Here is a 66320-nt window from a genome sequence, read left to right on the forward strand (position 1 = left end):
CGTTTGCACAGCTGTGTACGGTGGCAAGAGCAGAAACTGCTTGAAGCCGCCTCAGCTGGCTGAGTTCTGGGGCACTTACTGAGGGAAAGTATCGAGCAACGACAGGAGTGCTGTGTACGCCGCCCCAGAAAGGTCTCCAAGATACATTTCCAAGAGGCCAGCTCCATGGCAGGGCAGGCGGAAAACTTCAGCCTGTCTCCAGGGGAAGGGGGCCGGTGAACTGCCTTGGCACTGTGTCCTCTGGTCTAGTAGGACCTGTGCTACTTTCCCAAGAGGTTGGAACGGTCTTGGTGATGGCTTTCACATAACACTGTGAGACAGAGAACTGTCCAACGGGACTTAGAACATAGAGGCCAGATCATCTACACTGGCAGGAGGGGCCCTCTGCAAGTCAGCGACACCTGCCTCCCCCAACGGAAACCGCAGAGGACCCCGTGCGGAGCCCCCACCCCCACACCTCTGCTCCTGGAAAGTTCCTCAGTGGCAAAATGAGGAAGTTGATCTAAATCATCTTTAAATCTGGTTTCTGGTGCAAAGACCCATGATTTTCATTTAATCCAATTTCCTTCCCATAAGAAGCACAGAATGCAGTGGTTCTTGGTGCATTCTCTGCAGCACACCGAACACTCTCAAGCCACCCATTCACAATGATTTTACACGGAAGCATCCTTTAAATATATTGAGAGAAGAGAATTTATTGAACATCGTATGGAGACAGCTCATATGAAAGCCTCTACCCCGGCAGGGCGGGTCTCATCAGACCGACAGAACCGGTGAGAACTCGCTGTGCTGGGCTCTTTCAGTATGGACACTGCAGAAATATGTCTCCTTCCCTCTGGGAAGCGTAAAGTCAGCCATAAAACCATGGATTTATCACACATCAGATAACCAAAGTGCATGATGAAGAAGTCCTTTTCTGCTTCGATTCTGTAAATGAGTTCCACATCAGAACAGGAAATACAGCTTACTGCATAAAGGAGAGATTATGAAAACAACGGCATTCTAAAATGTCTCTTGACATACTTAGTCCCTAAAATGTTCACGTACACCAAGGTCGGAATGAACACAAGCACAGGCTGCAGAGATCTTTGAGATGAGAAAGGATGTTAGGCCGGATGGGAATGGCATGCATTGCTGAGACTGTTTCTCAGATGGGGAGGGGGCGGTGACAGGAACATTAGCTTGTGTTTGTTATAGGAAGTTCCAAATGCCAGCAGTTCATATATTTTATTAAAACAAAACAAACAGAACAGAACAACAACAAAAGGTACGCTAGCCACAAAATGAGCCCGTTGCATTTTGCATTTTTCTACATAAGAACGCAGATCACCACACGTAGGCCACTTACCGGTGATACACACGCCAAATGACTCCTACAGATTCCTTCCTCAGCACTTCATCCAGTGTGGAAAATAGAGAGAGCGCTTTAGAAACATCTGCCAGATGGGTCGTGAACAGAAGACAGTTTTGTACACATGGTTTCAGCATCACAGACAATAAATTCTGACCTTTGAAGCCATCTCAGAGACTCAATGGGAAAAGGCTTTTTTTTTTCTTTTAAATAAATGCTGCACTAAAGGGCTAGCAGCTGAATTTAGTTTACTTCTAAAAAGCAAAGAAATGGGAATGCAGGCAGCCCGTCCATAAAAAAGATGGAGCCTTGTTGTGTTAAAGGGGGAAATGGCGAGTCGATGTGTGGGACGTGCGTGCTAATTCATCATCTTTGTAAGTCATGTAAGCTCTGCATTCTTGTTAGCACGGACCTTAATGGGATTGTGCTAAAAGATCTGATTTGTCTCCCGTAGACGGTGCTTTCTGGAGGGAGGCAGAAAGTATCGTGTAATCTGTTTTATTTTGGCCAGACGTGGCTTTTGAGCATCAGGGAAACGGAACTGTGGCTGCAGCTCCACTGTGCAATGGCCCTGCCAGCTCCTGAGGCTCATCAGGATGCAGGCGGGAATGCAAGGCAGAGCATCCATCCTACACCCACATCCATTAGCGAGATGATTAAACCCGCATCAGCCCCTCGCTGCAACACAGCAACTGCAATAGGGCATTGTTACAGGATCAACATCAGCATCTGTGCGGCCCAGCCCCTGGAGCCCCACAGCTGTGCTTCCACTGACATCTTTTCATTGGTGTAACCCACACCGTGGCAACATTCCAAGGTGTCATAACTGCAAATATCTACGGCAAGTTGGATAATGGCTATGTTTTTGTTGCTAGCTTTCCTTCCTCTTCTCAAGAGCGGATGCACATATATTCTAATAAATTAATCCCATTAAGGAAAGAAAAAAATCTAAGGCAATTATTACATTCATCGAAACCACCTTTCCTCCACCTTCCCCAGATCTCTTAATATAATACTCAGATGCTGGGGTGTGCTGTGCCTCTGAAATTGTTCACGCGTACCTCTGTCAGGGGAATAAATAAACTGGGCTGACAACTACCAACGTGATGCAATGGAAATGGCTCTTACCCCCTTCCTTAGGGGTCTGATTCCCTCAGGCACCCCAAATAGTCAATACTCCAGGTGGCTGATCCTCAAGTTCTGAGCATGCAGTGGCCATGAGGGGGCTGGGAGCCAGGCAGCGGGCAGCGATGCATTCACAGCTTCCAAGCTACCTGCACCCGATGCTCCGGTGATGGTCGTCTGTCACTGGCTCCACAGGTTCAGAGAGAGCCCAGACACGATCTCAGCTGCTTTCAAACCTCAATAGGCCACTTCTATAATGCCAATTTTAATGAACTTCTCTCATTCACATTTAATTTACAAGTTATAAGGAGCCTCCAGATAAAGCAACCTTACCTCACTGAGACACAGTGGTAATTTTCTTTCTAAAGCTCCCAGTTATTCCCCAGGCACATGGGCAGTGAGAGAAGTGGAAACAGCCACATGTATCCAAAATGAGGGATGTGCTCGAGCCATGCCAGAGCCCTGGCTCTCCCAGCTCAGCCTGGAAACACTGGCTGGGTCAAAGTGGCAGACAAGACAGTGCTGGTGAGCTGATGTACCGGGCAGCAAATACCTCTCTCTTCCTTGAACCCCTCCTGATCCCCAGATCTCCAGCAAGCACACGCAGGCTGCACATGCAGGCTGGGACTCATTTAGCTCTAAACCAAAAGGTTGCCCGGCTTAATGCGCTGAGCTTTCGCATCCCTGTGTGTAGGACGGAGCCTGGCATGAGGTTCTGTGGAGGTGCTCTGCAGCCAGCATGGCGTTGACAAAGGTTCCTATCACGGGAGGCTCCATCTGGGGAGGGGAAAGGCCTTCACCACATCCAATCAGGCCAAGGAACCCTGAGGGAGCCGGAGGGCCATGATCTCAGCGCTGCCCTTTGCGTTCCCAGAGAGTGATGGCAGGGCCTCGGTGTGCTGCAAACGGCACCCATCCATCTACACAATTGCATTTCTGGTTGGCTTTGAAAAGCATTCCCTCTCAGTAACATCAAACACAGCCAAGTGTAATTAGGATGAGTCTGGTGCCTTCCGGTTATTTGCAAAGTTTTCCTCGTCCCTTCCGTCACAGTGGACAGGCTCCAAAGGAGACATGGCTATCACTGCAAGCAAAGGAGCACTGACCTCTATACTGAAGAAGGTCTGGGAAGCACAATGTCACTCCAGTATACAGGATGACCTAAGTCACAGAACCAGCTCTCTGTGTTCCGGTCTCTCCCTTACAAGGATTTTGCAAACCGTAACCAGAAATCTGCACTTGGGCCAGTTATTCTGAGGAACTGGAAATGCCAAATGACACTGCATTTTGGCATGGACTCTGAGTTTGAAAACACCAAGATTTGTGTGCAAAAAATAAGAGGCACCATTTGGGAACTGTCAAGCTACTACACACAGCGCATATGCTACACACAAACATACACGTGCACATGTAATTTGAAAACAGGGTTTGTTTTCAAATTAATCTGAAGGGCCATTTAGCTTGGAGCTCTCCCTGCGCCCGGTTCTGTCTGACTCAACACAGCCTGCAGGCTGGGCACTGCTATCTCCACACAGCAAGGCTGTTCCTGGGATTTGTTTGAGAGCAGTTGGGTTTTCACGGCTCACTGGAGGTTCTTCATTCCCCTTTCTGTGTTGTGTAGGTATAAGCCGTCTCTCTAGGCATAAACTGTCCACTGGTAAAAATCAATTTTGATTTTATCAGTATTTATTACTGCTGGTGCCAGCAGTTTAAAAGACCAGAGAGGGAAAACATGCAAAGCAGGAGGAGAAAAACATTAAAGCCAGAGCCTCACCCTGACAGATAATAGTGCCTGCTGTCTTTAAGAGGTGTTCTGTATCATTCCAAGCTGAAATTATCAACTTAGAAATTCAATCAATAGTAATTGATGGGACTCTGCTACTGAGTCCCTCTGTGAGCACTGTGGCTGGTGTTCTCAAAGCCAGGACACCCACCAGGGAGGTGCCGTGGGCCCATCAGGCCTGCCCAGGCTGCTTCACATCTGTCATCCCACAGGGTCTCAGCTTTACACCGTCCAGAACATCTGACTCTGCTCTCTGAAGAGAGCCACGCTCACCTCCTTTTTGCCTTACTCAATTTTGTTTTGGTTTTTTTCTCTGAAAATTTCAAAAATGACACCCCAAATGTGCATGCCTCTCTTCAGGGCTCCAAATGTGCACGCCTCTCTTCCAGCACGTTCTTTACTGATGGGGTGACCTGGAGAATTACCATGCTGCCTAGCTACCTCTCTGGAGTTTCCATCCTCTCCTCAGTCAGGCCCCATGGACTACCATGCCCAGACAGTCCTTTTCTCTCCAAGGAAAGGCTTCCAAGGGCTGCAGAAAGGACGGACATCTGTGCATCATGAGACTTGTTGCCGCTCCTGCAGCAAGAGTGCCCACAATCTCCGGCCAGCTAAACACATTCTCACAGCACGCAAACAGTAGCAGCTGCAGACATGCTTTAATCTCGACATCCGACTGTGCTTCTGAAGATTCTTTCCTAGCACACATGGCCGTCCCGTAAGAACACGTGCAAACCTTGTCTCTGGTGTCACAGAGCTAGACGACCCCATCAGTACTGGTGGAGGCCCTGAGTTACTCTGCTCTCAAAGCCGAGAAGGGCCAGAAGCTGCCAAAGGATTACTGGCAGCAATTAGACTGACAAACTTCAGTCTACAGTGGAAAGATGGGTGGCAGGCCAGACCTCTCGGTTCAGTCTCGATCCACCCTGCCTTTCTCAGGTACACAGAAATGCACTGGTGAATGGGACGGCCTGGGCTCCTGAGCATTTCCTGAGAATACCCGGGGTCACTCAGAGAGAGGAAGCCACATACTCAGGCCACCCAGAACCCCATCTCACCATCTCAAAGCGCCAGCTGGCCAGTCATGTACAGCAGCAGTGTGGCTTGGGGGATCCAGGCCAGTCTTCCGTTATATAGCCTTGTCCTGTCAGACCCAGGCCTGTCACTGAAGGGCCAAGGTCACAGAAGAGAAAGGACAGCGGGCCTGAGACAGCCAGAGTTTTATTTTCTGTACTGTTAGCTGAAGCCAACTAAAAATATAATAATAGTAGTGTGTGTGTGTGTGTGTGTGTGTGTGTACACAGATGTGTGTACAGTCAAATCATTAAACATGTGCGTCCCACTGATAGAGCTCATTTTAAAATCAACCTTCCATGGCACGCTAACGATGATTAATAATAATAATCCCACACACAGCAAATGTGACAAAATGACAAAAGAACTCTTAATTTGGGACTTTATTTTAATTTCTTCTTTTAAGATGCTACATAGTTGAGCAGAACTGGATTGGTCTTTTAGGGCATGAAATTAATTCACAGTCAAGACTCTTCGTTACCAGCAGATGGATTTGCTGGCACTCTCCCTCCCCACCTCCATGCCCCGCACCCTCCTGCAGCCTGACTCATTCATACTGAGACGGGCAGCTCAGACCTGGCCTATGTTCTAGAAGGATGAGCCGTAGCAGAGAGTGAGGGGAGAACAATCTAGAAGACTGGGTAACCCAGAGCTGACTGTCACTACAAAGAGTGTCCCTCTTCGGGACAGTTGTTACTGATCCACAACAAAACACTTCCTGGCAGCTGTCTCCTGACTCAGACTCTCCCCATCCCTTGGACCTCCGGAGACCGGGAACCACGGTGCCACCAGCGGCAACGCCCTCACTGGTATGGTATCCATGGTACTCCGCAGCACAGGTGAGGTGCAGGCCGCAGCACTGCCTGCACTCGGCGACAGCAGAGTTGAACACACTGAGTAAGCAGACGTGCATCACACATCTCTGGTAACAGCTCAGTGTCACTACACGAACCAACAGACTGAGTTTGGTCCCTTTAAGAGAGCAGAGCACAGAGACTCGTGTCTCTCACTCATGACCTACAAGAACACAAGATGTGGCCACCATGCAAGGTGTTTTGGCTTCTGTAGCTCTGCATGCCTGAGGAGCCGATGACTTGGACAGAACAGCAGGCCTGGGGAAGCCGCCTGGGTGAGACTAGGCAGCACAAGGTGGCTGTGGAGGGGACAGCACACCCCACCTCACAGGACTCCCGCTCCCACAGGCCAGCCCCAACATGTGAGGAAGAGCTTCTGCTTTAAGAGAGGTGACTAGGAACATGTGCCAAAGCCTACCCGAATTTAATGTGACAGCTACAATATGCCACTGTGGAAATCACGGCGTCCCTCAGTAACAGACCATTCTTCCCCCATCCATTTACTATACATTTTTAACTTCCTAAAAGATCATTATATTATGCTATATTTGTGTGTGCATTTGTGTGTGCATGGGGAGGGGTATTTAAAGGCAAGACCTGTGAGATGTCGTCATACATTAATTTCTTTTTACGCATGGTTATGATAAATTGAGATCCCATGATGTGGTAGATCCATCAATCCAATCTGCCATCCTTTGCATGCGGCCTCTACAAGGCGATCTTCCCTATAATGACACCAACAATGAAGAACAAGACCACCAGAGCCAGCAGCCGGGCGCTGAGGCCGTCCTCCTTGCCGGGGGCAGCCAGAGCCGCCATGGGGCTGTTGCTCTGCAGCGCCTTCCTCACCCGAAGCCCGTCTTCTTCCTAGGGGGATAAGTGCACATTTCAAAAGCAGATCATGGCTTGGCAGACATGATCCAGCCACAACGCAAAGGCACACGGAAGCCTACAGAGAAGCCGCTGCCAGGCCCCTCAGTGTTCCTCCTACCAGAGCTGCTGGATCTCCTAACACCAAGTTGGAGTGTACCCTCAGCTTCCTGTGAACTACAAGAAAAGCTCTTGGTGGGGGGTGGGGTTGCAGCACAGGCTTTTTGGCCATGTTTTGGCCTCTTCTCTGCCTACCTCCAGATCTGACCTCTGTCCTGTCCTGAACCTACAAGTTTGTCCAATAAACTCATCTCTGCCTGAAATTCCAGGTACTTCCCAAGACACGAACCACAGCCAGCTATTCAGTGGGAACCTACATAAGCCTGGCAAGAGATCTAGGTAGACTGCTGAATCTAACAGCCCTTCGAATTTGAAACACATCCTACGTACGACCGCTGCCACAGTTGGTGAAGAGAAAACCTTCATTTGCCCAGCACAAATACCTTCTAACTAACTCTTGGCTTCTCTCGCTTCCAAAGAGTCACCAGGCCACACCCACCACACCCCCAGGTTAGGTAAGGAAAGATGTGTGTCTGATTTCTGCCCCTTCCCAAGTCCCACTACTGCGCAGGGGCAAGGGCAGTGTCAGGCTGCTCCATTCTGAGGTCTCGCACAGAGCTGACACTCTCCACCCTTTTCCTCGACTTCCTTCTTATCTGCCAAGCACCAAGGGCAGTCTTCCCATCATCTGTAGCTCTCTATGGTCCCACTAAGGACATAGGCTATAACCATCACTGCCTCATCTCTCCCTCAGCCCCACTAACAGGGAACTCCCCAGGGCAGCCTGCTCATAGCTGAGCCTGCAAGGCCTGGCACACAGATCTCACTAAACAAGAAGCCATGTGTGGCAGGATAAAGCATCCCCCGTCAAGATGGCTCTGGTATTATTTTAGAGATACTGTGCTCACGGGCAAGGCCAGCGCCACAGCATAGTGATGGATGAGCTGCAGCGTTCGATTAACTTTACAAAAAATGGGCACAGCAAAACACAGCATTTATTTTATTGGGTTTACATTGAAGCTAACCCAACCTATAGATCACCGTAAATGGTGCAGAACTCTATTTCTGAGGAGAGTCGCACTCAAAGAGAAGCTTCTGCAAAGGAAGATGCTGAGGCCACTTCTACACTGCCATCCTCCTACATCTGCCTCAGAGCCGGGATGCAGGGGAGTCGGCTTACGAGTGCGTTATGTGCATCTGCCGCCACAGCCGGCAAAGAGGGGAAACCTATTACATGCTTGGCTGGCATCATCAAGATTAAGAACAAATAGGCCTCAAAATTTAAGCTGTAACAAAAGCTCCTATAATCAGATGTTCAGGTCTATCCACATCCAAGACAGACAGATCCACAGGGTTTGAGCCACAAGTCAGTCAGAGAGACGGTCAACAAACAGGCCTGAGAAATGGGCCTGGAGTGGACAAGACTATGCAAACCGCGTGGGCAGCAAAGTAAGCTGCTAGGCCGAGGCTGCTCTGGCCTCCCCAGTGCCTAGCCAGGAGCCCCAAACTGCAGCCTTGGTTTCTCCTTTGTGCCTCCACCTCTCTACTGGGCCAGTACTGTGCTTTCTTCTCAGCACAAGAGCAGCCTGAGAAGCTCCCACTGCCGGGCGCACTTAAGACTTCCCAAGACTCCTCTGCCCACATCACAACAGGACAGGATGAGCAGGAGATGGCCTCCAAGTAAGGTCACCTGAGGGACAGGCTGCAGCAGGGCCAGACAGACCAATGGGAGCAGGGCTGGGTTTGGTTCCTCAAGTGAATAACCATTTAGCAGGTATGATTCAAACCGTTTCAGGAACCCCCCGGGGGGGTGGGGGGGGGGAAGCAAGCACCACTCACCCATGATGGCAGCAAGGGCCTTACCTTGAGTTGTCGGCCCTCCTCCCGCAGCCTCTGCACCTCCCCCTGCAACCGCCTGCACTCCTCCATCACCTTCTTCACTTCAGTGTCATCAAGGGACGAAGGCAGGGACTTTGCAGCCGCCGGGGCTTCTGTCTTGGATGCACTTGTAGGTATAATTTTATTTATTTCTACATCATGCTGTTCAGAAATAAATGAAAGCCCAAGGGTCACCAACTATGTAAGAAAGGATTTTATGCAAAGTCGTTCTCAGTACACAGTACATGAGGCAGCGTTCCATCCACGCGGTAAAATGTCACATTTATTTTTTAAATGCATCACTTTATCTAATATCTTGATAATCTAAAGCTACCGGGCCCTAGAAATTATGAATAAGGGCAAATAATGAAGTTGGGCCTAGGCTAATACTTCAAGGAGGAGAAAAAGGGCTGTGCATATTGCACTATCAAATTCCTGCCATGCAAAAATTAGCATACTGCAATTGTGCAAGCTCAGGAATTATCAGCTGCAAATTACCTCTGCAGGAGAGCTGAGCCTCCCAGGCCTCTGGGGGTGGGGGTGGAGGTGGGATGGGGGGGATCCAGAGAGTGCTACACAAAGACCACCTGGGATGAGGACCAACAAGCTCTGAGTCAGCCATGCCTCTGTCTGGGGAGGTCACATGCTCCTGTGTACCCCTACATAAAACAGGTCATGGTACCCTCTTGGAGGATGAGCTGGCCAGTGGAAGCGGGGCTAGGAGTACTCAGAATGGTAGCCTGGGGATCTGTGTAGCAATCTGAAAATCAGGCATCTAGCTCCAACTCCCTTCACTTCCCACAGAAGGGAGAGCCCAGGCCTGAGCCCCACTCATCATGGGGCTGGGGTCAGCATCCTCATCTCCAAGTTTACTTTCCCGGAACAAGATGCTGTTCTTTCTCCACTGGAAGGATAAGGATGGCAGTAGCTGATGGCAGAAGAAAACAGGCAGTGCTGACCAATCACAGCAGAGCACTTCCCTTCCCAGATCTTCCATCACTGGCAGGGGTCTGCAAACCATGCAAGGCTTTTACTTTTTAACACAATTTTAACTTCTCTGGCCGGTTTGAAGGAAGTGCACATCAGTATCTGAGATGCCACCTTCTGTCTTCTACTGTTCCAGTGAGGGCCCAGATGAAATCAGCACAGGGAGAGACGGGGCAGAAGGGGAAGTATGGGACACGGGGTCTCACAATGGGGCAGTGGGAACACAACAACCTCCATGAAAACATGGGCGTACTGTTAGTGTCTAGGAAGTGGGTGCTCAATGCTGGATATCCCACAGAGCATGGGATGCAAAAGCCACCAGCACTAAAGCCAAGAGAATCTCATCTCAGGGCCGACCTGGCACTGAAGGAGTCTTCACCACCTGTCTAAGCACCATGAGAAAGGGCAAATTATTCCATGTTGGTCTCCCCACTTTGCCAAGCAAAGGCTCCCTGGAACTCATGACCTCAGGAGCCAACAGGTTGCTCTTGGGTGGCCGTTCTCCATAAGTCTTTCCCAAGGCTGACTATGTATAACGCAGTCGATCTGGTGACTTCAGCTTTTTTTTCCTTCATATGTTAGAGGAAGAAAAATAATTTGCCAGCTCAGATCTCTGTTTCACAGGCGATGGCATGCACAGAAGCACCAGCTTGCAACATTTGATTACTGGGAACTAGAGATGTACTTACTGGTTTAGCGTTTTCTGCTGGCAATTCAAACACACATCTAAGTTTTGAATCCATAAGGTCTTCCGGTTTTGCCTCCTTCCACTAAAACAATTTAAATTTAATAATCAGGGTATTATCAAGCTGCTGGAAGAATAATTCTCCTCCTATAACTGACAATTTCAGAAAAATACTCTTAATGAGAAAGCCCTGATGTATATCAAATAAAGAACTTAAGTCTGCTGAGATTTCAATATTTTTAACATGACAAGATTAAATGCACTAGCTCTCCTGAATATTTATCACACTTTGCAAAACCTGCAGGCTCGCTGCTCCTTAGAGCCTGCCCAAGCTTGCCCATTGCTACTTCACAGACAGCACAGGCCTGGGAAGTGCCCATCCTCCCCAAAGGCAACCAAGCTCTCCTTAAGGAACTGGAAATCTACATGGCAGGCATACACTCCCTAGAGAGCTGTAGGATGAGGGTTTAGCCCACCCTGCCAACCACCAGTGGGGCACATCCACCACAGAGCCATTTCACCACTGTGGCTGCATCAGAATTGCCCTGCCCAAGTTACCCCACCCACCAGTGAAGCATATGCCCCTCACTAATGTCTCCTTTTCAGATGTGGAGGAAGGGTTAAGAAGGACAGGTCAGTAAAACAGCAAGGTGACAACCGAGAAGAGAGGCACCCACCCTCACCCTCCCAACCACACAGCAGCTACGCAATCGCTCTGTCTGGCACCAGAGCACGGCCACCCTAACTATGGCAGAAGCAGCCAACAGGACAACACACTGACACTCACAGGACACCTGAGAGCATCGAGCACACAGGAAGACACCAACACACAAAGGTTGCTCTGTGCATATATGTGCCCATGTGTGAGTCAGAGAGGATCATGCAAGGGCCAGCTCTGGGTTCTTAATGCTGGTGACAACAGGACGCTCAAGTAGTCTCCAAGAACTGCCTACAAACTACAGGGCAGACAGACTTCCACAGCACCTGCGCCAACTCATCCAACTGCACCAAGAGCAAGACAGCCAGCAAGCAGTGGCGTCACCTACGTACAGCCGTTCTTGTCCCCAAATTTGAATCTGAATTTAATGATGATGATCTGAGATTTAAGACTCCCTCCAAGCTGAATGACCTGAACCCTAAGGTCCTCTGCTGAAATATTCAACGGGCACTCTGAGTGCTCAGAGAGCACTGGAGGGAGTCCCCTCTTTAGACTACTGACAACCCCAGCTCACTGTCAACTGCATACAGCACTACGTCAGTAAAGAGCGCCCGTGCTCTACAGGGCTCTTTCCCCCTACAGGCAGCTAGCACAGAAAAGTTTATGACAGCCCAGTAGCGAAATGTTCACACAGTACATGGAAGCAAAGGTGATCAGGTACGGCTCTCTCTGACTGCTGCACACTGTCAGCTCAAAAGCAACAGAGCTCTCCTAGCAGCTGGGCCTGCTGAGGGAGAACTGGCTGTCACCTCCATCCATTCAGCCTCCACTCAGGAGGGGAAGCCCACAGCGTCCTACAAAATGTGCTGCCCAAACACTTCAAACAGTTATAAAAACAACCCACTGACAAGTAGAAGGCCCCTTTGTCAACCTGCAGTGCCTGGCCTCTAGTTACTCAGGTGACAAGTCAGATATGGGCACATTCTCCTCAAAACCCTGTATTTTTATTCCCAATTCACAGGTGGCTAAAACCTCAAGAAGAATCAAGAAAACCTGTCCAAGACAGACCAAAGCATTAGTAGAGGCAGCGCTCCACTAGGGATCAAGACAGCCAAGCCCCCGCCCTTTCAGCTACATCATAGCGGAAGCCAGACCAAAAGCACAGCCTGCAGACGTCCACCTTCCGTGCCTGTCATGTGCTCCCTTCATCACACAGACTAACATAACACAAGTCAGGAAATGAAAGGGCAGAGAAATGTCTCCAGGGTCAGTCTTATGACAAGGTCTCGTTCCAGCTCAATACTTGACTTAACCTTCCCTTTCTGCCCCCAAGGTAGGCACCAATGAAGGCAGCTAGTTCTGCTTTCCCAAGCCCAAAGTGAAGGCTACATGGTTGACACGGGCAAGAGACAAGCTTGACACAGAACATCCCTGCCACCCTCGCCGTCTCTGGGCTGGCCAGATCCTGAGGACCACTGCCTGCTGTGCTGCAGATGTCCACAGGAAGCACCACCTTTGGGAGAATAGACATTCTAATCTCTCTTCTTCCAGAAAAGTGAATACTATAAAATACTGTTTACTTATATAAACAAAGGCATCCTAATTTTACCAAAATTAGAGACATTGTTAAACGTGTACTCATGTGGGGGAAGAAGGGATGAAAATGAAGGCAATTAGAGAATATGGTGAGGAGCAGGCTATGGGTGTGGAGCAGGCTGTGGTGTGAAGCAGACTGTGGGTGTGGAGCAGGCTGTGGTGTGGAGCAAGCTGTGGGTGTGGAGCAGGCTGTGGTGTAAAACAGGCTGTGGGTATGAAGCAGGCTGTAGAATAGAGCAGGCTGTGGTGTGAAGCAGGCTGTGAGGTGGAGCAGGCTGTGGGTGTGAAGCAGGCTGTGGTTGTGGAGCAGGCCGTGGTTGTGGAGCAGGCCGTGGTTGTGGAGCAAGCTGTAGTGTGAAGCCGGCTCTGGTGTGGAGCAGGCTGTGGTGTGGAGCAGGCTGTGGTGTGGAGCAAGCTGTGGTGTGGAGCAGGCTATGGGTGTGAAGCAGGCCTTGGTGGGGATCAGGCTGTGGTGTGAAGCAAGCTGTGATATAAATTAGGCTGTGGGTATGGAGCAGGCTGTGGTTTGAATCAAGCTGTGGTTTGGAGCAGGCTGTAGTTGTGGAGCAAGCTGTGGTGTGAAGCAGGCTGTGGTGTGGAGCAGGCTGTGGTGTGGAGCAGGCTGTGGTGTGAAGCAGGCTGTGGTGCGAAGCAGGCTGTGGTGTGAAGCAGGCTGTGGAATAGAGCAGGCTGTGGTGTGAAGCAGGCTGTGGGTGTAGAGCAGGCTGTGGTGTGGAGCAGGCTGTGGGTGTGTAGCAGGCTGTGGGTGTAAAGCCGGCTGTGGGTGTGGAACAGGCTGTGGGTGTAGAGCAGGCTATGGTGTGGAGCAGGCTGTGGGTGTGGAGCAGGCTCTGAGTGTGAATCAGGCTGTGTGTGGAGCAGCCTGTGATATGGAGCAGGCTGTGGGTGTGGACCAGGCTCTGGGTGTAAAGCAGGCTGTGGGTATGGAGCCGGCTGTGGTGTGGAACAGGCTATGGGTGTGAAGCAGGCTGTGGGTATGGAGCAGGCTGTGGGTTTGGAGCAGGCTGTGGGTGTGAAGCCAGCTGTGGTGTGTAGCAGGCTGTGGTATGAATTAGGCTGTGGGTATGGAGCAGGCTGTGGTATGAATCAGGCTGTGGTGTGGAGCAGGCTGTGGTTGTGAAGCAAGACGTGGTGTGAAGCAGGCTAAGGGTGTGAAGCAGGCTGTGGTGTGGATCAGGCTGTGATGTGGAACAGGCTCTGGGTGTGAAGCAGGCTATGGAATAGAACAGGCTGTGAGTGTGGAGCAGGCTGTGGTGTGAAGCAGGCTGTGGTGTGGAGCAGGCTGTGGTTGTGAAGCTGGTTGTGGTATGGAGCAGACTGTGGGTGTGAAGCAAGCTGTGTTGTGAATCAGGCTGTGAGTGTGAAACAGGTTGTGGTGTGGAGCAGGCTGTGGTGTAGAGCAGGCTGTGGGTGTGAAGCAGGCTGTGGTGTGGAGCAGGCTGTGGTGTGGAACAGGCTCTGGGTGTGAAGCAGGCTGTGGGTATGAAGCAGGCTGTAGGTGTGAAGCAGGCTGTGGAATAGAGCAGGCTGTGGAGTGGAACAGGCTGTGGTGTTAAGCATCTGTGGGTGTGGAGCAGGCTGTAAGTGTGAAGCAGGCTGTGGGTATGGAGCAGGCTGTGGTGTGAATCAGGCTGTGGTGTGGAGCAGGCTGTGGTTGTGGATCAGGCTGTGGTGTGAAGCAGGCTGTGGTATGGATCAGGCTGTGGGTGTGGAGCAGGCTGTGGTGTGGAGCAGGCTATGGGTGTGAAGCAGGCTGTGGTGTGGAGCAGGCTGTGGCTGTAGCTCAGAGACAGAGCAGCTGCTTAGTGAGCTCAAGATCTGAGTTCAATCCTCAGCAAAGACCCCGAAGAACTGTGTGGACCAGAAAACAAGCAAAAAGAGCAAAGCAATGGAGAGGAATGTCAGTAGGAAGGAGGCTAAACGTTTAGTATTCAACACAAGCACATCCTTCTGGGTTTGAGGGGCTGGAGACAGGTCAGAAACATCCTAGCAACGGGGAAGCACTCCCCTGCAGTGCAGGAGAGAGGGAGGAAGGGTCCATGGGAGCAGAGAACTGCAGCAAGTTCAGTTCGTTGAGTCAGAAAAGAACAGCATGGAAATGTTAAAGCTACTCGTCAAAGTTGGGGAAGCCATCCAGGGACCAGAGCGCACACCTCCCTAGCAGCACACTCCCCGTCAAGAGTGGAAAGGCATGCACCCGCCACGTCTGCCTAGCAGACTGCAGAGAAGAAGAAGCTTTCGTACTTACTACTGCCTCCATATCAGAAGTGTCAGGTGGCGCGAACATAGACTGAACCATAAACTTGTGTTTACTTTTCTCATTGGGATCATAATCGAAAGGCTGTAACATCACTGAGAAAGAAAATATTTCATTAGGAGAGTCAGAACGTGGTCACCCGAGTCATTTGTCACGCTAATACAATGCAGAGTAGAGCTACTTCCCAGTTCTCCCATCTGGACCCTGAGGAAGGACATGAGCCAGCAGGGATGGACAGCCTTCCCCCAATTTTGCAGCTAAGGCCAGAGAAGCTGGGGGGCTGCCGCAGCCTGACAGCAGGTCCCAACTGAACTTGGGCTGTGCTAGGACTTGGGTGCTGAAGCCCTGCTAACCATGCCCAGGCATTCCCACAAAGCCACCCTACTCTGACTGAGCCCTTACTGAAGACATGAAATGGGAGAAACACCAAAGGCCTATTTTTCTCAGGAAAACATTGCCAAATGATCTTCTTGAGAAGGAAAACAGAATAACTCAAAACCATTCGGGATGGTTTTCTCTGCTCTACACCCCATTTCCCACGCAGCTCATCAAGGTAAGGCTTGAAATATGATTTTGCCAATAGAATTCTGGAGACGGCTTATAAGCTGGATTTCCCACAGCAGGAAAAAACAATTCCAGCTCCTGCTCCATCCCGCAGCCAGAACGGAGAGAAAACTCACCAAAGGACCCTGATGACCAGGCGCTCTGCTGTACTGAGTCTTCTATTCTGATTCGCTTCCTGGAGCTATTTCCCAGATGACCCAGACCAAACCTGGTTACAAGAGGGCTGACCTGCAATATGCTCTTTGCTGTACAGCTTTAATAAGCCTCACACCGAGTGACCTTCCCTGAAACCTAAGTTCACAGAAGTGGGGGATGCTGCAGGGTCAGTGTGGGCCTAGCACCTCCATGCTATGATATCCATGGTATCGTCGGCAACTGGGCTTTCGCTCTTCAGCGCCATCCACCTCAGTCTGGAAGACGGAAGGGCTGGCGGGGGGGGGGGGGATATTATCCAGTAGTCTGCTTTCAGAGGAGAAAACTAGAAACAGCAGCTAGCTTGCCTCAGTCTACAAAGGCACACACACTCAAACCCAACGAGCGCCAGTCCTGCCCTCCCAGGCTGTCCCGAAAGGCGTCCACCTTCTAGATGAGAAGTCAAAGGCTGTGAGTGCCGCGCTGACAAGGAAGCCAGGGTGCCAGCCTAGCCACAGCCCCACACTATGGTTCCTCTCCGATCCCCTGCAGATGGTGGCCCACACCTTTAATCCTAGTACTCGGAGGCAGAGGCAGGTGGATCTCAATCTGAGGCCAGCCTGGTCTACATAGCATGGGCAAAGCCTGTGATAACCCCGGCACTGAAAGCCGGCTAAAGACTCTACTAACTTCCTGTCTGGTGACACAGCCGCCAACACAGCACCACAACACGCTGAATGAAGCAGACATGAGAACTGAGTCTATTAAGATGTCAAACCTGCAGAAGCTGTCAACAATGTGAGCCTTCTAATTTCTGGAGAATAGCTACTTTCATAAAAAAATATTACCACAAACATATAATTGATGGATTGTAATTTTTAAAGAAATTAGTCATTTTTAAATTTCTAATATAATAAATACCACTATATCTTACAAAGACCTGACTCCTGGGGTCTTTAACTGTCAGGAGCACAGAGTTCAAAGATTGCATAGAGGGAGTACAGCCACCACCTATAAGTGCCTTCCTGGTCCTGCTGACACAATCTAGGAGAAAAGAGCAGGCTGAGGGCACGCTGGAGCCTAAAGCCAGCATGGCAGATGGAGGGTCCCAAGCCCCTGGGCTCCTCTGACCAAGCACATACTTCAAGGCCCACTGCAGCTTTGCCTATAGCCATCAGCAGCCCTACCCCTGGCCTACAGCATCCTACCTGCTCAGCCCACACAGTGGAGAGCTGAAAGAACCACCTAATGGCATGACACAGAACAGGGCAAGTGGTAGCCAATCACACTTCTGTACACACACACACACACACACACACGCACGCACGCACGCACACACGTACACGTATGTTCAGGGCCATGGTGGGACTGACCAGAGAACCTCGACCAGGAAGGGGAACCAGGACCTCTGGAGGGGTCGTCTGGGAAGCGTTAGACATAAGGTGGGGACTTGCCCCTCCTCCACTGCAGAGAAGCAGCTGCCTGCCTTCCACTGGCTGTCCTTTGTGTAGGACACTCTACAGACCCTTGGCACACCTCAGGATCCACACCCTGCTTCACACTGCCCCTCACGTACACCACCGAGTTCCTGTCCCTCAGCTGCCACCTTCTCATGTCAAATCCAGTTTCAGCTGAAGCTTTATGAGAATATGACGGAATAAATGCTGGTCAGTGCTAGTTCATTGCAAATTGTGGCACAAATTATGTACTTTTTCCATGACAGGCTATAAAAGAGCTTCCCATTAACTTAATTTATTTCATTTAAATACCAGAGACACTGATGATAAAACCCTAAGTGAATCGTCCCTTCTTTCAGAACGCATCTGCTGACAGAACGTTAAAGAGGCCCTGTTACCAAGAGACGACCTGGGCTCAGTCACCCCTCACCCACACAGTGCTCAGGACACAGAGTCTGCTGCATTAGACACAAAAGTGGGACCCTTATGAAGAACCTTCAGGGTCATGAAGCACAGATCGATCAGGCCAGACTTCCTTCAAAAGAGAAGAAAACAGGCAGCTTAAGACACACATTGGCTTGGAGAATGACGACCCAATTAAATGCAGCATAAAAGCTGCTTCCAGAGCACTGGGCAAGCACAGACCACTTTCATCTGCACCACAGTGGGAGGGGCGAATAAAGATTCTAAAGAGGAACGCTGCCCTGCCCCAATTCTCACCTAGAAAGTCTCCATGTTCAACAAGCCACAACCCCAGCTGTGATCCCCACCCACTCACTCACATCCTCCCAACCAGAGGCTCTGCCAACTTTCTCCCTGTTTCTTTCCCACCAGACTAGCCTGTACATCCCTTCTAGACCCAGGGAGGACACGCCACAAGTCCCCTACAGCACTCAGATCATAACTTCCTGTAACAGCAGCTACTACCTAAGCAGAAGACAGCCAGCTCCATTCCTCATACCATCTGGGCCTCCTCCCTCACACCGCGTCTTTCCAGGCCGGCAGACGTGCTTCTGGACAAGCAGGCATGCAGTCCTACACCTTAAGACGTTCCCCACCAACCCCCAAACCTCCCCTCATTCCTACAGTGCCCCTCACATACTCAGACCCTAGCACGCCCTCCAAAGAAAGATCAGCCAACTCCAGCATGTACCAGAATTGCAAAGGAGCCAATTAAAGAGAATCGGCTGGAGGGGGTTCCACTGAGAACCTGTTCCTGGAGAACTGGGCTGTACCCTTTTCTGAAAGTCAAAGGCATGGGGCTGGAGGGTGCCATGCCTGTTCCTGCCAAGGGAAGCTCACTCACTGCCGTCACTTTCTACAAACCCCATGTGCGCCCTCTTGCCAACTTGCCTCCTCTGGTTCAACTGAATCGACAACTGGGTGTTTATGGAACTTACTTGGATGTTAGGACGCCCCGCTGGTGGTGTGGACCCTCTTCCCTCCTCACTTCAAAGCACCCTACATCACACCCTTTTAGAGAGGATCAAGGAGCTCAGTGGTGGTGGCACATGCCTTTAATCCCAGTAACTGGGAGGCAGAGTAACTGTGAGCTCGAGGCCAACCTGGTCTACAGAGAGAGTCCCAGGACAGCCGGGGCGCCCTCTCCTCCCCTGGTCTACAGAGAGTCCCAGGACAGTTGGGGCGCCCTCTCCTCTCCTGCGTCTACAGAGAGAGTCCCAGGACAGTCGGGGCTCCCCTCTCCTCTCCTGCGTCTCTTCTCGCCACTCTCCCTCCTCCCACAGGGCCACACATCAGAAGACTACATCCACAGACCAAACTGCACTCATGAATGATGGCACGGCTGCTCCTTTTTTAAACAACCAAAACCCAGCGTGAGCTTCTTATCGGCTAAAGGGGATCAGCAAGGCTGCAAATGATGGACCACTCACCTGAAACAAAGGAATGGACACTGGAGCTGACCTCACCCTCACCCTGAGTAAGTTCGTTATTTCCTTCAGGAGTCTCACAATGCTGACCCCAAGACTACTTTCCTGGGCCTCGGGTCTGGCAAGTGAATAATTAACTTCACCTGGTTATGAGAGTGTGCTGCTCCAACTCTGCGTGCTTTGTGGGCCTCTCAGCTCAGGTAGCGAGCACCTGGCCACCTGCTCCACTTGGCTGTGCAGAGGCCACAGGGCGCACACACTTCACCCTTCCTTCAGGATCAATAGAAAGGAGGCATGCAACAAGCTGTTCGGGCCAAACGCCAAGGTTCATTCAGTCCTCATTATGAAGGCTTTCTCAACTGACTTCCTGTGCTGTAAATAACAGCAGGGCTCAGCCTGGCCTCTCTTTGGGCTTCCCAGTATAACTGCGCACCCCATCACCTCCATCGCCTCCTTAGTAAGCCCTGTGAGCAAAGCCTCTGAAGACTGATCGTCTGAAACAGAGACCAGTGTGTCCTATGCCCAGGGGATGGACTTCTATTTCACCTGCTCTGAGTGCTCATGACCAGTCTGCCAAGTACTCTTGCTACTTTCTCTCCTAAGGCTGCTCTCAAGCCTTCTCCCTATATTCTGCAGTGAGCTGGAGACCAGAATGGAGTAGTGAGATTAGAAAGAGCAGGATGGGACTTCCAGGGGAACCAAAGGACCAGTCTGGGGAGCACTTACCACTTCACTCCTGAATCACCTTATAAAAGCAAAAGGTACCTTCCAGCTAAGTATCCCCTACCCAGTGTTCTGGGTCCTGCCCTTTGATCATATTCATTTAGTATGGGGACAGTTTTCCTAAGAAACCTGCATCCTAAGGCAAGCTTCAAAAGGCTTTAAGCACAATTAAGCTGAATTCTTGTTGGTAAAATATTTTAAGCCATAATCTAATCTGGTGAAAAGATTAGGGATTTATCTTAAGCGGCAGTATAGCCAGTTCTTATCTCAGAGTAGTGAAGACTTCTAGTTAAAAGTCTGCACTTATCAGAGTCTTCCAAAGCAATGATCGGATCCCTGGGTTAAAGCCCCAAGGCAGTCTCTCTATGCACTCTGGAAGCTGCACGGCAGGCTTCTTTGTCAGCAGGCTGGGAGCACTTCTACCCTGAGGTTCAGCACCTGAATGCTGCAGCCCACAGCTGGCTAGTCCAATGCCAGTAAACAGCAACATCCACCCAAGCCAGCACCATCCTAAACGGATTAATAAGCAATTCCAATATTGCCCAATTACATTAATTGAGCAACATCTCCATCCCAGGAGATGCTGATATTCGTTCTGTTACTGGAAGAACTTTATGGTTTAAATGTGATAAAAAAAAAAAAAAAAAGAGTCCTGAAGGGGCTGTCAGAGACCAACGCTGCCCCTGTGCTCTGAATTTCAGTTTAAAATAGAGATGCAGATACTGGGAGACCCATGTTTGGCTTTCATCTATCTCCAGCCCCAAGGCACACAGAGTAAAGGGAATCTGAACCTAAGTGCTGGGGTCTTTAATGACTCCATCTACACCCATAGACACTTCGTGTGTAATGCACTTGGCACAGGGGCAGGCAATGGGAATAACTGCATTGCAAAGGAAAGCGCTCCCCACTTCGTGGGATTAGAATTCACAGCGGTTACACAAATACTAAACTTAATGTCATTACAGGAAGCCTAAGTATTTTTGATGGGCCCATAATTCTACCACTTCACCTGCTGTACGTGCTGCAAACATGGTTTGGAATATTAATGGGAAAGTCCCTCATTATTAAACTGCAGCATTAAAAACAAGATCTGCCACCACTAACAGCCTTCCACAAAGACATCTTCAGAATTTACATACGTTAAAAATATTTCCCTACCATACAGTTTGAAAGAGACTTGACTCTGTGACGCGAGAGCAGAGCTACTCCCACCTGCTTCAGAGGGACAATGAGGGCAAAGGTCCTAGCCTCCCTACGCCAGAAATCTCTGGAATCCACTTTCCTCCTGCGAGCTCATCTCAGGTGCAGAGTCCCGTATGCAAGCCCAGCTCAGAAGGCCAGTGCTCATCAGAAGCACATACCCACTCTGGCACTCTGGGGGTGGTGCTAGCTGTGCCACGGATTGCTGCAAGCAGACTACTGAGCTATACAGACGGGAAGACAAAGGAAGGCCTGGAGCACCTCTACGGGAATGTCCACATGTCACACTTCACTGACACAAAACCTTAGGCTGTGCCTCTGCCCAATTGGAACGAGGCTGCCTAGGTTAATGAAAGAAACCTTACACAGGCAGATTCACTGTGTTACGAAAAAACAGCACGGCAGGTCAGAGCCTGAGCTTTTGAAGCACGAGATAAGGTCCCTTGAACGTCAGGTTCACTGGAAGGCAAGCAGAGCACCACAGGGTGTGGCTGAGGATCACTACCTGTGCCTGTCACAGCCAAGATGCAAGATACAAAAGCCTTTCAGGCCCTGCCCTATTATGACCACCCCCATCCCCTCCAACTCTCTCACTCCATGTGCCCCTCCTCCCTCCGTCCCTCCCCCGTCTTTACAGGGATGATTTATAGCCTGCTCTAATAGCCTCCCAAGGGTCTTCAGAAAAGGAAGGATGCGCTGGTCCTGTCCTTCCCAGGTATCTTATGACATTCTGGGTGCTAAACATGACCATGCTGATATGATCTGAAGTTCATTTGACGGTCACCATTTTGTAAATTACATGCAAAAATTCACTCATAAATGTATGTTTGATAAGAATTCAGGAGGCCACACATTCATAAAAATGCACAGAACCTTTGCTTTATGAAAGCAATGCAAACAGTATACAATCTGTCCCCACCCAGGCCGGCTGCCTTTGTGCATTTACACTGGGAACACTAGAATGTGCACAGGTGACCATGCTGGCCAATGTCAGTCACAGGCTCAAGGACAAACCATGTGAAGCAGCAGGTGGGTGTGAGCATCTTTAGGACAGTCATCTGCCTGTGAATGTGCTTTCTCCAGGGGCTCTGACTCACCATGTTATCACCCCAGTAGCTGCACCCCTCGAGGAACCAGGTCTAGACAAAAACAGTGCTTTCCAAGCCAAGATGTGCACATGTGCAGTGTGACATCTGCACACCTAGAACCTAAGGCTGCACAGAGTATATGGCTTTCCTGGCCTTCTCAGGCCACCAACAGACAGACACCCAGTGTCTCCACAGAATCTTCTCTCGTGTGCCACCCTATCTCACCAAGAGGAAGCTGCAAACATCTCTTTATTCCCCGACCCCTGTGACGGATTACATTTCAGATTCATCCTCAGGCAACCACCCCCTAACCTAGTGAGGCTGCAGCACAGTACCACAGAAAGAACATCTGCCTCTAGCCCAAGCTCTGCCTGTCATGTGACAGGGAAGGATCACGTTCATGCTGGTTCCTTACGGTCTGATCTGCAGAGAAAGCCACAGCAACAAAAGCAGACTTCACTGAGGAGCCTAATCACTCTCAGAACATTCCCGAGACTGGGAAGGACTTGCTCCTGGTGAAAGTATGCATGTGCACGCACACCACATAATCACCTGTAACATCAGGAGGCACACCCACGCTGCATAGCTATATGCTGAGATTATTTTACTCAGAAAGCCAGGCTGCTATTTTCCTATGAAAATTGGAGATTTTCATCTGCTGATAAACTCAAATTTTCTAAAATGTGTTATGGATAAGGAAATTGAGGGTTGGGGGCTAAAAAAGGAACAGGGCTTACACAGTTCAACTACACAAGACCCTTTGGCGCCACACAAAACAGGGACAGGACAGAAGAATCCAGCTGCACTAATCTCAGCAAACACTTAAAGACACATGGAAGAAGCAGAAATCCACCCCCTGACCACTCCTTTCTTCCAGCACGCCAGTCACAGAGCAGTGGCTCTGACCCACACCAGTCTAATGACTCAAGATGGACACAGAATGGCCGTGACAAAGCAGCCGCCACACTGTGTGCCCGATGTGTGTGAGGTCCAGCAGGGGAAGCCTTCCGTCGGTGCTAGCTACCAGCTAACTGCTCCCAACTAAAAATCTGACTCAGGAGTCCAGATCAGGCCTTGCACACTCAGAGAAGAGCACGCAGGGGGAGCTGGGGCGGGCGCTCCAAAAGGAGAGGCACCAACGGGGGCGAGGAATCGGAGCCTGAGATAATGAAACACCTTGTATCTTTCCAAAGAGGTGAATCATTTTCTTTTAGGTGTCAAATGAATAGCCAAATGTATCACAATCAAAATCTATCATGGAAAAAGCCAGACAGGCACTCACTTCAAATGAGAAGTGGCCTTAACGATGCTGAAGCTAGGGACACTGAGTCACTGGTGTCTAAAGGACACACACTCCCCCACAGCTTCTCTGAGCATTACGAGTCCTAATGAGCTGCAAGTTCACCAGTTTCTAAACACATTTAAGCTCTAGCACATCACTCAGACCTCCTTAACTCTGAAAACCAGTTTTCAACTTGGGCACTTTATCAGCCTCTTTGCAGAAGCTAGGCTCTGGGAAACGAACCCTGACAGAGCCTATGTCCCATCTCCTCAGCCCCACCTTTGCTTTCAGTAGGCAGAGTGCACCTCCAGTAGCTGGATGACATGGGCACCATCAGAAATCCTTTCAGGAAGATGATTACGTTTACTTGTCTCTTTCTACCTATCGTCAAAGTGCAGACTGAACTCCAAACACAGAGGCCCTAGCTCTGAGGTCAAGGCTAAAGTCACTGCTTTAGTTTCGCTCCAGCTACTAAGGTGTAGAGGCTGCAGGCATTAAAACAAAGAGACATGGATTACGGAAAGCCAGAGGTGGGAGAACCAAGCTTTTACCCTGAGGGGCAATGGGAGAGGTGGAGAGAAGTCCGCAGCCCCCTGCACAACCCTGAACATACCCACTCTGAGGAAGCCCTAGGCTTGGGCCCTTCGGAACCCACCCATGACCTCCAGACCCAGGACTTACCAGACACATTGAGAGAGGCCCCGGCATCAATGACCCCACTGTTAGGCCGCACACAGTACCTGCGCGGTGCTGTGGTCTTCACTTTAAAACACACATTTCTGTCTGTTGGGTTGCCAAGTTTCAGGTTGGTGGTGACGACATCAGTGAAGGGACCTAAGTGGAGAGAGAGACAACCGGTTGGGGTCCTGTGAGGAAAGTGCAGGAGACAGAATGGTTTGGCAGCAATGATGAGAGCTAGGGCCTGCAAGGAGCCATCGCTGCTGTGTTACAGAAAGGAACACAGCTCAGAAGACAGGAGGCCTGTATGAATGACAGAGTCTAGAACCAGACGGTCCAAATCCAACGACAGTTACTTGTGCTCAATGTGCACTTCCACAGAAGCCCAACGAAATCTGGCAGAAACTATATGAAGGCCCAGGCATGGGTCCCCAGTGTACCAGGTGGCAGGTGGCAAGTGACCTCTGGGGGGTAGGGCTCTGTAGAGAGGAAACTCCTAACAGTGTAACTGCAAAGACAGCTGGCCTCATTCCGAGCCCTGCTAGCAGCTCTAAGCGCCCAGGCTCTTGCGAAGCCTGGAGTGGAGTTCTGTGGCCCTGGGCTATTGTTTATTACTATTAGTTATTCATTTCCTCCTTTATTAGATTTTTTAATTAAAGAAGTAAAACATGCTTCTTAAAACAAACCAAACAATGAAAGATGTATGCAGAAAAATTAATAAGCTTCATCGGTGCCTGTGGTAACTAATATCAACCATGTGGGAGCTCATACCACCGTCTAGACTTAGTAGCAATGTACATGGTACGGTCCGCACAACTGCTTCTCACTGGCTAATCAGTGGGCACCTGATCACTAGGCTTACGGGGGTGGGGGTGTCAATCAGGAGAGGTGAACTGCAAGACCTCTTGTCATGTGCACATGCACGTCTGTGTTGATGCCTGTGTGTTGCTATGGAGCAAATCCAGGGACCTGTACATGTCCAGCCCCTGAATTATATCCTCAGCCCTCGATCATTTCAAGTTCACCTATTTTCAACACGAGTGCTACATCTTTGTTTCCTATAGGCAGGCTTTTCAGTTCCACCTTTGTGTTTATAAGGGAGCAGAGGAGGGAAGTGTGTTTCCGTGGTTACAAAGAATATCTACTGGCTCACCTGTCATGTCAGGAGACCCAACAGACTCTCAAAGGTACGCTCCACAATGGTTCCTCAGCTGCTGAGGGCAGGATCATCCTTTGTCCATCTCCGCTCCTCGCACCGTGTCTGGACACAGTAAAGGTCTCAAGACACATGCACCAAGAGGAAAACTACTCACAGATTATTTCCAGAAAAATGATTGCCTTAGGCTGGCTTCCTCTGAGGTACTCAAAGTATGAAAGAACAACTAAATACAAGCTTAGCTTAAACACAAATGGTGGACAGAGAGGGAGAGGCTCGAGTCCAAAACCAACCATACTGCAGCAGTGCACCTACAAGGGAGCACTGATCGTCCATACGGGACAGATGTGCACATCAGGGGACACTCTGAACATCAGACAGTTTTCACATTTGCTGATGCACATTCTGAAGTCCCACATACCTGCTGAATCTCATTGTTCAAAACACACCCTCCCTATCAGCCTCCTGACATGGCTACTCAGCTCACCTCCCTTCACATGCGGTCACCAGCCACAGTCATTCAACTTCAGGTCCCTCAACCATATAGTAACTGCGGGCTGGAAGCCGAGCGCCATCTCAATACAGGGACCCAGGTAGGTGCCCTTGGCTGTAGCACCTGCTGTTCCATCAGTGCCTCCTCCACTGACCCTGTGGCTCCATTTCCCTGCTCTCCATGGGGGATGCATGCCTATGCTGCAGCACCTGCAACAAGACGACTGTACCGTCCTCTTCTCATTTCACGGGCAACATCTTTAGATCCAAAGGCCTGAAGAGGATGTCTCCCTCTGCCTGCCTTTCAGGAGGCCCTGCTCTGGCTCTAGGAACCAGGCTGGAAGCCAGGAGGGGGACTAACCACCCCACTACCTATCTGGGAAAGCATGGGAGGCAGCTAACCTGTACCCAGAAGGTTGACAGCCACAGGGAGTCACAGCTGGGTGCTGACAAGACACCACCCTTGCAACCAGTTCTTGGCCTCTAGGGAGAAATGAGACACTTAGTGCTGAGAACGTCCAGGGGCTTATGGGAATTCTACCTTACTCCACCTCCGTTACACGCTGGCTGACTCATGTAAAGATGGGAAGGTTGATCCCCCTGTACTTAAGGTGGGAATCACTGCAAGTAAGCAAAATCTATAAAAAGGAGAGCTAAAAACAGCTTCGGTTTTCTAGGGCCAAAGAAAGTGGTAAGCCTTAGAAGCCTGCATGGGTACAACTTGCCAGGCATGTATTTCACAAAACACACCAACACTGCTCTGCAAGTGCAGGTGTTCAGACAGCCAGGGTCCTGGGGGACAAAGTCACCCCTGAAAGGGCCCATTTCCAACATCAATAGGCCTACAGAAAAAGGGCCAGACATAGTGGGTCATTTGGGAGGATAGAGGCAGGATCAGAAGTTGAAGGTTATCACCTTTTGGTACATGGCAGGTTCTAAGCCAATCTGGGATGAGTCCTGTCTCAAAAACAAAAAAGGCAGACATACAGAGTAGTCATCTGAGCATAACCCAGTAACTTCCGAAGAGTGGGCTGCAAAGCTTTCTGAAGAGCTCTGCCACAAGAGCGCCGAAACACCGGCAGACCAGACACATAACAGACCCTACCACATACAGAGACCTCATGGAGAGCAGAACTCTTAAGATGACTGCCCCAGCTCCTAGTGTCTTCCCCCTCTGCTCCCATAAAGCTGCACCAGGAAGCCCAGGTGCAGAACTCACTGACCTCTTCCAGGACTCTCTCCACGAGCCACGTCCCAGTGAGCAGCACACAGTAGCGAGCTCTCTGGGCCCGCCTATTACGTGGCAATCTAAATGGTGTTTCAATTTACACGAATAACATAAAAGACGGTCTAAATTATTAAAAGACAAGCAATATTGGTAACCGCGAGTGGGATAAAACAAGCGGTATTTCTCCCTCAACACCCCGCCTTGGGTCTGGGCATTAATTTGTAGCCCTCTAGAGGGAGCCATGCTGGAGATAGATGCAGCGCAGACATCACTGCACTGCTAGAGCAGCAAAGTCTCATGGGTAAAAACCAAGGCACCCTGAAAAAAAAAAACAGGCCAATCCTCCTCGTCCCACTCTGGGCAATTTATTCCAAGAATTTTATTGAAAATAAATTCGATTTGAATAATTACAGGAGATAAACCATGTTAGTGTTCTCCTTTCTCCTGTACTAATGAATTAGAACACACAAAAACCTCATAAAAATGACGTGAAGGCTTGTGAGCGTCACTCAGATTTCCCTAGTCACTTCTGTTTCATCAAACCCATTCCCATTAAAGCATTGTGCAAAAAATGGGATTCACTCCACAAACACGCATAGTTATTACCAATGAGTTTAAACATTGCTTATAAAATACAAAGCCAATTTTACAAACAAAACCTTCAAAAGTTAAGGTTTTTCTTTTCCTTTTAAGAGATGAAGAAAATGATGTGTGTCTCTAGAGCTGGAACACACCGCCTCCTTTAATTACTTTCTTCCGTGTCACCCATCCCTTGGTCCAGATGTCTGTGTGAAATTAGGAATGACACATCTCCAGCATGAATGAGCAGAGAAGCAACCCCAACCTGAAGTAAATTCCCGAAGTGCTTTGACATTTTTCCTTCTATGTCACAGGCGGAATGGGTTCTTCCTTCCCGTTACAGCTGTGTGCACCTGCAAGCATTTATTAAGGTTGATGAAGATGCTCATGAGACAGCATTAACTAACAGAAAATGAACTCCTCCACTCATTCTTGGAGGGACTAGATCCAGCAAAGCACGACATAAATCACCCAGCACCCTCCCAAGGCCCTGCAGTTTGCCTCGCTGTCTTTAAAATTACTTAAGAATGTAAGGTCTGGATTCCATTTGTTTGAAAAAGCAAAGAACACAGACACACACACAAAAAAAAATACATGTGTTCACAAAAGTAAACAGTGAGGAGGGGGTCCTTCTGTTGCAGGTCACAGGATACAAGCTCAGACTTACAGTCCTAGCTTCAAGTTCAAGGGAGAAGGTAAGTCACAGTTTCAGGTGCTGAGATCTCCCCAGAGTCAGCAAATTCAAGTCAGGTAGCGGAGGCTCACATGTGTAATCCCAGAGGCTGAGGCAGAAGGACGATGAGTTCAAGCCAGCCCGAGCTACGGGACGGGATGCACAAAAAAATTCCAGGCTAGAATGAGGTGAAGTCCTGTTTCAGGGAAAAAAAAAAAAAAAAAAAAACAGGACCAAAAAGCTGGACAAGTTACTAATCGGGAAATGTCCAGGGAACATCTACGCGCTCCTCCAGCTTTTGCAAGGCCTGAGCACTTTGCAGTGCCCAGTGCCCAGAGAGTATCACTGACACAGAACTCCTCCTGTCTGACCCAAACTCCAACTTCACAACACAGCAGCTGAAGAGTTCACATCTGGCAACTGTAAAGGCCACAGTGAAAAGTTTAGGAACTCGGGGCCCAGCCTGGGTCTTTCTCATCTGCAGACTTAAGCATGTCTCAGGATTCTGTCTGCTAAGTGGCAAGACTATGTGTTGAAGAAGCAAAGAAGGCATTTTATTTTTAACCCACAATTCACTTGTACTAGAAAATAAAGAATAACAATGTCTAAAACAGCCAGGTATAATGGCTCACATCTTTAGTCCCAGCACTTATGAGGCAGAGGCAGGAGAATCTCTTTGAGTAAGCTCAAGGCCATCCTGGTCTACAGAGTAAGTTCCAGGATAGCCAAGACTATATAGTGAGATCCTGTTTCTAAATGAATAAAAATAAGTAGATACTAAATAAGAGTCTGGAAGGTAACATGGGAGAAAACCCAAATGACCTGGGACTTGGGAGACTTTTCAGGAAAGTGAGTGTGATGGGGTCCATGAGGAAAGAAGTGCTAAGCTGGACTTCATTAAAACTTCAAACCTGTAGGCTGGGCTGAGGTTCTCTGCAGAAGTGCACTATTATCTAACATTCAAAAAGTCCTGAGTCCCATCCCTAGCACTAAAAAATCAAATAAATAAAAATAAAAACATCTGCTCTGCAAAAGGCATCCCAACAGGCTGGAAGGACAACTCCGCTTCAGAGCTATCTACAGAAGATACACCTGATAAAGGATCGTCTGTCCATCGTACGGAAAACTGAAACCCAACAATCAGAAAATGTGTCACATGGTTTAAAAACGGACAGAAGAGATGCAGACATCTCACCCAAAGATGGGCGGAGGGCAAGGGGCACATGGAGCGCTGCTCACCACTTACTCTGGGAAGCGCACGCTGAAAACACAATAGCACGTCAGCACTTTGTGAAGTCGGTGCAGCCACTCTGAGAGGCAGCCAGGTTGGTTTTTTTTCTTCTCGTGGTGCTATTCAAAACTGAACTGAGGGCCTCACACATGCTAGGCAAGGGCTCTGGCATGGAGCTGTACCCCCTCCCTGGTCCAGTAGGTGTTTCTTACAAAACCAACCACAGTCTCCTTATCTGAGCCAGGCATCACTCTCCTTGGTGAAGTGGAGACTCAACAGCCTCACCAGAGAGAAAACCAAGCCCTTCAGAAGGTAGAGACAGTAAAACATCGTGCATCCACGCAGAGGGATAACAGTCACTAAAATATAAGTAATCAAGCCATGAAAAGGTATGGCAGGACCCTAAATTCATATTCTAAGTGATGGTCACCACGTGGCATTCTAGAAAGGGCAATAACACAGAAATGGTACATGGGTCCCAGGCTGACGGCAAGGAGGTGGGGCAGTGAGGACCTATCAGCTGCCAGCAGAGCCCAGAAAAGACAATGGGCTTGAGAACTCGGCAGTGGGGAGCCCCAATCTGCACAGTCTTCCATGAGCCACAACTGTCTACACAAGAGCTCACCTGAATGGCCCAGCTCCAGCCAGCACTGGCACAGACGGCCAGGGGGAGTCGCCGACGCTCTGTTTTGCACAAACATCACTGCTCTTCCTCTTCCAGAGCTCACGAGTTTATGAATGCACCTCCTTCCTGTGTAGTCCATCTCCTGGTGTGGCTCCAAGCCTTTGGAATGCACACTGCACGTGCTGCCACAGAGTTCCACACCAAGCTAACATGCAATCTACCCGGTCTCAGCCTTCCAGATGGAAGCTTCCGTTATTTGTTTGGCTGCAGCTCTGGATCTGCATGAAGAGGCTGCATCTGTTTACTCACTTGCAAACGCTGTGATTCCCCTCTCCATGACCCTCTAAACAATAAGCGGCCACATTCACTTCAACCCTACAGAGAGCCTTCAGACAGAAGCAAAGACTTTTGATGGATGCTGCTGGGACAATAAAACAGTCCTTGAGGTCTCAATTCAACAGGCTCTGTACATGTGAAATATATTAAAATTGGGAGACACAGATCTGAAGTCAAATCTGCTGCTTCTACTTATTCTGTCACAGTCCATTTTCACCGAGTACCAAGGCCTGCCACCTGCCTTCCCTACCTGACTGTAATGCCATACTTGTTCCTAGAGAATGGAAACCACCAATCACATGATTTTTGTCCCCTGATCATAGCTGGTGGTCAGTACTTAGTGTAGTTCCCGAAGGAGGGTAAGCCACTCAGCAAGGCTTGAAGAAGAGACCCAAAGGCTGAACTCTTTACCAGATGTCCCCTGGAGTGTGGCTTGCTCTTCAACCTCACCATCTCCCCACAGGACCCACTGTGCATGTTTGCTTCCATTTCCACGGACTGACTACATCTGTTGTCACACCCAGGCCTAAAATAGGGAACCACCAGTAGCAAAAGGGTTGGATGAATGGACAGGCCAGCATGAACTTTTCCATGCTGCTGAGTATGCTGCTAACAGCACCAAATCTGAAGTCCCTCTAAGTGTGCGCTGCTCTCACAAACAGGTTTGTATCAATAATGCTCTGGTTAGAGCTGTTCCAGTTTTTAAACTTCCCTTGCTTCAAAAAAACAAAGAGTGAGCAGGCTTAGTGGATTATGGAGCAGATGCCTATAATCATAGCTCAAGGGAGGCTGAGGCAGAAGGATCAAGAGCTTAAGGTCAGCCTGGGCTGCACAGTAAGACCTTGCTCAGAGTTGAGAGCATAGGGACGAAGGTCAAGAGGTCATATAACATGTTCAGAGAAGACCAGCTCTTCAACAACCATAAACCCTCCAGGAAGGACACAAGACATCCTTGTTTTTCCCAAGTCTATCCTCCTGATCTCACACATTAACTCAATGCTTTGGAAACAAAACCAAATCATTGTAACCAGTATGTTTTTAACAGCACAGGCTGAAGCCCAATCCTATGGCTCTCATTTTGAAATAATCACAAGAAAATCACCAGAAAAAATAAAGAATCCTGCATATAGACAAAAGATTGTTCCAAAGAAGTTTTAGACCCAAAGTATTCTGAACTAATAAAGCATCCTCTCCAACATCCTCATGAGACAGGTGGCTGCGGAGAAACCTCACACCCATTATTACAGCCGAGGAATCAACACCCAGGGCTGTCACTGACAGCAACATCAAAGAGGCCAAGGGCCAGCTTGGCAGAAGATGACAACCCCCTACTGGCAGCTCACTGATTCCTAGCTTCTGAGCTCCTTAAACTGCCTGTCAAGGAGTTCTCCACAGGTGGGAAAACTGGAGTCTACCAGCACTCCCCTAGCTTAAGAATCCAATGACCAAAGATGCTAAGGCATGCTGTGGGACAATGGTCTGTACCCTGTCACTTGTATTTTAATAAAACACTGATTGGCCAGTAGCCAGGCAAGAAGTATGGGCAGGGCAACCAGACAGGAAGTAGAGGCAGAGCGACGAGAACAGAAGAATTCTGGGAAGAGGAAAGATGCAGTCTGCAGTCATCACCTAGACACAGAGCAAGCAAGATGAGAATGCCTCACTGATGAAAGGTACCAAGCCATAGACAAGAATAATGGAATTATTTAAGATGTAAGAATTAATTAATAAGAAGCCTGAGCTAATAGGCCAACCAGTTTATGATTAATGTAGACTTTTGTGTGTTTCTTTGGGACTGAATGGTTGCAGAACCGAGCAATACAGAAACCTCTACAAGGACAGGCCTGAGATCAGTCTCAGGAAGGCACCTAGAAAACATGAGATGCTATGCAGGAAGGACAGACCAGGAAACAAAGCAGCCCCAAGGCTTTGGACTCTAAGAGGGTTCTCGTGTGTAACATATGTACTACATTTCTCTGAAGGGATATGACACAGTGATGGGAAAGGATGAACCAGATCCATATTGCAACTGCTGAATGAAAACTGTCTGAAAAGCATGAAGGGCACATGGCTCACAGCTTACTGATACAGAAACATGGAAAGAGACCATACTAAACTCCAGTGAGTAAGGAAAAGCAGGAAGTATAGACTGGCAGACAGAGAGCAAAAACACACCTAAATTACTCATTAAGTTTTACCTATCTCATTACAGAAAGGTTTAAATTAAGGTTGGTGCCCACTAATGTCTACCTATGCTATGTCTGGCGCTTATTCAACTATGTGGCTATTTCTGCTTCTACATAAAGAAAGCTCCTGTAGCCAGACATGATAGCACATACCTTTAATCCCAACACTTGGGAGGCAGAAGCAGGTGGACCTCTTGTGAGTCTGAGGCCAGCCTGGGCTACACAGTGAAACCCAGAATCATAGGGAAGACTGTACACAGCTCTGCAAGCTGGCTCTTGCCCAGAACACTCTGTGGGCACTGTCCTAATCCATGAGCTGTCAGTTATATAATTTATACAAATCAAAGTTACAGCTTAGAATATGCTCAGCCCAGGACTGGTCTCAGCAACTCAACTATGACAGAAGTTGTTTTCAGATCAGGAAACTCCATCACTTTCCGAACAGGACACTGCTCAGAGGATGTGGTGGGTCACCCCGGTAATCACAGCACTTGGGAGGCTGAAGCAGGATAATTGCTATGAGTTCCAAGCCAGCCTTGGCTACAAATGACACACACACAGAACCTTTCTGTGATATTCTGAGTTTTCTTAAATGTAAAACTGGCTGCCATGTACAACACAGCCTTTTACACCCCCTTATGACATCCAGCAGGGCTGATCCGATGCAAGCAGAATTTTATATACCTATCCCAAAGAGAGCTTAGAAACCAAATGTTCCTGTCCACAATCTTTACCACATCAACTAACAAACACCCTGCAAGCTTTCTCTACCTAAAGGACCAAAATCCATGTTCACAGTGACCATAGAGAGCAAGCCATTTTCCATAAAGACAGTCTATGTACACAGAGGAGCCAGCTGAGAGGCACCCAGCACAGGGGCAGGAGTGACCCCAAGGCAGGGGCCCCAACTTCTCTGGGTTGCAGCTACTGCAATGCAAATAATGCTTCACGGCAGCATCAACCCCCCTGTGGCCCCCTCTTTGGTACAGATGACACAGCCCGTGGAGGACATGGGTGGCCTCTGTGTCTCTGCTCATCTCACCACTGTGAAGAAGGGCCGCACATAGTTGGTGGCTTAGGGTAGACTGTAGTCTGGTTTCCCTGTCACTGAAGACCCTCCGTAGCCATTCCAGTGAGAGGAGATTCAGATGGAAATACCATCCCTACTTTGGGAGGCAAGCTCATTCTTCAAGGCTCTGCTCAAATACCCGCTATTTTAGAAGGCATAGGGAATCCCTACAGCCAGGGACTACTCCTCTCTACTTCACCGTAACAAAGAGCTGACTTCTGCAAGTATGTCTACAGCCCAGCCCTAGCTTCCAGGTTTCCAGGCCCACTATCCATTTCCCATCTCTCCTAGCTTATTTCCTTACATTTGCACTTGCCACGCCTACCCAACCTGCCTGAGACCCACTCTCCCCACGCTGCCCCTCTGCCAAGTCAGCTCTTAGCTTCCCTATTTAGTCGTCAGCAGATCCTGGGGCTCCACCCTCAAGACAGTCAGAACCCAAGTACCTCTCATCTTTCTCTCACTGTTGCTACTCTGGTCCACCATACCTGTCTTTCTTGATCAGAAGTCTAGATCACCACAAGAGCCATGGAGTTCCCATGTATAGTCCAAACTACCAGATACATCAGCCAGGCCATTTTAATAACAAATTTTTAAAAGCCCTCCTCATTCCCACCACAGCACAACCCCAACTCTCAGGTAGTCTCCCTGTCTGTGCCCTTACGAGCTCATCTTTTCTCGCTATCACTCAAGGCACAAGGCTGCTACCCTTGACCTCAGGGACTCATTGTCACCTGCCTTGCATTTGTCATTCCCAGGGTCTAGAATGTTCTTCCCACAAATGGCTCATATTTACACATCAGTTGTATACATTCAACCTCTCAGGTCATGTGTAACCAACCTCAGTAAAGTGGCTCCCCCAATGCCCTATCTAAATTGGAGCCCAGGGGTCAGAATCCAGCTCAAGGAAAGGGCACATGCATAGATATGGCCCCAAATTCCATCCCCAGAACCAAAAAATCTTTTAAATATTTTAAAATGTAAAAATAAAACACATTTTTTAATTTTTAAAATAAAACACATGAATAAAAATAAGTGAAACATATAAATAAAAAGAGCTGTTCCCAAACCCTTTAACTCACGTCTGTCTTCACTCAGCATTAACTTCCACCTCGTTGGAACTCTAAGGATTCCCAGTTTTTCCTTCCTCACAGCAGAGGCACATTGCAGGCAGCAGGAAATGACTAGCAATGGTGCAGGCTCTAGACTCTCAGGCGAGAGAGATAAGCACTACTGCTTCCCACCCAGAAGACTGGAGACAGTAAGCCCACAGGGGGATCATTCCAGGGCTCACCCAGAAGTCTGAGACAGTAAGCACACAGGGGGATCATTCCAGGGCTCACCCAGAAGACTGGAAACAGTAAGCCCACAGGGGGATCATTCCAGGGCTCATCCAGAAGTCTGAGACAGTAAGCACACAGAGGGATCATTCCAGGGCTCACTCAGGCACACTGAAGGGCCATTCCAGAGCTTACCTGGAACAAAGAACAATGTCTGCAACTGAGACCAACAGGATGTATCGCCTAAGCTCTTGTGGCACGAGCCTGAGTCTATTATAATTGCCTTAAGGCCTACAGGAAGCTCTTCAAACTAACTTACATTATTTTCCTATCACAGCTGGTGGGCAATGCAAGTTTGAGGGAGCCAAGGAATGTTTTTAAAACAGAGAAGTCTCTGGGGCTGGAGATATGGCTCAGTGGTTAAGAGCACTGACTGCTCTTCCAGAGGACCCGGGTTCAATTCCCAGCACCCACATGGCAGCTCACAACAGTTGCAGGGGATCTGACGCATTCACACCAATGCACATAAAATAAAGTTAAATAAACCATAAAAATATTAAAAAAAAAAAAAACCAGAAAAGTCTCAAGGTCACATTTCATTTAAGAAGAATTTTCTGTTAGCCCAGGCAGGAAATGACAGGCAACCCAGAAGGCTGAGGTAGGAGGGTAGAAAGTTCAAGACCTGCCTGGGCAGCTTAATGACACTCGTCTCAAAATAAAGTCACCCTTCCCCCACAGCAAAGGGCTGGGCATGCAGCTCAGCGGCAGAGGAACTGCCTAGCAAGCCTGAGGTCCTGAGTTGATTCCCAGCACTAGAAAAATGAAAGTCCACCGATTGTATAAACAACAGTTCAAAATATGACAGAGGCAGGTGGGGCGGGGGCATGCTACCACATCAATCCTGCAGGGTGTGTGCAGTTAGCAGGTTAGAGAGTTAATGATTCAAATGGCTTCACAGGTGTGAGAACAAGAAGAAGGAAAATAAATGTTTGCCTAACTGGACAAAGGACACTCCCAAGACACAGGAACACGTTCAAGAGTGAGAGGGTAAATCACTGAGGAAAGGTGGAACAAGTTGAATATAAGGTTTCCATGACAACGAGGTTGGCAGGAGGTCTAGCCAGCCAAAAGAGCCAAAGGGCCTCCTGGAGATGCATAGCAGGCAGGGTATTGTGTAGAAAGAGCTGAAGATATTATTAATGGGTAACACAAGAAAGGCAGGACAAGGGAAGCCTAAAGCCAGAATCCTGATAAATGGAAATAGAGGTACCAGTAAAAGACGAGGAGGAGGCCAGCAAGCACGAGAAAAGCCAAGGACAGGTCAGGCATCACAGAGAGAAACCTGATGATGGAGGAGGTCCTCGGAGAAGTAAAGTCAGGAATGCAGAGGCAAAGAGAAGACGTGAAGCTGCATCTCAGACTCACTGTATCCACAGCTGAGGATGGGGGAGGAAGGCTCTCTTCAGGGGAGAGCATGCCACAGGTGCCTCTGGGACAAGGATGGAGGAGACAGAAGAGAGGACAGGAGAGGCCGGGGGAAGAATCAGGGAGCTAACTGATGAGCAGGAAGTATATGTGTTGGTGAGGGGGCATCTTGTGCCCTTGAAGGAGGGAGAAGCTCCAGGCTTTCCTGAAAACACTGTGATCCAGTCAGTGGGTTGCACATAGCAGGAGGCTCAGGGATAAGAGAGGCAGGCCCCCAACTGACACACACATCAAGGAAAACATGTGGTGACCAGATAGTCTGGTGCTTTAGCGTCTGCAAGGGGACCGTGGAGCAGCGAAGCAGTTATAGAGCCTCGGAACTGAGGAGGAAGGAGTGTTAGGGAGGAGGGAACGTGGTATGTACAAAAGTCCTGTGACCAAGGAGAACAAAGGCTGGAGAGGGAGACACTGATCAGAGGGAGTGACAGCTGGGCATTTATCTCCCTGTTGAAGGATCTAATCTCTATCCTCCCGGCCATGAGCGACCTTAACACACTTAAGCAAGATATGGCCAGATCTGCATTTCTGGAAGCTGTACCAATGCGGACAAAAAGACAGGCCTCAGACTGTTGGGAGGCCATAGTCTGCCAGAGGAAAGCAAGCCCACCACAAAGAGAACGGGATGGAGGGGCCCATGGCAGTCACAGCCTCTCTAGGCTGCTTGACCATGTAAGTGTGACTGCTACTGCATGAGCTAGCAAGCAGAGAGGAGGGCAAGGAGAATCAACCCAGGGCATGAATGGTACAGAGCAAGGAACACCCAAACACGACAGTAGTTAAACACCCACTAAACATGTAACACAACGGGGTGCACCTCAAGCTTCCCTGGACTTGCCAAATGCTTTCATCCACCCAGGACACACCTCAAACAGAACCTTAAGTTGCCCTCTACCTGTAGGAGAGATGTCACTAGCTTCAAGGCAACTCACCCTGGCCAGCTTCTCTGCCCAAGGCTAGCGCACAGGACAGAAAGCTCACGGCTCAGCCAAGAAAGGGCTGTGCAGCACCTGGAAGGACCATTTAGTCCAAACAATGTTTTCTGGATACACACTCACCTCTCCTGATTCACACTTTGCCAGTCTCTGCAAGCTGAGGCAACCTCTACTGTGCATGAACTCTGCTGAGCCACCCAAGAAGTGGGCGGAACCACAGCTTGCTTCTGGGGAGACAGAGCTATAAAATGCCACAGAATCTGAGAGATCACAAAAAAAGCTACCAGCTTCCTTAGAGCCTAAGGGTCAGAAGATGAAATGACATCAGATTACCCTGGTCTCTTCTCTTGTTGGACATCTGAGGGCAGACAGGTCATCAGCCACTGCTGGTCACATTGAAACCCTGGGTGGAGGTCCTGCTGTTATTCAGAATGCAGGTGGGATAAACTTGTGCCCAAAATGCCCCCATCAGTACTGGAAGGACATGGACTTCACGGACTACACCCTTTCTTGAGCGGATTAGTCCAGACTGTCTACCCAGTGAAGGCAAGCAGGCTAGTCTTCGTACATAAAAATTAAAAAGTGCTAGGACCTTCAAGAAGAAAGGAGGAAATAACCCTGCTGGTCATTCTTACTTCACATGGCTGTAAACCTGTCACCTCTCTCTCCAGGAACCAAGCCTGCTTGAAGCATTGAGGGTGGGGAATACATTTTAAATATCCCTTTAAATTTCAAATGAGACAATCAATTTTAAATAGTGGATATTTACTCTTAATATTTTATATAAATAACAAGCATTTTCTTGTGAGATTATATAATTTTATCAGCAGCACTGACTCCAGACACCCCTTCCAAGGGGAGCATCCGGAAGCACCCGTGAGACGTTCCCAGTCAATAACAGCTTCTCTTTAAAAGGTGCACTTAGCATTTTGAAGAAAATGGAAATTTCAGGAAGTATTTTATTACCACACCATTATTTTTTTAAAAAAAGATAATCATGGAATGACTGTCAACTTCAGTGGCTCTGCTTCCAGAGCTCGGCTTCCTGAGCCACTCTTGTTTCTGAGGTGGCTGCCCAGGTCCCTAGGTAAGGGCTTCAAAGAACCGGTGAACAAGGGCCAAAGCCATCTGGGTGTGATGTACTGACAATGGCCTGAAAGGGCCTGAAATGACAGAAAACGAGGGGGCTGCTGAAAACCATAATGCAACTTTGTTTTAGCACAATTCAAGGCTTTTATTTTATGAAAGACTCCAAGGCAAGCTCATCCTGACTAATGGAACCCACACTCTGTGTTCATCTTCTGTCATCTTGCTGACAGCACTGCTCCTCCTGGCCAGGGTCATCTTCAGATGGCAGGATTTTTACCAAGGGAAGGGACAGATGAAGCAGTCTTCATCTCAGAAGTCCAGTCTCTGTTCTGACACTCTCCGTGGCACCTGAGTGCCTACCAAGGGACTTACTCCCATGCTACGTCCCTAATTTTCAACTACTTAGCCTAAGACTGCAGGAGCAAAATCTGTCTTTTTGGAAGAGAGATGCCATCTAAGAGTAATAAATAAAAGATGGTGTTAATGCCGCTTAGGAGTCGTCTCTTAATAAGCATCAGTTCAGACTAATTACTTCGATAAATCAACATGCGGATGAAAAGTTATTAGGGAGTTACCGGGCCGCCCGCCACAAGTCCTCACGGATTCGCCGCCTTGCCTTCCAAGTGCAAGGCCAAGGACTGCCAAATGTTTTCAATAAAAAGAAGCAGAGAAGAGAAAGATACCTTCTAGTTCACACTTTTTCTCCTAGGGATAAAGTTTCACAAGTAAATAGTACTATCAATGAAGATTTAAGTTTGACTCGAGCCTAGTAAACTTAATGCCACTAGCTTTTTTGATGAACAAGCTGGTTAATAATTAAACACATGAAGATGATCTATTCAGGATGGATTTAAACCACACAGCCATCAGAAAGCCTTAACCAGGCTGCTGACATTTTGTTATGCTGTACAGGACAGTCTTAGGCCACAGCGGACGGGACCCACTGGATGGGAGCCTGTTTTCAATTTCACCCATTTTGTATCACACAACACCCTGACTACCTGAATCTGTTCTCTCCACACAAAAGATAGTGTCTATCCACAAGTTTGGAATGCTCAAGTACCCAAGTCACAAACGCTGTTGCTACTGACTTCTCAACAGTCACCAGCTTAGTGGCAGAACCAGGCAAGGAGGAGTGGAATCCACAACCAGCTGGTGCCTCATCCCAGTGAGGTACTTAGCAGTCATTCCCAGCTACCACTACGAATAAAATGGGCTGGGGAGGCTTGACTCCTGGACAATGACCCAAATATACAAGACACCACTTACCAGAGGAGAGCTAATGGGACAGGAAAGACAAACAGAGCCTTGAGAGGATGGACACAGACACATGTCAAACCTCCCAGAGAGATGTAAGTAGCATCAGGCCCTGGAAGGTCAGGCAGGGAGAAAGGGAGACCACAAAGAGAACACTCCTTCCACAGGCCTCTAAAGCCTTTCACTCCCTCAGGTGCTGCCCTGGCCTGAACGAGCGTCTACAGACTTCACAAAAATCAGGGGTCTTGGAAAGCCCTACACACCCCCACGTCTTCCCATCCTCCTGTCTCCTCTGACTGTTGAATGCAGGGCAGTGCAGCATGATCCACAGAACTATAGGAATCTGTGTGAATATACCCATGTGTGTGCATATGCACATATATATGTGTGTACAAATGTGTGTGTACATGTGTGTGTGTGCTATGAGATAACCTTCTATATGCTATAAGTTTTATTTCCATAGGTTAATGAAGGAGTTTATTTGGTCTATAGCAAGGCAGAAAGAATAATGCTAGGTGGAAAAGCCAAATTGAAAATACAGGGAGAAAGAAGGGTAGAATCAAGGGAAATGTGAGCCAGTTGCCCAAGAAGCAAGATGCCAGCAGACTGGTAAAAGCCACGTGGCAATACATAGATTAATAGAAATGGGCTAATTTAAATGTAAGAGCTAGTTAGTAATAAGCCTGAACTATAGGCCAAGCAGTTTGTAATTAATATTAAGCCTCTGAGTGATTATTTAGAAGTGGCAGAGGGACGGGGCAGGACACAGAAACCTCTATTTACATGCATGTGTACATATGCATATGTGTATATAAATGTATGTGTACGTATGTATGTATACATGTATACGTATGTGGTGCTGGGAATCAAACCGAAGGGTCTTATACCACTGACCGACATCAAACTCCCGCCCTTTGGGGGTTTGGTTATGGGTTTGGTTTTATTTTGTTTATATGTTTTCTTGAGATGAAGTCCAACTTGATCTTGGACCTGCAATCTCCCTGCCTTAGTTTCCAGGGTACTTGGATTATCAGTGTGTGTCACCATGTCCAGTCTATAACGTATTTAAATTTAACATACCACACAAATCCCAAGATAATGCAAATACTAAATACCACACCATCATCTTCAACTGAAGTAAAAGTCTGAGGATCCCCAGAAAACAAGGGCTTTGATTAGCTCACAAGTGTAATCTAGTAAGAGGAACTGCAGAAATCAGAGTCCTTATTCTCAACAACAAGAAGGACACCAGCTAAATCTGAAGGTTCTCACCCTTAATACAAGGAGCTAACTACTGGGCCTCTCATTTTCTTGTCTCAGCACCCAGCTTAAAGCAAACAAACCAAGAAACTAAACACCCCAGCTGGCACCACCCACAATCCCAGCACCGGGGAGCTAAGGCAGAACATGCGCTCCCTCCAGATCTGCTGAAGGGCACATTAAGTCAGACTTCATCTCCAAGAGACAGGAGCTCTGTGCTCACAAAGCCTGTCAGAACCCCACGCATCCCTGGATGCTTCCGGAGTGAGGACATTCGGACACCAAACTTCTGGACCATCTCCCTGGCAACAAGTGATGTTGGCTGAATAGGTGTCACCTTCTTAGCACAGCCATCAATTCAAGGGCAAGAGGAGTAAGGTAGCAGTCCAAGGTCACACACAGGCAACTGAAAGAAGAGGAACATGACTGTCTCCTTCCCGGATCACACACCAGAGGACATGGTAGGGGCGCCTGGGGCTTCAAGGCTCAACCCAAGGGAGGCCCAACAAGTCATCACACAGTCTCAACCTGGTGGGTGTGCAGGCCCGACTCCTGCGGACTAGCCAATCCTGGCCTTTCATTCTGCGTCACACCTCCTACCCACGCCATTCCCAAGAAGCAAGCACCCCAGTTTTTGAATCTCTGTGCATACCACCATCCCCGACTGGAACACACCCACCCACGGGACCTCTGGAACCAGCTTCGGTGACTCCCCATGCTCCAGCTGCACTGCCCCACCACGCTCTCCCATCTGGACCATCTCATCTGTTCCTTCTTTCCCAGGTGTACAGGCTGGTGAGTGAATGCTGAGGAAGAACGGGTGAGCACAATCAACCAGACTTGGAATATTCCTGGGTCCCAATACATGGATGTGGACCAATGAGCCAAGTTAGGGGAGGCAGAGCTGGGCTCCTGAATGAAGAACTCCAGGCAACCCCGGTGAAGCCACTGACTTACCATATCCACCTTGGCTACCTGGCTTTCAGTCTCCTCCAAGAACCCAAAGACCACCACAGAAAGTCAAACAAAGATGTCCCTCAATGAAGTTAGAGCCTGACATCCCCTAAGCGGAAAATGTGTTTAAGTAAGAATGCATTCGATCTACCTCACCTTTCTGAACATCACAGCTGACCTCAATACACTCCAGACTTACATCGGCCCAGAGGTGCATGGAACCAGCTAGCACAAAGCCGGTTTTATAATAATCTATTAGTCAAATATTTGTGAAGTCGGTAATCCCAGCAGTCGAGAAGCAAGCGGGAGGGCCATCTCAAGGTCAAGCCTGAACGAGGGCCAGTAGGACAGCCCAGCAGGTCAAAGCACTGGCTGTACAAGACTGGAGCTCAAAATTCAATCCCTGACACCCACGTAATGGACAGAGAAATGGCTCATGCGAGCTGTCCTGTGACCGCTACACGTTCACTGCGGCACACATACCCCCCACAAAGAATAAATAAAGGCAAAATAAAGTAAGAACGCGTGTTGACGATCTTACATGTGTGCACACACACCACACAGAGATGGACGCCTCGTAGCGATGACAGGATCTAAGCACACGGAAGCATTAATGGTCATAACTGGAGGCTACATCTCACTGCTGCATAGCCACAAGGAGGATCACATGACACCAAATTCCAAATAGCTGCTACCAAATGACACCGCCTCTCACCAGCACCAGGTGATCCTGGTAAGTGGGGGGCTTACGGCAACTAGAATCCACATTAACGGGATATTTTTATTTTAAAATTTTTGTGTATGTTGTCTGTGTGTTTGTACAACTTGCAGGAGTCAGTTCTCTCCTTGCATAACGTGGGTCTCGGAAATTGAACTCAAGTCATCAGCCTTGGTAGCAAGCGCCATTAGCTGCTGGGCCATCTCTACAGCCAGCGTTAGGCTTCCTGAAGTTGTTTTGGGCTTAACTGGACAGGCTCTGCTTCCTCAGGCAGTGATGACTTAGTGCGCAACAGCCGCAGCTCTGAAGCGTCTCCCGGGAGTCTGTGGGTACAATGGCTAAGTGTGTCAAACTTCTGAAACCAGAATTCAAATGTCCGTATGTGCCAACCGGGTAGCCGTACACTGCTTCCCAATGGTAGAGAAACGGGTGACTCTCGGCACTTCAATCGTGAGCACCTTCTGTGGGCTACATAAAGGCAATACTGGGCGATCACACCAGCCAACGTAAAGTCCACCTCCACAGAGTCTAGCTTCATCCTTTCCTTCAGAACACTTACCACCACCTGCCACCACCATCTTGCTCACTGGTGTGATGAGCTTTATAGGCCTCCAGTGTCCACTATGGTGGCTCAGAACATGCCAAGAAGGAAGGAACGGGCCAGACATGGCCCCTGTTGCCTCATGACCCTTAGATTTGGTGAGTCTACATCTACACATATATAAATACGGGTGTGTTTGTATGTGTGTGTACACATAAATACGCAAATGTATGTATGCACACTATAACATACATATTCTGTGCATATAGTTGTATAATGTGCACCTTTTTATTCACGTGTGCATGCTTACATGTGTAAAGTGCACCTTTACACACAAATGTATACAGAAAGTGTATGAACTACCCAAAAAGTCTGCACAGGACTCCTGGGCTGTTGTTGGCTGCCCGGGATGGGGGAAGGTTGACGAGAAGGGGACTCAGGCAGACTCCAAGCACTGACTCCACATGCATGAATTAGGCGCCTGGTGCATGCGGGCCTCCGGCGGACAGTGTCCTGCCCTCAGGGCGCGTCCCTTCCGGCACCGGGCGCTGAGTGACAGCTCCCGGGCCGACCGCCCGCTTACCTCGGAATTTGAGCTCGTGCTGTGGCTCGAGGCTCAGGACCTGCTCCACCTTCGCCATGGTCCTCCCCGTCGGGGGCGGCGGCGCGGGCGGGGGGCGGCGGCCTGGGCGGCGGGGCGCAGGGGCGGAGGGCGAGGCCGCGGTGCCCGGCGAGTTTACGGCACGCACGCACGTATGCACGCACGCCCCGACGCACGCACGCACTACGCACGCACGCTGTAGCGGCCGGCCCGGCAGCGGCCAGAAGCTCCGGCGGCGAAAGGAAGACTGCGCGTGCGCACGGTGTCTGTGGCTCAGCGCAGGCACTGCCCTGACGGGGGAGGGCGGAGCTTCCGCACCAGGGGGCGTGGCCTCGTGAGGTTTGGGAGGAGGGGCAGTCTCCAGTGAGTCTGTTTAGTTAGCGCCTGCGGGGAGAACTGTTGTTAAGTGCTTTACTTAATAATAATAATTAACAAGAATAAACTTCCACTTTCTTCCCGCACGTGTGGTGCCAGACTCTGCTGAGCATGAATATAATAAAGTACTTATTATTCTTACAAACACGATGTTTATGGGTTAGTGATATGTGCTAGGCCTTGTGACAGTTCATAAATAACAATTATAAATATAATAAACAGGCAATTATTGTTTGCTTATTTCGTGCCACACTGCTGGATGCTTTCAGTAACTGTCATAAATAAAAGCGATTCTGCATTCATATTTCCAAGCAGCAAAGCACTACCCCGAACTGTTTGCTAATAGATACCGTTATTTGTTTATGCGAGAAATATTTAGAAATACAATAACCGGAAAACGACCTGCTTCACACCTTGCTTGGACCTCATGGAGAGAATAAATTGGTTACACAAATAAATCACAGGATTAAAAGTGTCTCAGAGCCTAGATCTGTCTAATGCCCAAAATAGGCACTCTAAGCTCATATTAGCGTGTGACTAATATTTCATTGCGTAACATATACGATGTGAAATAGACCTTAACAGCCTCCTCACCAAACATGCATAGATGAGACAACACCTCCCCAGTCCCTGTTTTGTGTTCACTGTGCTCTCTGCCCTTCTCATGCGCTGGGCCTTTTGGGCTTTCTAAATTTGTTAAGAGTATCTTTCATCAAACTCAAGCTTTTCAGTCAACATTTTTCTTAATTTTACTCTTTTTGGTGCTTTTTTACTTTTGTTTCAAAGACAGGGTCTCATATCCCAGTCTGCCTTGAACTCACTATGTAGCTGAGGATAACCTTCATTCTCCTGCCTCCACCTCCCGAGGTCAGGAATTCCCATTCATGCTGGGCTGGAGCTGGCGTCCAAGGCTGAATGCCAGCCAAGCACCCTACCAGCTTCACTGACTCCCTGCTCTCTAATTTTATTGTATTTTTGAAGTAGGGTTTCACTACGTAGCCCAGGCTAGCCTGGAACTTATTATGGAGAGACCAAGCTGACCTCAAGTCTGATGATGATGGTGATGGTGGTGGTGGTGGTGGTGGTGGTGGTGGTGGTGATGGTGATGGTGGTGGTGGTGATGGTGGTGATGGTGGTGGTGATGGTGGTGGTGATGGTGATGATAGTGATGGTGATGGTGATGATGGTGGTGATGGTGGTGGTGATGGTGATGATGGTGATGGTGATGGTGATGATGGTGGTGATGGTGGTGGTGATGGTGATGACGGTGATGGTGATGGTGGTGATGGTGGTGGTGGTGGTGGTGGTGGTGATGGTGATGGTGGTAGTGGTGATGGTGATGATGGTGGTGATGGTGATGGTGGTGGTGATGGTGATGATAGTGATGGTGATGGTGATGATGGTGGTGATGGTGGTGGTGATGGTGATGATGGTGGTGATGGTGATGACGGTGATGGTGATGGTGGTGATGGTGGTGATGGTGATGATGGTGGTGATGGTGATAATGGTGATGACGGTGATGGTGATGGTGGTGATGGTGGTGGTGATGGTGATGGTGGTGGTGATGGTGATGGTGGTGGTGATGGTGGTGATGATTATAAATTATGCCTAACTGAGAACTTTCTGTGTGCCATTTTAAAGAGTTTGGCCCAGTAGTATGAACCTGCAGCTATCTAGCCCACCCATATCTAAAGCTTTCATCTTGCAAAGCTGAAGTTCATCATCTCTTAAACAGTAAGCCTGAATTTCCCTTCCCCAGCCCCAGCCTTTGGCGGTCATTGCTCTATTTTCCATCTCTGAATTTGAGTGTTCTGGTACCTGTGGAAGAGGCATCCTATTAAGTCCTTTGTGACTGGGTTACTTAGCACTGAGACAGGAAGGTATAGAAGCGGGGGTGAAGGGGTGAGAAGGGAAGAGCCCCCCACCACCCTGGTTCATAATTTGCCTTTCTTGCTGGCTAATATTCAAGAACCTCAGTGCCACTGAATGTCACAGCCTCACTGCAAAGGGCTCAGAGACAATGACTCTTCTGAACCTAGCAGGGGTGACCCCTGACTGAGATTACAGATTGAGCTCTCCCCAAATCCCATGTTCCAGTAAAGTAGTAATCCCATGAATTTTTATAACAACAGGACAAAGAAAGTCATAAGATAGCATTTCTCAAATACTTAGGAGGGAACATGAGGTGGGCAGTTACAGAAGAGAGGGCAGTGCTCTGCTGTAGGCCGTAGATACCCATGACAGCATTCTAACTAGGGGTCGGTCATACACTCCTAAGGATTTACCTGAGGTGACAAAAGCTGTTGGGCTGGGTACAGAAGAGGGCCAAAGATGGCTATCCAGAGCACCAAGATGTCCTGTGGTGAACTGGTTCTGAACTTGCAACATTCCAACCCCTCCACATCATTGCGGTTCTGCTCTGTCAGTCAGCCTTGAACGAGACAGCTTCTGTCCCAGAATTCTCATTCTCATGATAAAGCCAAAGTGCCCAGAGAGTTCATGTGCATCTCTCTTAGAGGCACCTCAGACAAGGATTTGAAAACATGGGTGACTTTCCTCATACCAGCACCCCTCTCTCGTCCCTATATTGGAACATTGCACCTCAGGCAAACCCCTTACAGCTTTACTGACAAAGCACATCCTTTAAATAACTCAGCTTGAATATTGTTTTTACTTCATTTCAAACTCTACTTCATCTTTCAGCTTTGTAATGATTTGCTTCCTTTGAAGGATGCAATTTAAAGCCACAGGACCGTGGGTAGAGCCATGGCAGAGGCGCTGAAGTGTTAGTAAACGTGGAGCACATGCTGAAAGCCAGCGCTCAGGAGGCAGAGGCACACAGATTCCTATGAAGGCCTGCCTGGTCTGCATAGTGAGTTCCAGGCCATCTAAGAGAGCTCTCTTGAGAAGTCCACACCCGTGACTTGGATGTGCGCTTTTTCCTATGTCTCTGTCTAAACACTTAGTAAACTCATTCAGTTTGGCTTGCGTCTGGCTCATCTTAAAATTCTTTTCTGTGCCATCGTCAAGCATATGGCCTCACCTGAGCAGAGGTCTCTGAGGGAAAAGAAGCTCTCCAGGCTGCTGGCAGCGGTGTTGCACTGTGTCTCCCTGCCACCACTGCTGACAGCGGGATGTCCCTCAGGGCTCATCTATTGTGTAGCATGTGTGACAATATCGCTTTCAAATGCCACCTCAACCCATCCCCCCCCACTCTTAACACCTGGAGTTCTCATTGGCATTTTAATTCATGATGTTTTGGAAACTGCAGGTTGTTTTCCAATAGCAGCTTAGAAAAGGAGTCCAGGGTGTTGTTCCCGGGTCTGCAAAGAAAGAACAGGGTGTGCTGGGCTGCCTTCTGCTCATCGGGAAACTCCTATTTGGCTCTACTAACGTGCTTGCATCATACCTGTGCACAGTGTCACAAATATTAGCAAAATACCTTTATTGCTGGGAATTGTTCTGCAGAGAAGGAAGAGGGAAGGGAGGAGTAGAGAGGGAAGGGGAGAGAGCTGGAGAAATAGTCACATCTTCTCATACCAGTTCATGTCTCTTAAGAGAATCATCAGGTAGTGGCTCCCAGCACTAGGGAGGCAGAGACAGGTGGATCTCTGTGAGTTCGAGGCCAGCCTGGTCTACAAGAGCTAGCTCCAGGACAGGCTCCAAAGTGACAGAGGAAACCCTGTCTCAGGAAGAGAGAAAGAAATCATCATCATTACTATCTATTGGACTTAGTCTTGCTGTGTAGCTCAGTTGGTTCAGAACTCACTTCCTAGTCCAGGATGGCTTCCGATTTGTGATCCACCTGTCTTAGTGTCCTAAGAGCCAGCACTGTGGCCATGGACCACTACCCTCAGGTCCATGTGTCTGCTTAGATTGCTTTTCTCTCCACCATCTTTGGTGCAGGAGGCTTTTGCATGCTAGTAAGTGTCCTGTGACTTATAGCCCCAGTCCTCTGAAACTCACCTTGACCTGTCATCTTCACATCCTATATTCCAGAAAGATCTAGACCTTTCTTTGGGTCACTTTTTACCCTTTAGGCTGCCAGTAAGCCTTTCAAGTACTTTTCACTGTTCCAGTCTACAGCTGTGCTTTGTGCCTTTATAGACCAGCGTGGTCCTGTGGGTTTGCAGCAGATCTCAAGCCCCACCCCAGGCATGATGTCACATAGTTTTACTGTTAGCTTCTCTTCCTGGCTTTTAGGTGCTCAGCAGTGACTGTACCCAGGCCAATTTGGGTATGGAAAGTTCAGACAGAACCCCCACAACCTGCCTCTAAAGCCACTTTGTAAATGAACCCATTGGGCAGGCAGTGACACAGCAAGAGAAGCAGGATATTATCCGAAGAGTACACTGTCTGCTTAGTCACTACAGAACCTTCTGTGGGACAATGGCTTTACCCTGTGGGACAATTTGTTTCTTGTACTTGTTTAATAAAATGCTGATTGGCTGGTAGCCAAGCAGGAAGTATAGGCAGGGCGACCATGCAGGAAGTAGAGGCGGGCAATGAGAACAGGAGAATTCTGGGAAGATGATTCTGCAGTCTGCAGTCATGACCCAGCCACAGAAGAAGCAAGATGTGACTGCATTGCCAAATAAGGTACCGAGCCATGTGGCTAACATAGACAAGAATGATGGGCTAATATAGGCCAATCCGTTTATAACTAATGTAGACCTCTATGTGATTTCTCTGGGACTTAATGACTGTGGGAACTGGACAGGCGAGAAACCTCAGTGAACAAGAGCCACTGCTACAGAAGACACAGTCTCATGGGAATGGTCCACCTTGAGAAGAGTCCCCAGATCTGGGGACTAGACTTCCCCATCTCTACTCTCTATTCCTGGCTATCCACTGCTAATGACCATAAACATGCCTGTGCCCTTGCCCGTGTAGCTTTCCTTTTGCTCATGTTCCTATATTCCTGTTCCAAGCCCCTGTGCTATTGCTCATGCATCTGTGCTCCTGACCATGCACTCGTGCTCCTCTTGTCTCATGCACCTGTGTTCTGGACTATGTACTTGTGTTCCTGACTATGCGCCTATGTTCCTGACCACCTGTGCACGTATGTGCACCTATGTTCCTCTTCTGTGAACCTATGCTTGTGGCTATGCACCTGTGTTCTTCCTGTCCATGCACCTATATTCCTGTTCCATGGATCTCCTGAACCATGCACATGTACTCCTGATCATGCACTGTGCTCCTGCCCATGCACCTGTGCTTCTAACCCATGTACCTCTGCTCCTGACCCATGCACCTGTGCTCCTGACCATGCACCTGTGCTTCTGGCCCATGCACTTCTGCTCCTAACCATGTACCTCTGCTTCTGACCCATGTACCTGTGCTCCTGACCCATACACCTCTGTTCCTGCCCATGTACCTGTGCTCCTGTCCATGCACCTCTGCTTCTGACTCATGCACCTCTGCTCCTGCCCATGCACTTGTGCTTCTTACCCATGCACCTCAGCTCCTGAACCATGCACCTGTGCTTCTGACCCATGAACCTCAGCTCCTGTCCATGCATCTGTGCTCCTGACCCATGCACCTCTGCTCCTGCCTATGCACCTGTGCTTCTGACCCATGCACCTGTGCTCCTGCCCATGTACCTATGCTCCTGCCCATGCATTTGTGCTCCTGACCATGCACTTGTGCTTCTGACCCATGAACCTCTGCTCCTGCCCATGCATCTGTGCTTCTGACCCATGAACCTATGCTCCTGCCCATGCACCTCTGCTCCTGCCCATGCACCTGTGCTTCTGACCCATGCACCTGTGCTCCTGACCATGCACCTCTGCTTGTGCCCATGCACCTGTGCTCCTGCCCATGGACCTGTGCTCCTGCCCATGCATCTGTGCTTTTGATCCATGCACCTCTGCTTCTGCCCATGCACCTGTGCTCCTGCCCATGCATTTGTGCTCCTGACCATGCACCTGTGCTTCTGACCCATGCACCTCTGCTCCTGTCCATGCACCTCTGCTCCTGACCCATGCACCTATGCTTCTGACCCATGAACCTATGCTCCTATCCCATGCACCTCTGCTCCTGCACACACATTTGTGCTCCTGACCATGCACCTGTGCTCTTGCCCATGCACCTGTGCTTCTGACCCATGAACCTCTCTGCTCTTGACCCATGCACCTGCATTCCTGACCGTGCACCTCTGCACATGACCATGCACCTATGGACCTGGTTGTTTCTGCTCCTTCCCATGAATTTTTGCTCCTGATTGTGCATCTGTGCTCCTGGTCCTTTCTCCGTCACATTAAGTAGATAATCACACTTATTTCTTGAGATTCTGACAAATGGTAATGTCCATTTGAGCTGTTACTATGCAATCTACTTAAATCTTGGGTGTGATTTTCATCTAGGTTGAAAGGGTTGCTTCTCTATGAAAGCCCTGTTTCCCTGGCTGTGATTCAAGCTGAAGGCACAAAGGCTGGAGCATGTCATTTGCTTCTCATAGTTGCCCATGGCCTCAGAAGCAGCTGTCCCTCCCCAGGTTCTCTAGTTCTCACTGCTTCATCACCACAGCAGCTGCAGGGCTCGACACAGCTTCTGGGGCAGGTGACTATGCATGCCATGCAATCGGCAGCCGTGTCAGTACCAGCGTTGCACGGGAAACTGGCTTCCTAGGAGGCAGAATAACTATCATTTGTAGTGTTAAGATTTCTGTATCATAAATATTCTTGCCATGACTTATTTTGAAACAACACCAATCAAAACAAGTAGAAAGCAGATGTGTGCGGTTGGTTCTCATGAGCTATGTGACCTGCTGTTGCTGCTGCTCCACCGGTCCCTGTTCCTAAAGTCACACAGGAATCTGGAGGGATCCAAAGGTAGAACTCCAGGGGACCCTGACATCCCAAGGACAGGGAAACCCATAGAATAGAGCTCAGAGGACCCTCGTGGAGGGGGCAGAGTCCCAAACAAGAAGCACTGGCTGAATAGGGCACTATCACTTACTATGGGAACACCCTGAGGCTATGGTGAACATTTTCCCCCTGGGAAGATGTGAGCAAGCATCCATTCATCCTAGCTAGCACACCAAAGACATTCTAAAGAAAGGATTCCACTCTCACATGGGCAAGTCTAGCCAATGACCCAGTGAGTTTACTGGGTTTCCTCACAGGAGCATAGATGAGGGGTTACTTACAGGGACATGCATGATTCAAGTTCACCCCAGAATGGGTGACAGCTCAAGAAAGCAGCATCCCTGGAGCTTCTTGTCCAAATTTCAGGCAACCTCAAAGAAGAGGTTCCTCTCCCTCAGCAGTTTCTCCATGCTTCTATAACCTTAGGGAGGGGCCTTATGAATCATACAACTTTCTGGCTTTCCTGAGACTTGTAAGTTTCATGGGCTTTCAGAGCCTTGCATGTTTCCTGAGACTTATGGGCCTTCCTCCTCCATCCAGAGGGCAGTGCTTCAATGTGGAGGGAAAAAGCACACACCAGCTTACTTCTGGGATTGTAGGAAACATCCAGAGTCCAGGACAACTACAGTGCTGGATAAAGGGCCATCGTCAAGTGGGCAGTGACAGAGCATGAGCAGCAAGTCTTTCCTATGCCCCTCCCCTCTGCTTTGATGTCTTTCTTAAGTACCTGTCCTGGTGGACCCTGGCAGGAGCCCTACCTGACAAGACATGACAGTTGCAATGCCACAGGAAGATAACAGTCCCCTGTCTCCCACCCAGTCTTCCTTTCTTTAAACATGGTAAACACAGGTTTGTTTGGTTTTTAAATTTGAGAGTATGCCTTGCTATGTACGGTCTTGTGTTCTCCATCCTGCTGCCTCAACCTCTGGAGCCCTGGAATTACAGGGGCAGACTTGGCACTGGAGTTACTGACTGCCATGTAATTAAGCAGCCAAGAACTTCAAGCCTCAGCCAGTTGCGTTCTTTCTCTCACACTGGCAAAGGCCTGATGGGCTTTCTCACTCAAGGTGTCTCGTCACTGCAGTCCCTCGTGTTGAGGAACCATGGTGGCAGGAATGTGAGGGAGCTGGTCTCGTTGTGGTCTCATCGTATCCATAGTGAGGAACCAGAAGGAGATGAATGCGGGTTCACAGCTCATGGAAGAAAAACGCCTGAGAAGAAGCTGTGTCTGCAAAGACAAACTGGTAGCAGGTCCAAAGGCCAATCGCTTTGTCTCAGGCTAGTTCCAGCCTTTTGGGACACCATCCCTTGTCCATCTCTGTGTTGGAACTAACATCCCATGACTAACAGATTAGAGACTTTTGGAATCTAGTAACTTAGCAGACCACTATTTTCCACCAATCCAAGAGCTAAGGACGTCATCAGATGGCATCATGAGCCTATAGGAAAGCTTCCCCATTTCACTGGCCCAGCCTCACTAGTGCACCCATCAATGTATTTTAAATTTGCCATGAAATATGACTTTCTTTGTTTGGTAAAACTAAAAAAACTTCATGAAAATGCTTACACTGAATTCAGGGCACCCTAAATCTGTTCCAGGGCCATGGCCACACAAAATGGCTCCAAAATCATCTCTTATTCTCTTCTAGACGAGAGCTGTGGTTTTTGCTTTGACACTCACTTTCTTCTTTTTATTCAGTCCAGGACCCCAGCCTATGGGACAGTGCCCACATTAGCATGGGTCCTACCTCAGCTGCCCAGTCTAGAGGTTTGTCTTCTAGGTGATTCCAGAGCCTGTCAAGTTGACAATATTAGCTGCATAGACCCCAGTACAAGTTTGGTGGTTGTTTTGTTACTGCTGCTGATTTTTTAATTTATTATTACTTTTAGATATATGCATGTGTGTGTGTATGTGTGTGTGTGGTTTTATGTGCATGAGTGCAGAGAGCTGCAGATGCCAGAGGCATCAGGTCCCCCAGGAGCTGGAGTTCAGGTGATTGTAAGCCTTCTGACATGGGTTCTGGGAATTGAACTTGGGTCCTCTGCCAAATATATATATATATATATATATATATATATATATATATATATATGAACAGAATATATATTCTTAACTGCTGAGCTATCTTTCCAGTCCCTGGTGTTTTCCAAAAGACACCCATGGGCTTAAGAATTCTCTAGAAAGACAGAGTGTATGGAGTAATTTTTTGTTGTTGTTGTTTACATGGTTGCCATTTAGAATATGGAAAAATGTTTAACATTTTTAACATATTTAACCATGGGGCCAGGAAACTAGAATAGGACCCTGAGAAGGAAAGAAAGAAACATCGCAGGGAACTGAGCGCGTAGGACACATGTGGCAATAACAGGAGGAGCTGGGTATAGTGTGTGCTCCTTTGATCCCAGCACTCAAGGGGCAGACACAAACAGACCTCTGAGCATTTAAGGCCAGCCTGGTTTACATGGGGATTTTAAGCTCAGACCCTGTCTCAAATAAATGGCCAAATAAATAAATAAATAAATATGAAGAAAGCAAGAGGAAAAAGCTGGAAGTTGAACAGTTTAAGTGGAAAGGGTAGAGGAAGTTCTTAGAGGGGACAATTTTAGCTGCTCGGCTAATTCTTATGACATTTTCACTAAGAATGGGGCTGCTTTTTGTCATTGTCCTTAAAATTTGCCTGAGGTTAAATTGAAAGGTAATGGACTAATTCTCTTGATGGAGGATATTTTAAGACAGCCTAACATTGTCTTGTCTTGTCATTATTAGTAATCAGTCTTCTTCAGGGCTACAGTGAAAAGTGGGGTAAAAGGAAATTCAAATGTACATTTAGAGGAGAAAAAGAACACCCGAAAAATCTAGTGCTGTAGCTGAGGCTTGCACTGACCGAGATAGCCTTATCTCCTTAACCAAGGGTGCTGACTGAGATAGCCTTATCTCCTTAACCAAGGGTCCTGACTGAGATAGCCTTATCTCCTTAACCAAGGGTGCTGACTGAGATAGCCTTATCTCCTTAACCAAGGGTGCTGACTGAGATAGCCTTATCTCCTTAACCAAGGGTGCTGACTGAGATAGCCTTATCTCCTTAATCAAGGGTGCTAATTGAGGTAGCCTTATCTCCTTAACCAAGGGTGCTGACTGAGATAGCCTTAGCTCCTTAACCAAGGGTGCTGACTGAGATAGCCTTATCTCCTTAATCAAGAGAGGCCTGACCTGCACCAAAGAACAGGCAGTGGAGCCCTGAGGGCAGGATCCCCCTCAGCTGAGCTCACAGAAGTTTGAACTTTTAAACAGTGCTGGGGCTGTGGAAGACAGAAGGAACTGTGGAAGTTGAACTAAGTGCTTTCTTCACTAGATAAGGCCAGGATCCTGTGGGGGCCGAGGAGTGAAATGTGAGCAGTTTTGAATGAGAATGGTCTCTGTAGAATCATTTGTTTGAATACTTGGTCCACAGTGTAGGGTAGAACCATTTGAGAAGGATTAGGAGACATGGGCTTGTTGGAGAAGGTGTGTCACTGGGGTGGGTGGCTTGAGGTTTCAAAAGATTCTAGCCATTCTCTCTCTCTCTCTCTCTCTCTCTCTCTCTCTCTCTCTCTCTCTCCCTCCCTCTCCCCTCCCTCCCTCCCTCCCTCCCTCGTTGATCAAGATGAGAACTCTCAACTGTCCCATCATCCCACCACCATGGATGCTAACGCTATGAAACTGGAAGCCAAATTGAACACTTTAAGCCAAGTTAAATATTCCCTTTATAAATTTCCCTGGCCACGGTGTTTTACCTCAACAATAGAAAAGTAACTAAAATAGTGATCATGATAAAAAAAAAAAACATTTTCCTGCACAAAGCTGGGCGGTGGTGGCACATGCTTTTAATCTCAGCACTTGGTGGGGGCAAAGACAGGTGGATCTCTGTGAGTTTGAGGCCAGTCTGGTCTACAAGAGCTACTTCCAGAAGAGGCTTCAAAGCTACAGAGAAACCCTGTGTCAAAAAACCAAAAACAACAAACAAACAAAAAAACATTATTTGCTTTTAGGCCTCTGTTCAATGTTCCTTACACCATTCCATCACAAAAACAACCAAGGCTTTGGGAAAAATGGATATGTCATGGTCCAGAGGAAGAAATATAAGAGTCAAACCTGAGATTACAGACAGGACCAGGGAGCAAGGATGCTCTTCAAAGCTAAAACACAGCTGGAGAGGATCCCAAGCGCCAAAGCTTTGAGGACTCAAGAAACAAAATCACAAGACACAGCACTGGAGTTTACCAGGAAATGCAAAAGAAACAACCTTTTGTGAGCCTGAGGCCAGCCTAGACTACACAGCAAGTGTGTTCGGAGTCCCAGGTGGCAGCTGTAGGCAAGCAGCAAATGCTATGAAGTCCCAAATGGTGGTAGCAGGGCATGTGGAGGCAGACAGCAAGCCCTGCGAGCAGCCAGTCCCAGGCAGAGAAGGCTGCCGGTCTTAGAGTGGTGGCCTGAGCAGTGGTGGCGGCCCATGTGGTGGCAGGCAGTGGGCTCTGGGAGCAGCCAGTCCCAGGCAGAGATGGCTGCCGGTCCCCGAGCAGTGGCTGGTCCCAGGCAGGGAGACACATGGTGGGCGGGCAGAAGACAGAGACATGGTGAGGTTGAATATTTATTCAGGGGAGTTATGAAGGGGGAAGGGAAGGGGGGGGAGAGAGAGAGAGAGAGAGACAGAGAGACAGAGAGAAACAGAGAAGGGGAAGCAGAGAAGTGGGGAGAGAGGGAGAAGCGAAGCTGCCTCTCTGAGAGGAAGATGGAAAAGAGAGCAAGCTCAGACCGGAAGCTGAAGATCAGCCTGTCTCAGCGGATGGGGAGGGAATGGGCATGGCTTGTCTCTTAAAGGGACATGGACCAAAACCATAACAGCAAGGCAGACCGTGTCCCCGAAATAAAAGATATGACCAGGAGATGGTGACACAGAAAGGCACCCAGTGCCAGGCCTGATGAGCGGAGGCTGACTTTGGGACCCACCGAAGGAGACAAGTGACTTTAGTAGACTGTGCCCAACCCCCACCCCCACCCCCGCCCAACATTAAATAAAGAAATAATGTGTTTCAAAGACGAAACAAAAAGTAAAAAAGAAAATAAATATATTTGCACATGTAACTTCATAAATAAAAGACCAGACAGAGCCTGGCTTCTTATATTCTAGCCTGTGACCTCATAAAGGGCCATGGAGCTGAAGGTCGGGTTTATAAAAATTTTGGCAACAGTGAAGAATTTCTGAGTTCAGAATCAAATGCAAGCTGAATCCATCCAAGGTGTCTCTGGCGTGCATGCTAACTTGTGTCCCACCACGGGGCCTCACCGGAGCCTGGACTCCCAGGCTCTGCTCGTCACAGGCTGCCCCACCATTCAACACTGCTAAAATTACCTGAAACACAGTGCCTCCGATTCAAAACCGTGAAACGCTACGAGTTTCCTTTTTTTTTTTTTAACCGTATGCACAAAATTGTCTATTCTTGTAGAAACAAAATGGTTTAATTAGGGAAAAAATATTTGATATTTTCTAATGTCATCCCTCAACCTTTAAGTGTCAAATTAGCATATGTTTGGATTGTATCATGGTAGAATGTATGTTTGATTTTAAGAATTGTTATCATGCCAGGGGTGGGGGTTGGGGGGTGGCACACACCTTTAATCCCAACACTTCGGAGGCAGAGTGGATCTCTGTGAGTCTGAGGCCAGCCTGATCTACAGAGTGAGTTCCAGAACAGCCACAGCTATATCTTTGTCTTAGAAAAAAAAAAATATTAAGTGAAGCCAGCAATAGTGGCTCATGTGTATTGTACCAGTCTGAGGGAAGTTGAAGCAGGAGTTTTGCCATGAGTTTAAGTGAGAATTGCAGACAGTCTGGGCTCCAGAGTGAGATCTTGTCTCCAAACAGACAGAGCCACAAACATTGCTAACTGGATTCTGACCTGAGATTAGGACAGAGTTTCCACCTGCTTCTGAAATAACCTTAGACTTCCCCACTGATACTCTGCACAGAGGTCCTCTGGGGCATTGACAATTATAAAATCAAAGCACCTATCCACTCTGAAAAATATTCGACCACTCTTTCACGCTTTTTAAAAAAATGTGTGTGTGTGTGTGTGTGTGTGTGAGAGAGAGAGAGAGAGAGAGAGAGAGAGAGAGAGAGAGAGAGAGAGAGAGAGAGAGAGAGAGCGCATAAACGCCTGGTCTCCTGTTTGGAGTTTAGAGGACAGTATCTGGAGTTATCTTCTTTTATCATGCGGGTTCCGGGAAGGGAATGGTCATCAGGCTTGGAGGCAAACACCTATTATACACTGAACCAGCTCTCCAGCACCACAATTTAATTCTTCATGTAAAAATACCTTAGAATCTAAGTTTGCTTCCATCTTTAATAAATGGTAAAAACAAACAAACAAAAATCATGTGTACCAAAGAAGTTTTTAAACACATCTCCTTATGCTTTTTTACTGTCAAAGTTTGGCTTGCACACAGTTCTCACACACCTGTCCACCTAGGGTCACATAATATTTCCCAGGTAACAAGGGAGGTGAAAGAACACTTCAGGGGCACCTACACAAAAGGATTCCAACCGTCTTAAGTCAGGGACTTCTCGGTGGAGGCAGTGGGGGGAACCTTCTTGTGGCTTCAGCCAGGGTTGAAACTAGCAACAAAGAAACTTCCCAGCAGAGACGCCTGAGTCAAGGTCAAGGTTAAACTCCTGTTGGTGGGCTGCGCCCTTGATGACAGGGTGAGGACCAAAAGGAGCCTTCTCCGAAGTCCTCCCAAGAGTGGAGTCAGGCACCTGCAGTCCTAGCTACACGGAAGGCTGAGGAAGTTCAAGGATAGCTTGGCAATGAGGCCTCTGTCTCAAGAGAAAATATTAAAATGAATAGTAAGAAAAATCTCTGTGAGTTCAAGGACAGCCTGGTCCACATAGTAAGCTCCAGGACAGCCAGTACTATATAGTATGACCCTGTCTCAGAAGAAAAAGTAAGAAAGAAAGAGAGAGAGAGAGAGAGAGAGAGAGAGAGAGAGAGAGAGAGAGAGAGAGAGAGAGAGAGAGAGAAAGTCTTAAACTGAAGACCACCCTGCTAGCACCTGGGCAGGCCTCCCGAGACTGCCAAGGTCACGAAAGCAAAGCTGAGGCGCTGGCGGCCCAGAGGATGGAAGGAGACGGGATAACCGATGGCTGCGGGAGAAAAAGGACATCCGGGGACAGCAGAGGAAATGGGTGTAAAATCTGGAGCTCAGAGAACAATAACACATTACCCGCGTTAATAAGGGCTCATTAATTGTGATAAATGAGCCGCGCTAAGGTAAGCGCCAACAACACGGGAAAGGGGGTGTTGGGTAGCAGATACTCTGTTATCTGGAACTTTTCTGTAATTCCAAATGCTCTCGAATTATACAGGTCTCATTTATTTTCTCACTTCAGGGACTGATGCACGCCGAGCCAAGATTCAACTGCTGAGCCAACCCCAAGGTGGGAGAAAAAAGCTTTTGGGACAAAGCCTCACTACGAAGCCAGACCGGCCTGAAGCTTGCAATCCTTCCACTACGACTGCAAACCAACACCACCACATATTGCCCCCACCTGCACCCCTCCACACACAAGTAGGCCAGAGGGCAATTTCAGGTGTCACTCCTCAAGAGCCGTCCACCTTCTCATAGGCTCGAAACTCACCAAGTCTGCTAGGTTCAGCTCAGTGAGTCCCAGGACTCTACCTCTGTCTGCCTACCTAGTGCTGGGATTGCAAGCATGCACCAATACACTCTGCGTTAATAAAGCAAAACAAAACAACAGCAAAAAAGCTATTTTATTTTTTCCAAATATCATACATATATATACACATATATATCAATCATACTCTGATCATATTTCCCCTGTGAGACTCTCATACCCCGCCCACTGAACTACTCTTCCTAAATCCCCTTCTTACTTTCAAGTCTTCTAGCTGTTGTTGCTATTGTGGCCCTCTGCTTTTAATTACATGGTTGCTTTATGAGCCTAGCGTGGGGTTATTTACGTAAGCAAAGGAAACTTACCAGTGGCTATAACACTGAGAAATAGGACTCTTTTCTTATAGCAACCATTAACAGCTCCTTGGGGAGAAGTGGCGCTCTGTGAACCCCTCCCCCATCTGCAATGAGCTTCGGTGGGCCTAGTCTTGTGCAAGCAGCCGGTAGGATGTGAGTTTGCGTGTACAACAGCTATGTCACTTCCATCCAGAAACTAGCACCTCTCAGCACCCCTTCTATGGCCCGGCTCTCACTTTCTCTCTACCTCCTTTTCTTTTTTTTTTTCTTTTTTCTTTTTTTGGTTTTTCGAGACAGGGTTTCTCTGCAGCTTTTTTAGATCCTGTCCTGGAACTAGCTCTTGTAGACCAGGCTGGCCTCGAACTCACAGAGATCCGCCTGCCTCTGCCTCCAGAGTGCTGGGATTAAAGGCATGTGCCACCACCGCCCGGCAAAAGAGCACCACACGCGCTTAACAGGCTGAGCTACCACCCAACTTTCTTTTTTTTTTTTTAATATTTTATTTATTTGTTATGTATACAATATTCTGTCTGTGTGTATGCCTGCAGGCCAGAAGAGGGCACCAGACCCCATTACAGATGGTTCTGAGCCACCATGTGGTTGCTGGGAATTGAACTCAGGACCTTTAGAAGAGCAGGCAATGCTCTTAACCTCTGAGCCATCTCTCTAGCCCCTCTACCTCCTTTTCTTTAGTGTTCTCTGAGCCATGTAGGGGGTGATGGAGATACCTCATTTACAGCTGAGTCTTCATCAGCCCTTAGTCTCAGCACTTGGCCAGTTGTGAGTCTCTACATTGACTGCGGCTCACTATGCCCAGAAGCTTCTCTGGCTACCCATGAACAGCAGCAATCTACCAGAGTACACATAAATATTTAGAAGGCCGTTTGACACCGTGACCATTTAGCAGAATAGCAGTTGTAAGATGATTCCCTGTCAGGGTTATGATCTCTCCAGCCCTGGATTTCGGTGGAGTTTGCAGTATCAGGCACAGAGCCCTCCTTCGGAGCAGGCCTCAAATTTAATCAGCAGTGACAGTCAAACCACGACTGCCCCACTGGGCACATCTTAGCTGGCAAGCTCACAGGGCTCATGGGTGTATAAGACCATTGCCTTCCCTTCTGGCGGATGGCACTGACTTCTTTGCCGCTACAGGCACTCCAAGTTAGACACAGGTCTAAAAATTCAAAGCTAGGCTCCTCATACAAAAAAGGACACGTAGTTTCTGTCTTCCTGGGCCTGGGTGAGCTCGCTCAGTAAATTATTGTCCAGTTCCATCCATTTTCCTGTGAATTTCTTTTTCCCTCACAGCTGAGAAAAGCTCACTGTGCGTGGACCACATTTTCATGCCTTTCATGGGTAGACAGACGTGTTGGCTGATCCCAGTTCCTAGCTGTCACGAATAGAGCAGCAATGAACATGGGAGTTCAAGGGTCTCTGTCATAGGATATCCAGTCCTTTCGGTCTGTTCAGGAGTGGCAAAGCTAGCCACTCGGCAGTTCTGTTGATCTTCTGAGAGAGTTCTACATTGTTTCCACGTGGCCGCACCAGTTCCCACGCCTACCAACAGCAGATAAGGGTTGCCTTTTTCTCATCCCCACCATCATCTGTTGTTGACAGGGCCAGCTGAGGTGGGACAGAGCCTTGAGGGAGTTTTCATTTTCATGTCCTTGACTACCTGGGCCTTTTAACCTGCTTGCTGGGTACCCACATATGTCCTCCCGCTGTGTAGCAAGTGCTACACTGACTCAGCCATCTCTTTAATGGCATTTCCATTCTCCTACAAGGCCAACGTGTGACCACTGGCCTGTGTCAGTTGGGCCCTCTGATGCCCTGAGCAACCAGGGCTGAACCACAGCAAGGAGGCAGGTGACTGTTGAGTGATCATTGCTTTCAACTCATTTCCCCCTTGGGAAAAGCCAGCCCCACCAGTCACTGTCTCGTTCAGTCATTCGCCCACTCATTCACTTGTCTAAGGTTTTTAGTTGCTTATTTGTTTGTTTGGAGACAGGGTCTCACTCTGAAGTCCAAGCTGTGCTTGTCCATGCTATGTAGACCAGGCTGGCCCCATATGCAGGGCAATCATCCTACCCTCTGCCTTTTGAGGGCTGGAATTGCAGGTGCAGACACTGTGCTTGCTTGTCTTCATCTGGGTTTTCAGTAAGATTTTAAACAGAATTGTATAGGTGGTGTGAATTTTGGAATGTGTGTGTGCGTGTCTCTCTGTGTGTGTCAATGTGTGTGTGCATGGGCATGCATGTATGTGTGTGTGTCAGTGTGTGTGTATGGGCATGCATGTATGTATGTGTCTCTGTGTATATGTTTCTGTGTGTATGTCAGTGTGTGTGGATGGGCACGTGTATGTCTCTGTGTGTATGTGTGTCTGTGTGTGTGCATGGGCACGCATGTGTGTTTCTGTGTGTGTGTCAGTGTGTGTGTGCATGGGCACGTGTGTATTGTGTGTGTGTCTGTGTGTGTGTGTGTGTGTGTGTGTGTGTGTAGGTCAGAGGATAACCTTGGGTGTTATTCCTTACCCTCCACCTTGTTTGAGACACTGCTCTTTATGATAGGCTATCTGGCTGACGAGCTTCCATCAATCCTCCCGTCTCTGCCTTGATCTCCCAGCGGAGGTACACTGTAACACTGTGGAGCCTGTCTTTGCATGGGCTTGGGGGCCTCGTACTGAAACCATCAGGCATGCACAGCCACATTTTACCCACAGAGCCCTTAAATAGAATGTTTTCACCACTGCTCCTGTGTCATGTTTATTTATCTGGCTTGTTATTTATTGTTTGCATTGCTTCCGAGTCTACTGTTTGAACATCCTGCAGTGCACGCATTTATTGTGTTTATTTTATTCTATTTTTGCAGAACTGGGAATTGAATCTAAGGCCTTGTGCCTGTAGACAAATGCTCTTCTGAGCTACACCCCAGCAGCAGTAGATGTGTTTAGGCTTGGTTACCGGTGAGAGTTCCTGTAAAGAAAACATAATTACAATCTGTGATGAATGGCAAAGGGGATGAAGGAGAACTAGAAAGAATAGCTACCCTTCACCTTGGAGCCTGGGAGAAAGACACGCTCAGGAGAAAGGGCTGGAATGATGGCTTAGCAGGGTAAGGAGTCTAGCTGTGCCCCCATTGCATGCAGGCACACGCATGCACACATACATGCTCTGAATGGTGCAGAGAATGATCTGTGATACCTGTGCTTTTGGTTCTGAGTGAGTGAGCTTATTAAGTAAATAGTAAGGGACAGATAGAGAGGGACAGCACAGAGAGAGAGAGAGAGAGAGAGAGAGAGAGAGAGAGAGAGAGAGAGAGAGAGAGAGAAGCACCGTCGAGTCAGGAGTTAGAGCATCCACGTGGACAGCTGGAGCAGCCTGGTTGAGAGAGCAGACAAAAGGCAACATCACCTGGGGTTCCGGCATCCGGCAGGAACGAGTGGGGAAGCCTGCTGAGTTTTGGATTGAGTCTGGGCAGAGCAGAGTTCTCTTTCCATGGGAGAGTTCCCCATGGCTGAACTTCTGAGTTCCCTTTTCTATTGCAGTACTTTTATATTATGGGATAAATAAATACAATTTCAAAAATTACAAGATAAAAAATTACAAGATAAGCCAGTCAAGGTTGCACAGGCCTTTAAACCCAGCACTTGGAGAGCAAAGCCAGGAGGATCTCTGTGAGTTCAAAGCCAGCCTGGCCTACACAGACAGTTTGAGGCTAGCCAGGTCTATACTGTTAAGAGTCTGTCCCAGAAACAAAACAAAACAAAGAAAACAAACAAACAAAAACCAAAACAAACAAAAAAAAAACCAAGAAAGGTCTTGCTAGACAGAACAGACAGGGAAGGGTCCTCCAAGCAGAGGAGTGACCTGTGCAAGGGCCCTGGGGCTCAGGAGCTTCCAGGAACCTGCTTGAAGAAAGGCAATGGCAATGGCAGCTGTCACATTTATTTAGCCTGTACTGTGTCAAGCACTATATTAGCATATGTACTGACTTGGGGTGGCTTCTTAAACACACCAAACCATCCACATGGCTTGAGATCACTGACCATCTTACCGTTATAGAGTCCTGAAGCCCACAACTGTGTTTGATGAGGCTAAAACCAAGGTGCTGGCTGGCTGGAGCCTGTCTGGGCCTCGATGACACATCTGCCACCACCTCCTTGGTTCACAACCACTTGTGAGAAGCCAGGCATGTGGCTACTTTGACTTTTCTATCGCCTGTATCCAACTGCCACACCTCTACACACCCTCCCTTGCCTTGACCTTCCTCTGACACCCTCCCCACTGTGTGTGTGTTGGGGGTGGGGGTGAGTATGTGGCTGCATATTGGAAGTAAGAGGTTGACACTGGGTATCCCCCTCAGTCACTCTCCACGGTGTTTTCTGAGACAGCGTTTCTCACTATACTTAGAGCTCACCAATTGAATTAGAAATGAACTGGTCAGCAAGCTCTAAGGATCCCCTGTCTTTGTCTCCATAGTGCTGCATTACAGGTGTGTGCTACAGGATTACGAAGTTCAGGTCAGGAACGACACACAGCAGGACCAGACACCTGGTCCATACACATGGCGTTGCCTTGGCCACTATGTGCCCCATGATTGCTGTCGGTGTCTGTTCTGCAGCCTAGGACATGAAGAACCTGCCCAGCACTGACATTAGCTTCTACTTTGATATATTAGTACCTGCCTGCCCCTCAGATGAGTATCTGTGTAACACACATGCATGTTCATGTGTGTTCACAGTACACACATATAAAGGACATATGTTTGGGTATGTGTGTGTAGGAGATTTATTCTTCAGGCATCACAGCCCCATTTTTGGAGACAGGCTCTCTCAGTGGCCTGGGAGCCCCCAGGAGATATGCGTTTTCACTCTCTAAGTATATTCATATCACAAGCATGTCACTGCCCCCAGACTGCCCCCACACCTTTTAGATGTGTGTTCTACTCAAATTCAGGTCTTCATGCTTGCTAACACTTTTCTCAGTCATCTCCCAGCTCTGTCAGCCCTTGGAAGGACTCACCTGTATAATCATGGTTTGTCTCCCTAGACCTCAAGACACTGAATGGTGCCACACCTTCCACACAAGATGCTGCAGTCATGGGTGTGGGGATCAGAGTGGACATTTCTGGAGAGCCTCAGTTATCAGCTCTAGGAATGCTCACAAGCTTCACAGCCACACACTTCCTTTTTATAGGGGTAAAAACCAGGGTGTGGGGAGAATGGTAGTTTGAATGTAACTGGCCCCCATAAGCTCACGGGAAATGGCACTATTAGATGGCATGGCTTTGCTGGAGTAGGTGTGGCCTTCTTGGAGGACGTGTGTCACTGTGGGGGCAGGCTTTGAGGTCTCCTATGCTCAAGATACCACCCAGTGTCTCAGTCTACTTCCTGATGTCTTTGGATCAAGATGGAGCCTTCTCAGCTCCTTCTCCAGCACCACGTCTGCCTGCACGTCACCATGTCTCACCATGATGATAATGATCTAAACCTCTGAACTGTAAGCCACTCCAATTAAATGTTTAACTTCATGAGAGTTGCCATGGTCATAGTGTCTCTTTACAGTCATAGAAACCCTGAGACAGAAGTTGATACCAGGGACTAGGGTATTGCTGTGATAGCCTGACCATGCTTTTGTTTGAAGGAATGTGGACCTTGGGACTGTGGGTTAGAAAAGCAGTTGGATGCTTTAAGGGCTGCATAATGGGCCAAACTAGTAGGAGCATGGAAGAAAGTGGTGCAAAAGGTGATTTGAACTGTGGGGACCTGGCTCAAGCAGAGTCAGAAAAGAAGAATATCAGTATGTGACCTAGAGGTTGTTCTTGTGATATTTTGGTGAGCTGCCTTTTGCCCTTGTCCAAAAAGTCTGCTTGAGGCTAAAGACTTTTGGGTTAGTTCCAGTGGCAGAGGAAATCTAAAAGTAGCCTAGCATAGACTCTGTCATGTGGTTATAAGTGTTAGTGCTAATAAAGATTTATAATGAAAAGAAGCAAGCTGAGCAAGGAAACATACGAAATATACAATTTGAGGAGAAAAGAAACACCAGAAAGTGAAACAGAGCTAAATCCTGTGTTCAAAGAGATAAACAGATTAAGAAATGGAATACAGGGAGTGGTGACCTCAGTGCAAGATCCCACCCAGCTAAGTTTCCAATTTGTGAAAAAGAATTAAAGAAAATCTTAGAGCCAGGTGTGGTGGTAATACCCTTAATCCCAGCACTTGAGAGGCAGGGACAGGCAGTTCTCTGAGTTTGAGAACAACCTGTCTACAGAGCAGGTTCCAGAACAGCCGAGCTTAAGCAGTAAATGAAATCACTGAAAACAGAAAGATGGTGAAAATATAATTGAATGAGGGGCCGTGTTCCAGCCTCAGCAAGTAGCAGAACTTGACAGCTTCGGTCATGCAGTTTTAGTTTTAGAGACAAGGATAGAAGAAAAGCATTATGTTACCATTTGCCTTGACTAAGGAAAGTCACCGAGGCTAGGCATGTGTCAGAGGTGTCCTTGAATAGGGGCCTAGAGAGGCCATTGAGTGAAGTTGTGAAGGAGAAGTCTGAATTGCCTTGGAGCCCCAAAATGTTAGCGATGCCAGAGTCGTGGTATACCTGCCAAGGAAAACTGCTAACAGGGAGTGGAACTAGCCCATGAGAAAGAAGTGTGCTTCAGTCAACAAAGATGAAAGGATATGGAGACCTGAAGAGTGTTTTGAGATTAGATATAAACATGTTGAGCTTAGAGTTTGCCCAGAAGGTTTTTGGTCTTGCTTTGGTCCAGTGTTTCCTCAATATGCCCCCAATTCCCTGCATTTTGAAAGAGTAATGTATATCCTGTGCCATTATGTTAGAAGTATGTGATGCCTTTTGATTTTGATATTATAGAGGTTTACAATTAAGAAGATTGTATGAATCTCAGAAGAGACTTTAAAACACTGTTCAGACTGTAATAGACTATTGGGACTTCTGAAGTTGGACTAAATGCATTTTGTCTAATGGTATTGTAATAAGCTTATGGGGGCCAGAGAGCAGAATGTGGTAGTTTGAATGTAATTGAGCTCATAGGCCCATAGGGAGTGGAAGAATTAAGAGATGTGGCCTTGTTGGAGGTAGTGTGTCACTATGGGGTCAGACATTGAGGTCTGTTACACTC

At 48.4% G+C, this 66320-nt stretch overlaps 1 protein-coding gene across 1 annotated transcript; it reads right to left on the reverse strand.

Annotated features, from left to right (window-relative positions):
* Positions 1-5701: 5701 nt before the first annotated feature.
* Positions 5702-44038, reverse strand: Vapb (VAMP associated protein B and C). Its single transcript, XM_038329972.2, has 6 exons — positions 43887-44038; positions 24216-24368; positions 15191-15294; positions 10672-10752; positions 8981-9157; positions 5702-7054 (listed from the first exon to the last, which is right to left on the reverse strand). Exons 1-6 carry the CDS (start codon positions 43942-43944, stop codon positions 6896-6898), a joined length of 732 nt encoding a protein of 243 aa, XP_038185900.1. The 5' UTR covers positions 43945-44038; the 3' UTR covers positions 5702-6895.
* Between the last annotated feature and the right edge of the window lie 22282 nt (positions 44039-66320).

The sequence above is a fragment of the Arvicola amphibius genome, chromosome 5, assembly GCF_903992535.2.
Source record: "Arvicola amphibius chromosome 5, mArvAmp1.2, whole genome shotgun sequence".
Taxonomy (NCBI): Eukaryota; Metazoa; Chordata; class Mammalia; order Rodentia; family Cricetidae; genus Arvicola; species Arvicola amphibius.

What these genes read in the sequence shown, in the direction of transcription:
- Vapb (XM_038329972.2), bottom strand. Translation starts at nt 43,944, where the DNA reads ATGGCGAAGGTGGAGCAGGTCCTGAGCCTCGAGCCACAGCACGAGCTC. An exon ending in GGCCTCTCTCAATGTGTCTG is followed by an intron (nt 15,295 to 24,215) that starts GTAAGTCCTGGG and finishes TTTCTTTCTCAG; the next exon opens with TGATGTTACAGCCTTTCGAT. An exon ending in AGGAGGGCCGACAACTCAAG is followed by an intron (nt 7,055 to 8,980) that starts GTAAGGCCCTTG and finishes TTATCCCCCTAG; the next exon opens with GAAGAAGACGGGCTTCGGGT.